The sequence below is a fragment of the Schistocerca nitens genome, chromosome 5, assembly GCF_023898315.1.
Source record: "Schistocerca nitens isolate TAMUIC-IGC-003100 chromosome 5, iqSchNite1.1, whole genome shotgun sequence".
Taxonomy (NCBI): Eukaryota; Metazoa; Arthropoda; class Insecta; order Orthoptera; family Acrididae; genus Schistocerca; species Schistocerca nitens.
Window position 1 is genome coordinate 154,223,246 of NC_064618.1, and position 72,089 is coordinate 154,295,334.

At 43.3% G+C, this 72,089-nt stretch overlaps 1 protein-coding gene across 1 annotated transcript; it reads right to left on the bottom strand.

Annotated features, from left to right (window-relative positions):
• Positions 1-35,911: 35,911 nt before the first annotated feature.
• LOC126260321 (E3 SUMO-protein ligase ZBED1-like) lies at positions 35,912-37,294 on the bottom strand. Its single transcript, XM_049957645.1, has one exon. The coding sequence runs from the start codon at positions 37,292-37,294 to the stop codon at positions 35,912-35,914; it is 1,383 nt and encodes a 460-aa protein (XP_049813602.1).
• Positions 37,295-72,089: the final 34,795 nt, after the last annotated feature.

Below are 72,089 nucleotides of genomic sequence, written 5' to 3' on the forward strand. Positions count from 1 at the left end.
TAAACATGAGAGAGAAATTAATCATCAACGAGATTTGCGAATTCTCTGATGTTATCTATAACAGTCTGACAATGCACATGCAGTTTATTGATTACATGCATGTAGAAAACTTGTTCTGATTTTAAGCTGTCAAACCAAGTTTGAAGAAGAATAAAATGCCACTACCAGACGACAGCTAATGTAGAAAATACTTTTCTGACTATTTTGGCACGATGCGCTCTCCACATACATAATACAAAAGCTTCGCGCGCATCTGCTGCCTGGCCGCCTATTAAACCTGAAAAGAACTAAATGACGCAGAAGTTAGCCTTTTTTCCACATGCGACTATTTTGGGTTGAGAACTGAAGAGAATAATGTTCAAAGTTCCATTAAATTGATAACTTTTTTTAAAAAAATGTGGTAGCCAATGTAACAGAACACGCGACGTCTTATCAACAGTGCGCGACGCTTACCGTTACGCTACTAGCTTAGACGTTACTGCAGCACCTCTTGAAGTGCACAACCGTTCCTCCAGAATTTCGGCATTCCAAAGTGCTGTGAGATAATGCATATGGCCGGATATAGATTTCAGAGAGGCAGACAGCTACAGCATTTCTTTTGCACTGCACGATGGTTTCAACAAATAGATAGCGCAATAGAGTACCTCAAATGGAAAGGAACACTTCCTATTTAAATTTCTGCATCCAACACTGTTGTCAGTTCTGTGTGGGTGAAAGTTACGTCATTTTATTTCGGTGATTACAAAATAGAGTCGAATGTATGCACTGGGTAGCAGAGGCAGCTAGTTCATGGCGATTCGGTCAACCAAGTAAATGAATGCACTGGACATCCTGCAAACCACTACAGGGAGCCTGTGTGTCAGAAATCTCAACTTGTGTGCCGCAACGGTGTTATGATAGAGAAATGAGTCGTAGAAAAGCGGTGTTGTTAGTCTGTTGGACCGATGATAGTTTCATATGATGTTGGTCTCGGTTCGATTCCAACTTCTGCTGATGTTTTTTGATAGGGAGAGGCAGATTCTATTCTCTTCTGGTTACGCCAAGTGAAGAAGGTATAATGGCATTGTGGTCTGAAAATCACATTAAACATGAAATTCCTTCTCTACCAAGTAGACGTTAGGTGGAACCACAATAAAGTAAGGAGTGGCGACATGTAGAAACTTTATCACCAGTAACCTTTCTTATACTAGTTACTTACACTCCTGGAAATGGAAAAAAGAACACATTGACACCGGTGTGTCAGACCCACCATACTTGCTCCGGACACTGCGAGAGGGCTGTACAAGCAATGATCACACGCACGGCACAGCGGACACACCAGGAACCGCGGTGTTGGCCGTCGAATGGCGCTAGCTGCGCAGCATTTGTGCACCGCCGCCGTCAGTGTCAGCTAGTTTGCCGTGGCATACGGAGCTCCATCGCAGTCTTTAACACTGGTAGCATGCCGCGACAGTGTGGACGTGAACCGTATGTGCAGTTGACGGACTTTGAGCGAGGGCGTATAGTGGGCATGCGGGAGGCCGGGTGGACGTACCGCCGAATTGCTCAACACGTGGGGCGTGAGGTCTCCACAGTACATCGATGTTGTCGCCAGTGGTCGGCGGAAGGTGCACGTGCCCGTCGACCTGGGACCGGACCGCAGCGACGCACGGATGCACGCCAAGACCGTATGATCCTACGCAGTGCCGTAGGGGACCGCACCGCCACTTCCCAGCAAATTAGGGACACTGTTGCTCTTGGGGTATCGGCGAGGACCATTCGCAACCGTCTCCATGAAGCTGGGCTACGGTCCCGCACACCGTTAGGCCGTCTTCCGCTCACGCCCCAACATCGTGCAGCCCGCCTCCAGTGGTGTCGCGACAGGCGTGAATGGAGGGACGAATGGAGACGTGTCGTCTTCAGCGATGAGAGTCGCTTCTGCCTTGGTACCAATGATGGTCGTATGCGTGTTTGGCGCCGTGCAGGTGAGCGCCACAATCAGGACTGCATACGACCGAGGCACACAGGGCCAACACCCGGCATCATGGTATGGGGAGCGATCTCCTACACTGGCCGTACACCACTGGTGATCGTCGAGGGGACACTGAATAGTGCACGGTACATCCAAACCGTCATCGAACCCATGGTTCTACCATTCCTAGACCGGCAAGGGAACTTGCTGTTCCAACAGTACAATGCACGTCCGCATGTATCCCGTGCCACCCAACGTGCTCTAGAAGCTGTAAGTCAACTACCCTGGCCAGCAAGATCTCCGGATCTGTCCCCCATTAAGCATGTTTGGGACTGGATGAAGCGTCGTCTCACGCGGTCTGCACGTCCAGCACGAACGCTGGTCCAACTGAGGCGCCAGGTGGAAATGGCATGGCAAGCCGTTCCACCGGACTACATCCAGCATCTCTACGATCGTCCCCATGGGAGAATAGCAGCCTGCATTGCTGCGAAAGGTGGATATACACTGTACTAGTGCCGACATTGTGCATGCTCTGTTGCCTGTGTCTATGTGCCTGTGGTTCTGTCAGTGTGATCATGTGATGTATCTGACCCCAGGAATGTGTCAATAAAGTTTCCCCTTCCTGGGACAATGAATTCACGGTGTTCTTATTTCAATTTCCAGGAGTGTATTTATAGTGACCAAACAAACCCTGTGTATGGTCACAGGACACTTATTCCATCTTTTATTTGAGCTTCTTTATGTCGATAAAATTGGTTCTGAACTGGGAATGCAACTCAGACCGCCCTTAACGCGGAATTTGATCCCTTCGTGACACTACAGCTCGACTAGAACTTGTTGTTTGTTCAAAACTGAAGATTCCTCAACATCTCCACATATTGAGCAAGAATGGGTTGGAATCCTGGCCCAGCACTAAACTTTTCACTATGTATTATCAAAATCTAGCATGAGAACACGTATCTGCTGGTGGATAATAATTTTTATTTTTAATGCATTTTCATTCGTTGTCAACACTAACGATATCTGACGTTTTTGACTCCAAGTGAGACACAGAACTTTTTGCGAGATCATTGTAAGTTCAAGGATGTTATTCCGAACTGCTGGTGGAGAAATATTCGCTAGCTGACTATCTTTGTGTGGGGTTCGATTCCTTGTCAGCACTGAACTCTTTGTCATATTATTTCTAGTTCAAACCTGGTAACATGTCGCTGCTCGTGTAACAAACCCATACTTAACGTTCCTTTTATCTAGAATATAACAGCGATATGTGCCAGGTTGCAGTCCTGGGAAGGAAAAAATTAATGTTTCGTCTCGTCATTTCAGTTAATACATCTAGCTACTGCCGAGAAAATCCGATATGTCAAAGTTGATTGTGCTTCGATAACAATCCGATTAGGTTCTGGGTTCGAATCCCTGTCCAACACAAAGGTTTACCTCATTGCATTTCAAGTAAGTTACTTGTGAAGAAGCAGTATTTAACATCTCTCGTAGTTCGTTAACAGGGACAATAGATGCTGGGTAGGAATTCGCGACCGCTAAAAATGATTAAGCTATGTAATTTAAAGTTGATATTTGTTAACTGATACTGTCTAAAATCGAGGTATATCACTCCCTTTATGCCTAGTTAGGAATGACTGTTAATTTCCGTCAGTCACGAAATCTTAGTTTGCATCAAAATGGCTCTGAGCACTATGGGACTCAACTGCTGAGGTCATTAGTCCCCTAGAACTTAGAACTAGTTAAACCTAACTAACCTAAGGACATCACACACATCCATGCCCGAGGCAGGATTCGAACCTGCGACCGTAGCGGTCTCGCGGTTCCAGACTGCAGCGCCAGAACCGCGCGGCTCTTAGTTTGCATCACCTGGGTTTGTATCCATATGCAGAACGAGTCGGTTCGTCGTGTCATTTGAAGTTCATACATATTCTCAACTAGCTGCTCGTGAATAACGTAAATTTTTAATGACATTTTGTGTTAAATAACAAGTATGGTATGTTACTTTGAAGAGGAAATCATGAATACGACGAACTTTCTATGTGCATTACCTATCTGACGTAATAATGAGAGTGCTAAAATTTCAGGTATGTCAGTTATTGCAATAAATGCGAGCTTACAAGCCTTAAGGACAGTCTTATCTGTGATAAGGTGTTCCCTGATATTTTTAGTATCGTGGTATTACTTTACATCCTGAGTTATTGCGATACAGAGCAGTGTTTTCCAGTGGTGACTTGTTGGAACCATTTTCAATAGTGAAACGACTGTATCAAGGAGCGATTAGTGGACCTGCTAGACAGCTGCCGGGATGGTTCCTTAGAAAGGGCACGGCCGATTTCCTTCCCCATACTTCCCTAATCCGAGCCTGTGCTGCGTCTCTAATGACCTCGTTGTCGACGGGACGTTAAACAGTAATCTCCTCCTCCTCCTCTTAGACAGCTGCGTTATGTAGGTTGCATGGGAATCAGGCGAAATGCCATCCAGATCGTTCGGATTCTTTTGAGCATGACTGTACTTCGTTAACAATCCGATTAAGTGCTGGGTTCGCATCCCTGTCACAAGCTTTATATGATGGCGTTTCAATTTTAAACATGAGCATACCTTGTTCCTTGTGAATGACACCATATTAAACGTCGTTGGGGGTAGTTCCCAGGACGGTAACTGTTATGACAGGATTCCCAGTTCAGTACAAACATTTTCCTCATTTATTTTCAGGATCTGAATTGACAACTGATACTGGTGCAAACGTCTATACTTCACGTCTCTTTATGCCTAGTGATCCGGTCTCAATAAGGCACAAACAAAGCTTAGCTTAGTTAGCAATGGCTAAAGGCGGTTGGTTTGAATCCATGTCCAGAACGACGACGTTGGTCATGTCATTTAAAGTTAAAAATTGTGTACACGTAGCTGTTGATGTGTTACGAGAACAATGATGTTACTGGTGATTCGTTGTTAATGTTGAGATTTCCTTAGAGTGCTTGTTGTCGTTTTTCTACTGGTTCGTCCAATATGCAGTTTCCAGAGCCACTCGCCGTTGAGCGACCTCCAGCATGTGGATGGAAAACCTTTTAGAGAGCGAAAAACTTTTTTCCATTTGCCGTACAGTTTTGTAACTCCATATATTGTCTCAAGTATTTAATTTTGACTAAGGATAACTGTACGATATATGTAAAATAATCCGTTTTCTCAGAACTTTTGGAATGTCACTTGTTGTAATTAAGGTTAGTTTATGAGTGTTATGGGGTGTCTCATCGCTAAGAAAGTGTTTCCTAATGTGTTATGTATGACGATATTAGTTGACGCTTAGACTGGCTGCCATAAAGACCTTTGGTCTGTTAGTAGTCTCTTGCGGTACCCATTGTGTGTAGGCAAACGACTGTACCCCAGGGGGTTTTGGTGATTAGAGGACCTGCAACACAGCTACGTTATGTTGGTTCTATTCGGCAGTGACCCACTTTATTTGCTGTCAAGTGTACATTCTCGGTAATGTCATCTTCAAATTAAGGTATATGTTTGATACTAGTAGACTTCTCTTGGCCAGGAATGTATCTTTTTTCGATGCTATTTTGTTTTTTATATCGTCCTTGGTCCGTCCGTCATCGGTTATTTTGCTGTTTAGGTAGCAGAAACTCCTTTACTTCATCTACATCCTGATCACCGCGCCTGATGTTAAGTTTCTCGCTGTTCTCATCTGTGCTACCTCTCATTACTTTCGTCTTTTTTCGATTTACTCTCAATCCATATTCTGTACTAATTACACTGTTCATTCCATTCAACAGATCCTGTAGTTCTTTTCCACTTTAACTGAGGATAGCAATGCCACCAGCGAATCTTATCATTGATATCCTTTCACCTCGAATTTTAATTCTACTTGCATTCTCCGCCCTCTTTCCTAGATCCATCTATGGTCCACATTAGTCTCTTACGAAGATTTGAGAGGATCGAAGATTACAATAAACTTTCTAGTTTACTTAGCTTTTCATGTAGAGTTGGCTCCAGTTCTTCTTGTCTAGGAGTCTCATCCTTGAAGCTGAAAATGTCACAGTTTAGGTCCTCACGGTTGGATTGATCTAAATAAATTTGAAGACTGTTGCTGCAGAATTTTTTGTTTTTACGTAAATCTATTTTCCCACATTTTAGTATATCATACAGTCTTTTGATTTTTCGCAATAACAAAGCCGATATTACATTGTTCGCACGAAATACAAAAATACGTCTGATCACATCAGGGGCATGCTTACCACTCTCACACCTACCGGAAATAATCATATTCCAAAGCTTTTACAATTTTTCTTAACAGATGAATTTCTACTAGTGTCTGTTACATTATTACTTTCGATTATTGTTTCATAAATGAATCCAGAAATAAACTAGTAACCAGTACAGTGTTGCGTAATTAATAATATAAATTTTAAGCGTGGCAATAGTTCTTAATTTCAAATGTTTCTAAAAAAATAATTTTAACTGTATAATCGAATCTAGTACTTATCGATTATTACATCGAGACTAATACATTTTATAAAGTAATTCATCTTGATAAACTTAAGCTTGAAATACAACATACTGTGTATAAAATTATATGAAAGTTTTCGGAAAAGTAGTTGAGATAGTATTGACCTGTCCAAAATTCGAAAAATAATACAGGTATCGACAACTACTATTGAGAAAAAGTAATATTAGAGGGGGATGTCCCGTTACACACTGATGAACCTTTATTTTACTTTCGTCATTGATCCTTCGACGTATAGGTTGAACAGTAGAGGTGGAAGACTACATCGCTCTCCTACACTCTTTTGAATCCGAGTACCTCGTTCTTGGTCTTTCAGTCTTATCGTTCCCTCTTGGTTCTTGTACGAAATGTATACTATGCGTCTTTTCCTATAGCTTCCCCTATTTTTCTCGGAATGTGGAGCATCTTTCAGCCTTTCCCGATGTCGAAAGCTTTCTTCCACATCGACAAATATCATGAACGTGTCTTGATTTTTTCATAATTCTTGCTTCCATTATCAACCGCTACGTCAGAACTGCCCCTATGGTGTCCTTACGTTCCCTAACGCCAAGCTGACCGTTATGTAACAGAACCTCCGTTTTCTTTCCCATTCTTCTGTATATTCTTGTTAGCAACTTGGTTGCATGAGCTGTTAAACTGATTGTGATTGAGTCGATACTTAACTTGCCGCAGACAAGTCCATTTCCTCAGTCATGGTACGTATCGTGTCTGTATGATGCGGCAAACCAACACTTTACCTGAAAGCCAGGTAAACAGTGCGACCATGAAGTCCCGTGACAATGGCATCGAGCCGATGAGATCTTGCATGTTGTTGATTGGGAGTGGCACTCCTGAACCCACTGATTCCATGTTCGCATGATAACTCGAATGACAAAAGCATGCAAAGATACCCGCAATACCGATAGGCCACGGATCTGCCGCTGTCGAATTGCGACATATGCTGCTCCTCGTTCTTGCGTGAACCTACACACGCTCTCCTCATAAATTAAACAAAATTAAAACTCCATTTTTAATAATAAATCCGCTGCGTAATCTGTCATTTTAAAAGAATTTAAATGTCGTTACTCCTAATTACTTTCGGTGGTTGTGCTGAAATGCTAATCATTTGCATCTTTAAGAATGACATATTGCATGAAACTATCGTTGTAGTGCAAGTTAAGTGGCCAGCACCGTAGCTAGTGCAGACAGGAGTGACACGAATGACAGTCGTTTCATCAAAACAAGTTATATCCATCATAGAATTTCAAATAAACAAGAGTCGATGATTATGAACAAATATAAATAAAATAATTTAAAAGAAAAATTCGGAGTAGGAATTAAAACCCATGGAGAAGAAATTAGAACTTCGAGGTTCGCCGATGACACTGTAATTCTGTCAGAGACAGCACAGGACCTGGAAGATCAGCTAAACGGAATGGACAGTGTATTGAAAGGAGGATATAAGATGAACATCAACAAAAGCAAAACGAGAATAATGGAATGTAGTCGAATTAAATTGGGTGATGCTGAGGGTGTTAGATTAGGAAATGAGACGCTTTAAGTAGTAAATGAGTTTTGCTATTTGAGGAGCAAAATAACTAAGGATGGTCAGAGTAGAGGAGATATAAAATGTAGACTGGCAATGGCAAGGAAAGCATTTCTGAAGAAGAGAAATTTGTTAACATCGGGTATAGATTTAAGTGTCAGGAAGTCATTTCTGAAAGTATTTGTATGGAGTGTAGCCATGTGTGGAAGTGAAACGTGGACGATAAATAGTTTAGACAAAAAGAGAATAGAAGCTTTCGAAATGTGGTGCTACAGAAGGATGCTGAAGATTAGGTGGGTAGATCACATAACTAATGAGGAGGTATTGAATAGAATTGGGGAGAAGAGGAATTTGTGGCACAACTTGACTAGAAGAAGGGATCGGTTGGTAGTACATGTTCTGAGGCATCAAGGCATCACCAATTTAATATTGGAGGGCAGCGCGGAGGGTAAAAATCGTAGAGGGAGACCAAGAGATAAATACGCTAAGCAGATTCAGAAGGATGTAGGTTGCAGTAGGTACTGGGGGATGAAGAAGCTTGCACAGAATAGAGTAGCATGGAGAGCTGCATCAAACCAGTCTCTGGACTGAAGACCACAACATCAATTTAAAAGTTGAGTTGGGCAGCATCTTCGGCTATCTACAGTCGTTAAACTCTACAACAAAGCTCAGTGAACTGAATCTTAAACGTTCAAGAAAGGAGGCAAAGAAATGTCATCAGTCTTCGGCCTCATATCTCCGTAAATAACGAAAATTACAGTCTAAGTGATATACTGCCTGAGAAAATATATGGAGCACCCAGAAGACATGGCAAGATTTCGGTGAACTGTAATTCTGTACACGTACACGCCATCGGCGGGTATGTAATTAGAGTTAGAATTATCTTTGACAGGTGGAACAGCACCGAGTGTTCATTAGTGTTGTCCGTATTTAGTGGTGTTTCCAGGCCTGGTAGGGTATATAAGGAGCGTGGACAGCGTCATAAGTTGAGTGATCGCTGTGAAGGACACGAAGGAGTTGCGTATCCGTGCATCTGACAGAGCTGAACTGCATAATGGGCAAGCACACTCGTCGATATGGGTTCAGCGCGAACGGGTCTGACTATTTCGGGGGAGTTTCGTCGCACTGGGCATCAGACACGCTTTAACCCTATTGTATTCGCGTCTACCATCCAGAAATAAGAAATGGATTCCCTGTAACATTCTTGTCATCCAACACCACGCACCACTGGTCAGAGACTAGCGGCAGAAGCCGGCCGGGGTGGCCGAGCGGTTCTAGGCGCTACAGTCTGGAACCGCGCGACCACTACGGTCACAGGTTCGAATCCTGCCTCGGCCATGGATGTGTGTGATGTCCCTAGGTTTATTAGGTTTAAGTAGTTCTAAGTTCTAGGGACTGATGACCTCAGAAGTTAATTCCCATAGTGCTCAGAGCCATATTAACCATTTGAACTAGCGGCAGCCTGACAAGAGAATTAAAGTTCCAAGCGTAGGCTGCCGTCAACAACACAACACAAGCGTTGCTGTTGGTACACCTTTCGGGGTATAAGGTCGTGATCCACAAAACTCTTCTGTTCCTAACGTTTCTTCCAGAACTGTGCTGGACATCTTCAGAGGCGTTACTCCTCCGTTGAGTCTTGTCGAGTCGGAAAGACTCAACGGAAGAGCAACGCATCTTCAGAGGTGACTCGACAACCCTCCGAAGATGTCCAACGCATTTCTGGACGAAACGTTAGAAACGAAAGAGTTTCGAGGATCACGAACTTATACCACCGCAGGGTTACCAGCAGCAATATGATCCAGTCGTGAGAGCCTTCATTCTGTCACAGCACAAACGGCTGCGTCTGAACTGGTGCTGTGACAGGAAAGCGTGAACTGTCGATGAATGGCGTCGCTTTTCTTTCAGCAAGGAATCGCAGTTCTATAGTATCCCAGATGAGCATCGCCTGGAAGTATGGCGGTGACTTGGGGAGAGGTCCCATTCTTTCAACGTTTTGGAAAGGCACAGCAAAGTTGTTCCTGTCATAACGTTGTGGGGATCAACTGGTATGACTTCAGGACACGTCTGGTACTGAATGAGGGAGTTATGACTGCAGAACGGCACGTCACGGTCATCAGGTGTTACCTCTCGTGCCTCAGTATTGTGATGCCTTTTTCCACGCGTCCGTCTCACCGAACTGTCTGAGTGATATTGAGCTGCTCCCGTGGCCAGCAAGATCCCCAGATTTGTCTCCGATAAAACATGTCTGGGACCGACTCGACCCACAACTCCATCCCCGTGCCAGTACGCAGTTACAATTGATGCTCTGAAGTGGTCCCATGATGCCCAGTTCTTTGTAAACTAGAATCTATTTTGTAACCACTGAATAACATCGCAAAACCTCTCAACCGGTAGAGTTTTGTTTTGTTTCCTCCTCCCCTTATGAGACGGTGTAGTCTGAATTTTTTTCTAAGTCATCAGTCTTCAGAATGTTTCGATGCGGCCCCCCACGAATTCATCTCAAAGTAACACTTGCAACCTACATCCACAATTATTTGCTGCATGTGTTCTAATCTCTGTTTCCCTATACAGTTTTTAGCCTCTACAGCTTGCTCTAGTACCATGAAAGTTATTCCCTGACGTCATAAGAGGTCCTATCATATTGTCAGTATTTCCCATATTTTCCTGTCATCGGCGATTCTGCGGAGAAATTCGTCTTTCCCTAAATTATCTGTCCGTCAAATTTTCAATATTCTTCTGTAACACCACATCTCAAAAGCCATACAATGCTGAGAGCCAAAATTTCATTCTCAGAAATTTGTTTCTCATGACGGATGCTTGACACTCGCAAAGGTCTCTTGGTCAAGAATGCCCTTTTTGCCAGTGCTGGTCTGCTTTTTATGTCCTCCTTTCTCCTTCAGTCATGGACTTTCGTCTGTCTTCGATTTGCTCTCAATCCATATTCTGTACTTGTTAGTCTCTTCATTCCATTCGACACATCCTGAAATTCTCCTTCACTTTCACATAGGCTAGCAATATCATAAACATATCTTATCATTGATATCTTATCAACCTGAATTTTAATTCCACTCTTAAACCTTTCCGTCATTGCTTCTTCGACGCGTAGACTGAACGGCGTAGAGCGGTAGACTACACCCATGTCTTACACTATTTTGAATCCGACCACTTGTTCATGGTCTGTCACTCTTATTGTTCCCTCTTGGTTCTTCTACAAATTGTACATTTGCTCGTCTTTCCCTATATCTTACCCCTATTTTTCTCAGAATTTCGAACATCTTGCACAATTTTGCATTGTCGAACGCTTTCTCCAGGTTGACAAATCAAATGAAAGTTTCTTGATTTTTCTTCGATCTTGCTTCCAATATCAACCGCAACTACCACTCCGGTGCCTTTACCTTCTCTAAAGCAAAACTGACCATCATCTAACAGATCCTCAATTTCATTTTTCATTCTTCTGTATATTACCCTAGTCAGCAAGTTGAAAGCATGAGCCGTTAAGCTCATTGTGCGATAATTCTCGCTGTCTGCTCTTGCTACAATCGGAATTGTGTTGATGATGATTTTCCTCATGTCTGATAGTATTTCACCAGTCTCACACGTTGTGCACACCAACGTGAATGGTCGACTGGTTACCACCGATTTTAGAAATTGCGACGGAATGTTATCTAACCCTCGTGCATTATTTGATCTTGAGTCGTTCATAGAACTTTTAAATTCTGAGTCTGCTACTGGATCCCCTATTTCTTCCCTGACGACTCATCTCTCTTCTTCTACCACGACGTCAGACAAGTCTTCCCCTCGTAGAGGCCTTCAGGGTACTCTTTCTCCCCATCCGCTCTCTCCTCTGCATTTAACTATGGAATATGCACACTCTTAATGTTACCACCCTAGCTTTTAATTTCACCCAAAGTTCTTTTGACTTTCTATAAGCTTAGTCCGTCCTTCAGTCAATCATATCTTTTTCGATTTCTTCACATATTTATGCAGCTATTTTGCCTTTGCTACCCTGTACTTTCTATTTACTTCGTTCCTAACTGACGTATTTCTGCTTTACTGAATTTCCCTGAACAATTTTGTAGTTTCTTCCTTTGTGGATCAACTGATTTCTTCTGTTACCCATGGTTTCTTCGCAGTTACCTTTCTTGTACCTACGGCTTTCTTTCAAAACTCCGTTGGAAACCGCAAACATTTTTCAGTGAAGGCAGTGAACGTCTTGCCTCACAGTGGGGCAAATACACTGAAGAGGCAAAGAAACTAGTACACATGCTTAATATCGTGTAGGGCCCCGCGAGGACACTTGTAACCTCCCCACAAAATTTTTTCTCATTTGACCTCCCACACAAAATTCTTTCTGATTTAATCTAAGCTCAAAATTCATTCACATTTAGCGTAACCTCAAAACAGAAAAATTCCTAAATCTCTCAACAGTAAAAAAATTATAATTATGTCGTTCACATTCAGTGTAACTTCCCAATAAAAAAATAAATTCGGTAACCTGGTAATAAAACAATGTAACTAACCTCTCAATTAAATTGTCGCTCACTTATGACTTTTCAATAATTCACTGTCAATTTAACCTGGTAAATTTTGGACGACAGCAGTGCTGCGTCATGGCCCTGAAAGATCATTCTGAATAAAAATAAGGAAAAATTCTTACCTCAATGAAGTCGCCGGATATATCTGCTCTTACAATAAATTTTTCCGGCACAGCTCTGTGCAATGCTGGCCGACCTATCTGTCATTTATGAAAGGAAGCAACTGATTTTTCTATTGCAATAATCGGGATGATCATGGATGGGAGAATTTAGTAAATTCTTTAAATTGAAATGAATGGTTGTTAAAAGTTACTTTTTATGAGGAAGATTATTATTACGAGAGTTTTAAAACATTTACATGCGACTTGAGATAACATTACTACATATGCGCGAGGCTGCTTTTTACCTTATACAATAATACTCGGGTTCCGACATCGCTGCACCGCGACCGGGCCAGCCAACACGATACACCAGACCAGACCAGAGCAGACTCCTGACTAGCAACTACTTACTGCTACAGCTACACAGTTCCTACTGCAGTCAACATTGCTCTCTGGTCAGAGACCTTGCATATCGCAGGCAGCGCATGAGCAATACATCGAAATTACATCTGCTCGGACGTCTTACACACTGAAGTGCCGAAATACGACGTGGCATGGATTCGAGTAATGTCTGAAGTCGTGCTGGAGGGGACTGACACAATGAATGTTTGCCGGCCGCGGTGGTCTAGCGGTTCTGGCGCTGCAGTCTGGAACCGCGGGACTGCTACGGTCGCAGGTTCGAATCCTGCCTCGGGCATGGGTGTGTGTGTTGTCCTTAGGTTAGTTAGGTTTAAGTAGTTCTAAGTTCTAGGGGACTTATGACCTAAGATGTTGAGTCCCATAGTGCTCAGAGCCATTTTTGAACAATGAATGTTGAAGGGCTGCCCATAAATCCGTAAGAGTACGAGGAGGTGGAGATCTCTTCTGAACAGCACATTGCAAGGCATCCCAGATACGCTCAATAATGTTCATGTCTGGAGACTTGGGTGGCCAGCGGGAGTGTTTTAACTCGGAAGAGTGTTCATGGAGCCACTCTGTAGCAATTCTGGACGTCTGGGGTGTCGCATTGTTCTGCTGGAGTTGCTCAAGTCCGCCGGAATGCACAATGGACATGAATGGATGCAGGTGATCAGACAGAATGCTGACGTCCGTTTCACCTGTCAGTGTCGTATCAGGGGTCACATATCACTCCAACTGCACACCTCCCACACCATTACAGAGCCTTCACTAGCTTAAACAGTCCTCTGCTGTCATGCCCGGTTCATGAATTCATGAGGCTGTCTCCATATCTGTATGTGTCCATCCGCTCGACAAAATTTGAAGCGAGACTCGTCCGACCAGGCAGCATGTTTCCAGTCATCAACAATCCAGTGTCGGTGTTGGCGGACTTTGTGTCATGCAGTCATCAAGGGAACACGAGTGGGCCTCCGGTTCCAAAAGCCCATATCGATGATGTTCCGTTGATTGGTTCGCACACACTGACACTTGTTGATGCCCCAGCGTTGAAATCAGGAGCAATTTGCGGAAGTGTTGCACTTCCGTCCCGCTGAGCGATTTTCTTCGGTCGTCGTTGGTCCTGCTGTTGCAGGATTTTTTTTTTTCGGTCCCAGCGATGTCGGAGATTTTGTAACGTGTCAACTGGCGGTACTGAAGATCAAACTCACAACGACAACGGATCGTACTGTACCAACGTCGCTATTCCGCTGATGTGTGGTTTCCTGACCCGCAAAATTGCTTCTGCAGCATGAATTTGGTACAGTTTAAATTTTACAGTCGATGTTATGACTGTGGATCGCTATTAGTTTTCAGAAGATTCCAGTCGTAGCGAAGCGCCTGGCAAATATTCGAAGTCTAGCTCGTACCGTAGTTGCACTCTTAAAAGACAAACTGAAGACAGATCAACCCTCGGGTAATTAATACGACAGCAATCATAAACACTGACGAGACGGCAGACTCAGATGTTGAATAATAATAAACAGCACCTTTACTATACACGTCGTCGTAATCGTACAGTGACGCTATTACACCACGAACAGACACGCTAAAACATTCCAATGACACTGACAAACAATATCGAGCAGCAGTTACGAGACAGACAGATTTCGTTAACAACTCCCGTTATCGTACTACCGGACAAAACAAAACACCAAACCACTTTAAATACAATACCTGTGTATATTATGTCAAGCTAAATGTTCCCTCTAGCTTGCAATTGTTTTCACACGCCACAAAATTCTTACAATGCAGCCCACTATCTCTGGAAAAGTCTCGTAATCTTTTAATTACTTACAATATTTATATCCAATATATCGTCGTGTTACGACCAATTCACTTTTAGTTGCGTTCACCGATATCTATAAGGATTAAGGTAATTGATGCTTCCCTTAAATCTCTTTCTGTTTAGTTCAGCGTTGCTATGTAAATAATACGACGTAACGTATTCCACAGATTTATCAATCTTTGTTATTAGTATAATCACTGACTTTTCCTTGATAACTTTCGACAACTTCAATTCTAATTGAAGTTACTTGGGATACTCTTTCCATAAACGAAATCGTTTTAACTGTTTAGGATATCTACCCTCTGGTTATTTAGCGTGGATGAACTTTTTGATCAGGCAAAACTTATAAATGCCATCGTAAAATTGTGTCAGGCAAAGCATCATTAATATATCTGAAACTAAACCTTTGCTTTTCTCACAAAATATAGCTACACACAACAGCTACTACTTGACCACATGTAAAGGTTTCTTTTAACCCAAGAAAATTGATATTTATTGGGTCAAGGTATCTCAAAACAATTTAATTCACGTAAGTGAGCGAGTGGCAGCGGAGACTAACACACCCCACAAAAACGGAAATTCAATAATCAAAAAAGAAAGTAAATAAAGAAACAAACAAAAATCCTAGGCGCCATCGCCTGTTTAACTCTAACCTTAAGTAACAATTTAACACAATTCTGAGCCTCTGCAGGCCTTAGCAAAACGCGACCCGCTAAGTTCCCTAAATTGAAATAGGCCACTCGTCACTTTGTCTAACGAAGTTTTCGTGTAGCTGCGTGTTGCTTGTAAATGGTTCCTTTTTTTTTCTCGTCGTTTATCAACTCAACTACTGGTGCGATCTATCATATTACAGTGAAAGAATTCGAATCTATACGAGACAATTATAGGTCCGCTGTATGATCGTGGTATTTAAACAACAACAACAAACATGTGCTCGAGGCTTTCCCTTCTCGACACACACCAACCACTACCAAACCACTCCAACAAAGTAGCTAACAACCCAATTACCTCTGGGCGAGCCGTGACCACTAATCGTACACCACGGACAGGATATCGGTTCCAACGATTCCCAAAAACTCATCAACTGCAAATCTCTTTCTCTCCAACCCGGCTCACGCTGTATCTGTCATAGCAAACTATTCCTTACTACCGAACTGTCCACAGCATGACAATAAATCGATCGCCCTAGCAGATAAATTCGCCAAAACCATTGTCTCATCCGCGACTATTTGTAAAATCGCACAGAGCCTACGTACATTCCGTAGCTCAGCTTTGGGAGGAAACTACCGTCACAGCCACGTATGTGAACAGGGGCCTAAAAGACAAAGTATCCACGCTGCCCCCGTGAACTGCACCAAAATAAGATACTGGTTCTACCAGCAACACTTCTATCCCTCTCCCAAGCCTTAAACACCAACTGCGGTGCCTCAATACACCACCAATCCTATATGACCTAGACGTTTCACGATATATCAACTTAGTCGGTAAGAGGTCTACTCAGGAGCTAGCTACCTTCTTACGTCATGCAATAGGAACCATTTACACGAACAAACACGCAGCGCCACGCCAACTTTTGACAATTAATTAGTTATCCGTTGGTGCTGTCGGATCTCTACGACAGCGGCCGGCTGTTGCGCGTCGCTCAGGCAGCATCTCTGGACCCAGCGATGGCGAGTTGCTGCATCGCTGAAGTCGCGCGCGCTCACCACCTGGTTTTTTTCGTCGACGCTCTAGGATCATCTATAACATGTTTTGTCGCCCTTAATACATCGTACACGCAAGTTTATAGTAACCACCAGGTGTTATTAGCCATTTATAGGGTCGGATGCTCATCAACTGTAAAGGCGAACCTAACCCGTGCGTTTTGACACAGCACAAATTGATGTTGTACTAGATTCCTGATATTCACGGTACACTACTGAAATGGTCGTGCGGCAAAATCCCCACTTCATCGCTACCTCGGAGATGCTGTGTTCCATCGCTCGTGCACCGTCTATGACACCACGTTCAACATCACTTGATAACCTGCCATTGTACCAGCTGTTACCGATCCAGACACTTGTTGTCTTACATGGGCCTTGCCGACCTCAGCGCCCTATTCTGTCTGTTTACATATCTGTGTATTTGAATACACATGGCTATACCAGTTGCTTTGGCACTTCAATGTGTATTAACAGTTACGGTGAATGCTTTGGAAGTAATTAAAAGTTTACTTACTTCTTACCATATATCTCCATTTCTTTTGACTGCCTCTTATAGATGACAGTATTTTCAATATAGTCACCATGTCTCTGCGAACAACGCTCTAAAAGTTCTACCAGTCGTTCAACTCCTTGACGTAGATATGCGCACCTTGGTGAAGCATTCATTCGAGAACTACTATGTAAACGTTCTCACCGCTGGAAAATTTCTTTCCCCCACTTCTCCAAGCTTGCCGAAAAGAAGGAAATCGCATGATGAAAAATCTGAAAAAAATGGTTCAAATGGCTCTGAGCACTATGGGACTTAACTTCTGAGGTCATCAGTCCCCTAGAACTTAGAACTACTTAAACCTAACTAACCTAAGGACATGACACACATCCATGCCCAAGGCAGGATTCGAACCTGAGACCGTAGCGGTCGCGCGGTTGCGCCTAGAACCGCTCGGCCATCCCGGCCGGCGAAAAATCTGACTTTACGATCAGCAACACCCACGTAATTGCAGCCTTGGTAAAATTGTTGTTAGCTTTTCTCAACGGCTGGACGCGACATTGCATTTGGCCCATATGCCGCCATACGAGTAATTTGATAGTAAATTTTTGTGCATTATGCACTAAGGTGACAGCCGTGGTAGGACCGGCGCCAGTAGTATCTCTGACATGAGTACGATCGATTTCCTAGTACAAAGGTTTGTCTTGCGGCTTGGGCCGGCTCGGGATATAAGCGAGTGCCGACCGCGAGTATGCGGAACAACGCTTTGTGACAGGAAGGCGGCGGTGCGCGGGTCGGCGATTGGCTGGCGGGCACATGCGAAGATGGCGTGCCTGACACCCAGTTAAGTACTCTAATTACTAAGAGCGCCTAGTTAACTGTGATTGTGATCGCTCTTGGTACATTAAGACGTTGCCGGACGTGTGATGTTATGTGTGTTCGAAGTCATTTGATGCCTCTTACTAAGCGTGTGCTCTGCTTCCGCGTAATATTGATGTATTTGCAGAATGTTAGTTCATTAGCTATTAACAGCAAGTGTTTAGTTTGCTTACGATATCGGTTAATCCATGTCAATATGTCGTCTGTGGGCGATCTGAGTTTTTATTTCTGAAGGTTACAATGTTGAGCTTTGCAGGCCCACTTAAGGTGGCCAATATGTGTGTCATTAAGTTCTAGTGGGTGTCGTTTCTCGCGAGCCAGTTCATTTCTCACTTTTAACGTTTTTTTTTATCAGGTACTGTTTCACTTAAAGAAAGGACTTGCGAGTGAAATTAGTTGTAGTTTAGCGTTGATTGTATAGCGTTAATTTACTGGTCAATCTTGAATTTTAAAGTTAAGAGAAGTTTTTTGGCCTCCTGTTGTCGGGTGTGCTCTGTGTTTCAGTGAGTTGAGGCAGCGGGCAACCGAAGCGCGGAGCTTCCCTTTAGATTACAAGTTTGATTTGCGGTCGGTGGACTTCACCTGAGCTCGTGTGTTCCTCTTCGGTAGTGTTTGCTGGGTTCACATTTCGGTGGCTTCTCGACGTGAGGTTGCAAACGGAGCCACGTCTTGGTTCGGAGATGAGTATTACTCCCCTGAGTTGGTTCCACCGTTCTTGGTTAAACTTCGGCCTTACAATCTTGGACCTTACTTCTGTTGTTACACATTTATGATTGTACAAAGTTGTAACTTTCTATGGCCTAAAAGCCCATCTTACCAGCCAATGGTCATTTGAATAATTTCGGGGTTCGCCCTGCAAGGTTCTCTACTCTAATAATTTATATTGTCCAACTTACGTTTTAATATATATGTTCTAAGTATTCGTGCTAAAATTGAGACTGTGTGTCCACTGTTATTTTACATGTAATGTTAAAGTGTTGGAACTGAAAGGGTCTTAAATAACGTGTCTTAACTAGAGTTGTTTTGTTAAAGTTATGGTCAGATTCAGTATTAGTGGCTTCTGTCAATTTTTATATGAGGTCGTTGCTAATGGTTCACTACTTTATTAATTATTTTATGCAGTGAGAGAGTTTCTTAAATACTTTGCCTGAGAGGCGTTTCTCAGGGTTTATAGGAGATCGTAGGCTAATGATTCATTAACTTGCTTATGATTCTATGTAATGAGTGTAAATAATATTGCCTGAGTGGCAGTTTTTATGTGAGATTGTTTTTGGTAGCTAATAAACACATTGGAATTGAAATGTTCACTTAATTGGGTCAACCCTTCCACTCCCTTTAGATTTAAAGGTTAAACAAAGCAGGTGTTAAGTAAAAACGTTCCATCGACAAAAGTCATAGGACAGTTCCTAATACCGTGTCGGGGCGGATCTCCTTTTCCCCGCTGTAGCGCAGTAGCTTGACGAGGCATGAACTCAACAGGTCGCTGCAAGTCCCCTACAGAAGTATTGAGCCATGACTGGAGAAGAGTTGTCGTGCAGGTTCTTCTGCACGAACTGAGTTCTTGGTTACGTCCCATAAATGTCGATGGGATTAATGTCGGAGTATCTGGATGGGCAGATTCGCTAGAATTGTCGTCAATGTTCTACAAACCAGTCGCGAACAATTATGGCGCTGTGACATGGCGAGTTGTCATTCATAAAAATTTTATAATTTTTTGGGAACAAGAAGTCCATGAATTGCTCCAGATGGTCTCCAGGTAGCCGAATATAACAATTTCCATTCAATGGAGGGTTGAGTTGGACCTGAGGACACAGTCCATTCCACGTAAACACAGACAACACCATTATGAAGCCACCACCAGGTTGTACAGAGCGTGTTGACAACTTGGATCCATTGCTTCTTGGGGCCCACATCATATACGAACCCAACCATTACCTCTTACCAACTGAAATCAGGACTCATCGGACCAGGCTACGGTTTTCCAGTCGTCTATGATTACCAGGCTAGGAGAGCCGCTATAGGCGATGTCTTGCAGTTAGCGTAGGCTCTCGCATCAGTCGTCTGCTGTCGTAGCCTATTAACGACAAATCTCACCCCACTGTCCTAATGGACACGTTCGTTGTACGTCTCACATTGATTTCTGAGCTTATTTCACGCAGTGTTGCTTGTCTGTTAGCACCGACAAACGCCTCTGCTCTCGGTCGTTAAGTGAAAGCCCATGGTGAGAGGTAATGCCTGAAATTTGGCATTCTCGGCACACTATTGACCCTGTGGATCTCGGAATTCCCTAATGATTTGCGAAACTGGATGTTCTATGCGTCTTGATCCACTATCATTCCGCGTTCAAAATCTGTCAATTCCCGTCGTGTGGCCATAATCATGTCGGAAGACTTTTCATGTGAATAATCTGAATACAAATGACAGCTTCGCCAATGCTCTGCCCGTTTACACCTCGTGTATGCGATACTACCGCCATCTGTATGTGTGCTTATCTCCGTCCCACGACTTTTGCGACCTCAGTGTAGACGTTTTGCTCACAAGAGCTGTACGGTCCTGCGTACTTTAACTGTTGGGTGCGTTTCCAGTTGCCGCACCATTTATTCGGACACTGTGATGCACCTCCAATGCGTAACTGTGTGTAAGAGAAACACACAATAAGTACCAGCTTGCCACGCACGTTCTGGTCTTAGTGTGGGACGAAATGTGCATCTTAACGTTCTGAAGTTCTTACATACGATCTAACTCCTGCAAATTGTCCAACATGGTTTTGACGTTAATGTTCTCTTTTCCTTTGAAAGTTTTCCGTAACAGACCTGAAACCAGTCTGTACATCTTCTTCCCTAACATTGTCAAATTTACTGTCCTTCATCAGTTTCTAAATTTGAGGACCAATACAGCTTTCAATTGCTCTTCGCTAACTAAGGGAAATTTCATGGAAAGGTATACCTAAAGCAGTAACCGTCTTGTATAAGAGTCCTTACAAATTGCTTCATATATTCTAGCTTGATATGCCGTGAAGGAAGCAACAGCTATTTACTCCCAGGCATAAAATATGCCGGCCGAAGTGGCCGTGCGGTTAAAGGTGCTGCAGTCTGGAACCGCAAGACCGCTACGGTCGCAGGTTCGAATCCTGCCTCGGGCATGGATGTTTGTGATGTCCTTAGGTTAGTTAGGTTTAACTGGTTCTAAGTTCTAGGGGACTAATGACGTCAGCAGTTGAGTCCCATAGTGCTCAGAGCCATTTGAACCATTTGAAGCATAAAATATCAGCGATTTGGCCAAAATATTACACTCATTTGCTTTTCCTTCGGCTAGCTTCCCCAGCCCCGTAAAAAGAAGACCATTTTGGTGTACCCACCTCGGTAACCTAATAAAATTTCTATAGCTGGTGCACGTATGTTGAATGAATGATTTTCTCTTCGATAGCATTGTCGCACTGAAAAATAAGACTAGAAGTTATTCGCCTAAGTTGCATAATCGGGGCAGTGCTTCTCTGCTGCATGGATGCTGTGGCGCTATTACGTGTTGTGGTACTCGCACGCTTTCTCTCTTTGACGCTGGTCTGCGAGGGACAGACACTCACCTGCTGGAGTGCGCTTTCTGCATCTCTGTGATGTGTCGACCGAAAGCCGAAAGAAGGGCGTAAAAGTCTGGCGCGCCGTGCCCGCGGAAAGTAACTTGGCTGTAAGTAGCTCGTCGAGGCTTTTAGCGACCGAGTTACCGCAGTCCGGCCAACTTTACGGAGTTTATAAGTCGCCCCGCCTTTTACGAGTTACAAAATAAACAGGTACCAAACGAAACACGGAGGACTTTTTGGACTTTAAATGGGATCTCGGTAGCAGATGACTCCGAACTTCATGTCATTATTGTTGACCGTGGGAATATAAGAAAAGAAGGAAATGAAAGTGTTTCAGATTTGACGTTGCTATAGTAGGTTGCTGAGAATTAAATAGCCTGGTAAGATGAGATATTTCTCTGCAGAACCGACTGGTAGCTTTCGTACTACAACAGCTCATCAGAGTACACCGTTTCGTCCCTGAGACGACACAGCTTGTCATAGGAAGCGACTAATTTTTAATTGGCCCAGAGCTCTTCAGTTTAAATTCCTTTATTTCGAGGGTGTTAGTGTATTTATTAGGAAGAGCCCTGCGTTATATTACGTGGGTAAAGTATACTTTCGCCATTTTTGGTGTGATAGGAATTGCGATTGCCATGTTCAGATGCAGGTTGTTAGTGACACTTTGCTCACAGCTCCAGGTGGTGTTGGCTTCGGTGAGACAGTTTGAGGCCATAGTCCATGGGCATCACTGTGGAAGGACCCAACATCCAGCACATCCCACATGTCCCCCAATAGGTCAACTACTGTGGGTGCGCTGAGGATGATCTCTCACCTACGGTCGAGTCAAAGGTTGTTCCAACATGTGGCAGACAACGAATGACTTTCCAGGGAGTCTGATCGTTGGGCTTCTCTGGTTTGTCGGACAAATAGGTTGGCTCTGTTTGTGGCTAACAAAAATCTTGAGCCAGAGGAATCATCTCCGCCCGCTAGGTGTGGGCTTTCGAAGAAGGTGAGATTACTGGTAGTTAGGAGCTCCAACATAAGGTGCATAATGGGGCAGCTTAGGGCTCGGCTGCCAAAGGGAGGAAGGACTCCTGTGTCCATACTGGGAGGAATCATTCCAGATGTGGAACGTGTGCTTCCAGATGCCGTGAAGAGCACATGATGCAGCCAATTGCAGATGGTGGCTTGTGTCACTACTTACAATGTGTGTCGCTTTGGATCGGAAGAAATTCTCTCTGGTTTCAGGCAGCTGAAGTGGTAAAGACTGTCAATCTTCCATGTGCGATAAAGACGGAGCCCGCCATCTGTAGCATCGTCGACAGAACCGACGGTGGTCCTTTGGTACAAAGCCGAGTGGAGGGTATGAATCAGGTTGAGACGGTTCTGCGATCGTGCAGGCTGCAGATTCCACGACTTGGGCCATTGTGTGGCGGATTTTCTGCTTCCGCTTAATAGGTCACTGGACCATTACACATTGGAAGTGGGTTCATGAGTAGCGGGGGCTGTGTGGACGAGGCTGGATAATTTTTTAGTTACAGGTTCTCGGGAAACTAATGAAAGGGTGCAGGGTAAACACAAGACGAGGGTAGTTCTATTGCAACTGTGACAGCCGGAATGGGAAAAGACAAGAACTCCAAGTGCTAATAGAAGGCACTCAAGCTCAAATCGTTAAAGGTATGGAAAGATCGCTAAATGTGGAGATAAGTTCACCTGAAATTTTTACAGAGGATTTAAGCATGTTCGGAAAGGATAGATGAAGTAGAGCTCATGGTGGAGTGTTTATTGCTGTCAGAAGTACACTCCTGGAAATGGAAAAAAGAACACATTGACACCGGTGTGTCAGACCCACCATACTTGCTCCGGACACTGCGAGAGGGCTGTACAAGCAATGATCACACGCACGGCACAGCGGACACACCAGGAACCGCGGTGTTGGCCGTCGAATGGCGCTAGCTGCGCAGCAATTGTGCACCGCCGCCGTCAGTGTCAGACAGTTTGCCGTGGCATACGGAGCTCCATCGCAGTCTTTAACACTGGTAGCATGCCGCGACAGTGTGGACGTGAACCGTATGTGCAGTTGACGGACTTTGAGCGAGGGCGTATAGGGGGCATGCGGGAGGCCGGGTGGACGTACCACCGAATTGCTCAACACGTGGGGCGTGAGGTCTCCACAGTACATCGATGTTGTCGCCAGTGGTCGGCGGAAGGTGCACGTGCCCGTCGACCTGGGACCGGACCGCAGCGACGCACGGATGCACGCCAAGACCGTAGGATCCTACGCAGTGCCGTAGGGGACCGCACCGCCACTTCCCAGCAAATTAGGGACACTGTTGCTCCTGGGGTATCGGCGAGGACCATTCGCAACCGTCTCCATGAAGCTGGGCTACGGTCCCGCACACCGTTAGGCCGTCTTCCGCTCACGCCCCAACATCGTGCAGCCCGCCTCCAGTGGTGTCGCGACAGGCATGAATGGAGGGACGAATGGAGACGTGTCGTCTTCAGCGATGAGAGTCGCTTCTGCCTTGGTGCCAATGACGGTCGTATGCGTGTATGGCGCCGTGCAGGTGAGCGCCACAATCAGGACTGCATACGACCGAGGCACACAGGGCCAACACCCGGCATCATGGTGTGGGGAGCGATCTCCTACACTGGCCGTACACCACTGGTGATCGTCGAGGGGACACTGAATAGTGCACGGTACATCCAAACCGTCATCGAACCCATGGTTCTACCATTCCTAGACCGGCAAGGGAACTTGCTGTTCCAACAGGACAATGCACGTCCGCATATATCCCGTGCCACCCAACGTGCTCTAGAAGGTGTAAGTCAACTACCCTGGCCAGCAAGATCTCCGGATCTGTCCCCCATTGAGCATGTTTGGGACTGGATGAAGCGTCGTCTCACGCGGTCTGCACGTCCAGCACGAACGCTGGTCCAACTGAGGCGCCAGGTGGAAATGGCAAGGCAAGCCGTTCCACAGGACTACATCCAGCATCTCTACGATCGTCTCATGGGAGAATAGCAGTCTGCATTGCTGCGAAAGGTGGATATACACTCCTGGAAATGGAAAAAAGAACACATTGACACCGGTGTGTCAGACCCACCATACTTGCTCCGGACACTGCGAGAGGGCTGTACAAGCAATGATCACACGCACGGCACAGCGGACACACCAGGAACCGCGGTGTTGGCCGTCGAATGGCGCTAGCTGCGCAGCATTTGTGCACCGCCGCCGTCAGTGTCAGCCAGTTTGCCGTGGCATACGGAGCTCCATCGCAGTCTTTAACACTGGTAGCATGCCGCGACAGCGTGGACGTGAACCGTATGTGCAGTTGACGGACTTTGAGCGAGGGCGTATAGTGGGCATGCGGGATGCCGGGTGGACGTACCGCCGAATTGCTCAACACGTGGGGCGTGAGGTCTCCACAGTACATCGGTGTTGTCGCCAGTGGTCGGCGGAAGGTGCACGTGCCCGTCGTCCTGGGACCGGACCGCAGCGACGCACGGATGCACGCCAAGACCGTAGGATCCTACGCAGTGCCGTAGGGGACCTCACCGCCACTTCCCAGCAAATTAGGGACACTGTTGCTCCTGGGGTATCGGCGAGGACCATTCGCAACCGTCTCCATGAAGCTGGGCTACGGTCCCGCACACCGTTAGGCCGTCTTCCACTCACGCCCCAACATCGTGCAGCCCACCTCCAGTGGTGTCGCGACAGGCGTGAATGGAGGGACGAATGGAGACGTGTCGTCTTCAGCGATGAGAGTCGCTTCTGCCTTGGTGCCAATGATGGTCGTATGAGTGTTTGGCGCCGTGCAGGTGAGCGCCACAATCAGGACTGCATACGACCGAGGCACACAGGGCCAACACCCGGCATCATGGTGTGGGGAGCGATCTCCTACACTGGCCGTACACCACTGGTGATCGTCGAGGGGACACTGAATAGTGCACGGTACATCCAAACCGTCATCGAACCCATCGTTCTACCATTCCTAGACCGGCAAGGGAACTTGCTGTTCCAACAGGACAATGCACGTCCGCATGTATCCCGTGCCACCCAACGTGCTCTAGAAGGTGTAAGTCAACTACCCTGGCCAGCAAGATCTCCGGATCTGTCCCCCATTGAGCATGTTTGGGACTGGATGAAGCGTCGTCTCACGCGGTCTGCACGTCCAGCACGAACGCTGGTCCAGCTGAGGCGCCAGGTGGAAATGGCATGGCAAGCCGTTCCACAGGACTACATCCAGCATCTCTACGATCGTCTCCATGGGAGAATAGCAGCCTGCATTGCTGCGAAAGGTGGATATACACTGTACTAGTGCCGACATTGTGCATGCTCTGTTGCCTGTGTCTATGTGCCTGTGGTTCTGTCAGTGTGATCATGTGATGTATCTGACCCCAGGAATGTGTCAATAAAGTTTCCCCTTCCTGGGACAATGAATTCACGGTGTTCTTATTTCAATTTCCAGGAGTGTAGTTTGCCATGAGGTGAAACTGAAGCAGATATTTCCTGTGAGTTAGAATGGATCGACGTTATACTTGACAACCGGGACAAATTAATAATTATTTCCTTTTACTGGATACCTGACTCAGATGATACAGTTGCTGAACAGTTCAAAGAAAACTTTTATACTCAATTCAAAAAGGTACGCCACCATTACAATTACCGTTGGTGGTGACTTCACTCTACCCTACATCTACATCTACATCTACATACATACTCCGCAATCCACCATACGGTGCGTGGCGGAGGGTACCTCATACCACAACTAGCATCTTCTCTTCCTGTTCCACTCCCAAACAGAACGAGGGAAAAATGACTGCCTATATGCCTCTGTACGAGCCCTAATCCGTCTTATCTTATCTTTGTGGCCTTTCCGCGAAATGTAAGTTGGCGGCAGTAAAATTGTCCTGCAGTCAGCCTCAAATGCTGGTTCTCTAAATTTCCTCAGTAGCGATTCACGAAAAGAACGCCTCCTTTCCTCTAGAGACTCCCACCCGAGTTCCTGAAGCATTTCCGTAACACTCACGTGATGATCAAACCTACCAGTAACAAATATAGCAGCCCGCCTCTGAATTGCTTCTATGTCCTCTCTCAATCCGACCTGATAGGGATCCCAAACGCTCGAGCAGTACTCAAGAATAGGTATTAGTGTTTTATAAGCGGTCTCCTTTACAGATGAACCACATCTTCCCAAAATTCTACCAATGAACCGAAGACGACTATCCGCCTTCCCCACAACTGCCATTACATGCTTCTCCCACTTCATATCGCTCTGCAATGTTACGCCTAAATATTTAATCGACGTGACTGTGTCAAGCGCTACACTACTAATGGAGTAGTCAAAAATTACGGGATTCTTTTTCCTATTCATCTGCATTAATTTACATTTATCTATATTTAGAGTTAGCTGCCATTCTTTACACCAATCACAAATCCTGTCGAAGTCATCTTGTATTCTCCTACAGTCATTCAACGACGACACCTTCCCGTACACCAAAGTATCATCAGCAAACAGCCGCACATTGCCATCCACCCTATCCAAAAGATCATTTATGTAGATAGAAAAGAACAGCGGACCTACCATACTTCTCTGGGGCACTCCAGATGATACCCTTACCTCCGATGAACACTCACCATCGAGGACAACGTACTGGGTTCTATAACTTAAGAAGTCTTCGAGCCACTCACATATTTGGGAACAAATCACATACGCTCGTACCTTAGTTAGGAGCCTACAGTGGGGCACCGAGTCAAACGCTTTCCGGAAGTCAAGGAATACGGCATCCATCTGATACCCTTCATCTATGGTTCGCAAGATATCATGTAACATATTGGTGAAAATAGATGTTTAAAGTCGGTGGTAGGCTAAAAACGTCGTCCGTACTGAATGCTTTCTCAGACAATCATTTCGAGCAATTCGTTCAGGAGTGCATTCTAAGTATAACTTGAGCCGTGGTAAAAATTGCTGTTTTGAAGAGCGCGCCGCAGCGCGTAGTGTGAAGCAGTCGCCCTCCGTTTCTGCGGTGGCGCTGCTGTGGCAAACGCAGCTTTGGTGTCTCCGTCTGGTGGGAAAGGAGAAGGGTTGCCTGTTCACGTGCATTTAAGGGGCGCTATGAGCTCGCCAGTCGGTCAGTCTGGGTCAGTCTCTCGTCCACAGCTTGCTAGCCTGTCTCTCGTCCGCATTTGTTTGGCAATTAGTGTCTGTCCGTCGTTCGGAGTGCTAGTATGTCTGTCGTTCGGATCAACGTTTAAAGCCAGCAAAACGAGAATCTTTCCACTCCGCCAGTAAGAGAACTCAACGAGTGGTCGCCCGGTCGGGGCTTAGTTCCTACATCTGAGTCTGCGCGTTAGGCCGACAGTATGCTCGAGTTTGCTTAGGCAATGGTCATTGGCGGTTGGATCGATCGGTTGGTCGGTCGCGCACTGAGACACAAGATGACTTGTCCGTCTTGAGCGTCGGCGCATGTGAGGTCGCCACGTGAGTCCAGTGGGCCGCGGCGTATAGTGAGGGGTAGTGACTTCGCGGTCGACACGAGAGCAACAGAAGTCAACCCACGACATCAGTCTGGTCGGTGCGAGCTGCGACGCCGTGAGACGGGCGGGTTAGAGCAACCTGCGGTTCGGGTTGTTCGGTAATCTCCCTACCAATCTACCGTACGTTAGTAGCTGCCTCTGTCATGTTTGTCGAATTTGGTGTGTTAACGAATTTATTGCTTGGAGTGTAACGGCGTAGTACCTGAGATATGTTTTGATCTTTGGAAACTTTGATATTATTGCCTATGATGTTGAGAGGCGGTATCTGTGTACTGTAGAGCGTCTTAACTATTGTTTGGCCAACCTTGTAGAATTTTATATAAGGTTGCATTTCATGGGCTTTTATTTAAATGATCATTTTAGTGTATAAAGTTGCCACCCTTTCACCGTAAGACTTTTCTTAGAAGTTAAAATCAAGTTGCACCTTCGGTGGCAGGGTTAATATTTTAATAGTTAGTGTTTTCTACCATTTACGTCCCTCCTACAGGGGGTGCATAGTTTGTGTGCTTGTGTAAATTGTTAAAACTCTTGGTTCAAAGTTATCTGGTGTGTTGCAGATTTGCACCAGTGTAGTCTCTCAGAGGCTGTTGTGAGTGGTCGCAACTACGGCCGTGTCAAAAGGGAGTGGCAAGGTTCTCTGCCTGAAAGCTCATACAGTCAAAACTTGTTTCTTTCTGCCTCTGAATAAATTGTAACTTTGATATTTGGAGGGCGCTGTCTGATTATAATTTTAAATCTGTTTCTTTTAAAAAATGTTTTTAGGCACTATTGAAGTGAATAAAATTCCCATTTGTTAAAAGGAATTTCGTTATGATTTCATCAGTTACTCCATGGCAACTACTTCCATGCTTACATAGTGTGATTAAATGTGTTAATGTTTTTGATGAGTCGCTAGTAAATAAAATAAATTCTTAAGAATATTCTTTGAAAATAAATCACGGTTCATTACTGTTGTGAAAACATACTCGACATTTTGCCGTGTGAGGCATCCAAATTATATCTGCGCAACTGCCTGTGTTGTAGGATGTCCTTCTTGAAGGTTTGATTAGAAAACAGTGAGGCCTGTAGGAATATCGAAAGTGATAAGGGCCATACATATTGACCATATGGGAAACAATCTGTAAAGGAGGGAAAAATTGGCCAATATGAATAACATCGAGATGCACAAAACAAAGGGGCCGGTCGGGGTGGCCGAGCGGTTCTAGGCGCTACAGTCTGGAACCGCGTGACCGCCACGGTCGCAAGTTCGAATCCTGCCTCGGGCGTGGATGTATGTGATGTCCTTAGGTTACTTAGGTTTAAATAGTTCTAAGTTCTAGGGGACTGATAACCTCAGAAGTTAAGTCCCATAGTGCTCAGAACCATTTGAACCATTTTTGATCAGAAAGCAAAGGAGCCAAAATATACGCAGGAATTGTAGTTTCTAAAACAGTTTAATGGGGAAAGAACAAACCGCCAGTTGACTGTATGTAACTGTATTTTTCTTCTGTACAATCTAGAGCTCGGCTTTCACGCCATTATCGAGTACAACGCTAAAAGCAAGAATATGCAAATATTAAGATGTATAGCAAAAAATTGAAAAAAGAAAGTTTTAAAAATATCAGGTGCAAGCTATATAAAATTACCAGATATGCATTTACTTCTTAGGCCGTAAACGTGATTTTGTTGTCTACTATGCAGGATGACAAATACACTGCTCAACACATTTGCTTAACATTGATATAAATTGTACAAAAGTAACGGCTTGCAGCGCTTTGTTGTCCAAGCGCATCATATTGGTAAAGTCAGACTAAGCAGGTAAACACAAGACTAGCACATGCCTTTAAGATGTAACTATTAACGTAACGTCAGATAATGTAGACTATAGAAGACGTGATATAGTAAAATGTAGATATAAGCTTATTAGTGTTAGGTGTCATCTGACAGTACTTGATGAAGTTTGGTGGCGATATTGTGAATCATCATCTTTGCACTTACATGCAAACATCAGATCGTTAGTAGTATGAAGTGATCAGACGTTATTTAGCATAAAGAAACCTGTCTGCAAGGAACAGACGAAATAAAGTTCAGAAGCCAATACTCGCTACTAACGTTATAGTAAGTGCCAGTAATAATATAAAAAGAGCTAAATATGATCATGTCGGTGTAAAAAGGGGTAGGGAAGGCGGGGGAAGGAGGGGGACAAATTTGGGAGTTGATATTGTTATGTGAAAGTTGTATAAGATTAAGAAAAAGAAGAAAGTGAAGAGTGTGATTGGAAGGGTGGGAGAGGGGGAACAGGTTGAAGAGCGAGGGTTGACCTAACTGTAAAAGTCAGTTAGTGGAACTGATAACAAGAAACGTAGCTGGGAAGCCGTCAGTCACGATGTCTGCGAGGTCCCGTCATGGACGGACCACGCGGCGTGGCCGGGTTGCCGCGAAGTCCGGGCGTCAGTGCCGGGCGGCGCCTGTGACCAAGACCACGCTGTGGCCGGTCCTGCTGGAAGTTCTCGCTGTAGTTAGTCAGCCATGGTGCCGACTGAACTCGGGCCGACCCCCAGAGCTGAAGTTGACATCTGGTGGCGAACGGATGACTCCTGCGAGCTGGAACAGACTTCCTAATTCGTCACCTATGAAGATTGAACATTCGGACACGGACCACGTCCGTCCTCAGATCCGAACTGCTTCCTAATGGCTTCTGTCCGTTGCTGCCTGCGCTCCACTATTTATATCCGGCAGGAGGACGTTTTTTACCCTCTGTGGCAGCTTCTTGTTATTACTCCCGCAGTATATTGCAGCGTAACTTAGCGTGCTGGCCTCACTTCCCGTACTCAGCACTCTCCAGGCTTCGCTCGGCGCTCGGTCTGCATGCGTCATTGCGTCAGCCGGTTGGTAGACTGCAACTGTCAGCAAGGCTGTCTGTGTCGCGCGTAATTCGCAATGCCGCGATCGCCGGCTGCCTCTGTATTGCCATTCTCCATTGCGTGAAGCAACGCTTACTACGTGTGGCCGCAACAGTAGGTATATCGTGGTATTCCATGCGCCCCACGGTTACTCTGCAAAGTCGCATGTGATTATGTGATCATTATTGTTGATCAGGTTCACCCTATGGTACAATTTTCCCCAGTGTAATTTGAGTTCCAAGACGACAGGGTTCCCTTTCACACAGCCTGCATCGTGCAGGTCCAGTTTTGTGAGCACGCCGGCCGCGGTGGTCTAGCGGTTCTGGCGCTGCAGTCCGAAACCGCGGGACTGCTACGGTCGCAGGTTCGAATCCTGCCTCGGGCATGGGTGTGTGTGATGTCCTTAGGTTAGTTAGGTTTAAGTAGTTCTAAGTTCTAGGGGACTTATGACCTAAGATGTTGAGTCCCATAGTGCTCAGAGCCATTTTTTTGTGAGCACGAGGATAAACTGTCGCATCTCCCCTGGCCACCACAGTCATCAGATCTCAATATTATTGAGCCTATGTGGTGTAGTTTGGAGAGACAGGTAACATCATTATCTGATCTTGCCGCAATGCCACTGTTTTGTAGGGATAATGATATAACAGTCCCTTGAAAACCATGTAGGACCTGTATTTATCCATTCAGAGATGACTGGAAGGTATTTTGAACGCCAACGGGTTACATACATGCATTAGGCATGGCAAAGTGGTGTTTTCATATGTTTACCCATTTCCTTATGGTCCTATTGAAGTCCATATACCCTTTTGAGGCGCATGCAGGGCAGTAGTTTTCGATCTGTGTTCACAATGACTCTACCATTCGCTAGTATCTTGAGGGTCAGCCCAGGCCTCGACCAAGCCTCTAGAAGTTTTCATTTCAACACTACAGACTGTCCAACAATCCGCTAATAGGTGTTGCTTCAGTGTCCTGACAAACTGTGAATTGGAGCCTATGAGTGTTGTGTCCATTTATATCATTCCAACGGCGTTGGCAGATGAGAGCCACTGTGGCTGTAGCCACGCTACTACATCAAGCAGTTATCACTGTGTGTCGCCATCAGGTATGGCTCAGTACGTTTGTCCATTTACCTGATCGGCAACCAACGGTGATACCAAAATTCGAGATACATTTGCAGCATTACCACAGTGTGATGGTCAGTATCTCCAACAACTGACGTAGCTCCAGCTGATGGCCATGAGGGCCTCTGAAGGTTGCTGTGCTTCCGAGCCGCGCTAAGCGGTGACGGCTTCGAGCGAGAATACAAAACATTGCCACCTAGGACGATTGATCCGACAACTCCCTCCCAAGACTGCTGGCCATGCACACTGCATCACTCTTGTATGTTGTACAAGAGAAATCAGTCATGTAGCTCCAACCTGAGCATGGCTGGATTCGTTACTCCTTTCCACAGATTAACCCAGATGTTGATGTGGAGGATGCCCAACGGGCCGCCCCGAAGCTACGTTGTGCAAGACGCGACAGTTGGCTGCGACTGCGACGCTGCCCCCTCCTCTTTTCCCACCCTGGCAGACGGCGATACGGCCGCAACACGACAGCTGTCGTCGCTGTTTCCCAAGCTCTGGTCGGCGGCGGCGGATTCAAATACATAAGAAAAACAAGAATTCCGATTTTCTTGCTGTAAAAAATACTGTATGTTAATGGAACAAAGTTACATCGGCTCCCAGAGTTAGTTTTTCGGTACAGATTCTCCTTTTACTTTAAAAAATTGAAAAGTATCTCTTCCGGTTTTGCGTGTTTTTTTCGCTATATATTACTTCTCTATCGATTGTGAGGAAAGTAAAAGGCACAAAAAATTGATGTTTGCGTATCTTACAGTTTCACATAATAGCTTGGTAATGAGGTGTCTATTTTTCCGATATTCGTCACAGTTATTCCGATACTTAATTTACTAGTAACCTACTGCATAAAATTTGAATTGTGTACAGTGAAAAATGTGGTCGCTGGCTACTTTGCGTACGGTTCACGTTATGTCATACATCGTTGCCGATGAAAAGAAGCTAACATATCGAAATTATTTTTAAAGTTGAGATCAGAATGATATCGATCTCCGTTTCCGAGATTTGGGCTCATATACCTCCGGGAGCGTCGCGACTAGCCGCCAGTTCTGTCGACGCGCAACGTGAATCATGTGGTCATCACACGATAGAGAATGCACTTGTTTTGTTTCGCTGACACATTTGGACCTAATGAAACCATTTTATGTCATATATTTCTCCTGTATGAGTTACTAATATTTCTCCATATGCTCTTGACAATTTCATTTGAAATGCCACGAAATTTAGGTTTCTTAAAAGTAAAGACATGCTGCCTTCAATATATTTTCTTCTCATTCTTGGGAAGAGGATAAATCACTCACCTCTAGTATTTTCTTCTGAACCTGGACGAGGATACCCAAGTAGAAGTAGACGCCCTAACAAAACCAACAAATATCAAAAATTTAGGTCTTTCATCGTTATGGATAACATGAACATTTAATCTTGCCAAGCTGAACTCAAAAGATGACTCCTGGATTTACAAAATACGAATTTCAATTGTGGACTGTGTCAGACCAGAAGGGCCTTGTAAAATGAGCTCCATCTTCTACCAGTGAATTGAAGTGAATGTGACAAATTACTTATTGCAGCATACTGTTTGCGCAATCTGCTGAGAAACTCCTTCCTCAAAAACGAACACCTATTGATTACAGAAAGCTGTACAACAATCTGGTGGTGGTTTTTCACAACTGGAAGATATCATCAAGACACCAATCTACCGTTTACTTTCAAAGTGAAGGTACTGTAAAATGTAACTTTCTTGTTGTACTTTAGATTGTTCATTTTATAATGTACTTGCCGTTTTCAATTTTTATCGTCACAAAAAAAGAATAATGCGAAAACTGACCTGCAAGTTCATTTTCATCAGTCTAATTCTACATCTGCATGGATTATACTGATTTTCATAATAGGACTGAAAAATTTGCATTAATGGGAAAATAATATATATTTCAATCACCTGCCAGTTTCAACTGTGCATCAATTTGTTCCCAAATTCCGTCTCTGAACAAAGTGTCCCTATATTTAGGGTTCTTCAAATCGCAAAGGCAAGGATGTTGCGAGACCAGCTCACAGAGCTTCACACCCTGTGAGTGGCTCATTTCAGTTTTCCTTGACTGGCTCGACATCTTTCTGGCAGCCGTACGTCTTTGTGTCGTCCGACTTCCGTCGCAACACTGCTCACTGGTAGTGATGGGGAGCTCGTGAATGAGTCGTTCAAATGAACGCTTCACTCCAGTGAAGTGTGAACTAACCACTCAATTTCAAAGAACTGGTACTTCAAACTCTTCACAGATAGCACACTCCACACTTCTTTCTAGTTCACTCACTCTCTTCCCCTCTCCCTCCCCCAGTACATCGGCGCTACGTCACTCATTCTCCCTTCACTTCAGTCCTCCCTCCACTGCCTGTCGACGAATCGCGCGGTGTTTGTGGTGAACGATAGGGATAGGTGGGGTTGCGACGATGAGGGGCGAGGGGAAGGTAGCGTCAGCTGCTCCCTGCAGTGCTGACATCATTACCAGCGACTATTTGTGCAGTTATACTTCGCTTCTACGGGTAAGCTACCGTTGGCAGCGCTTGCAGACAAATGAATATTAAAATACAACCGAAGTAGAGTTGGGCAACACGATTCTTTTTCCCGATTCGATTCCTACGATTCAATCTCACATTGCGAATCGATTCCTACGATTCGTTCACGATTCATTCTAGTCTACGATGGCACGATTCTTACAGAATGCAAAAAGTTCTACATCTTACTCACAGATGGCAGGACATGTCTGAAATTGTCAATGGGGTTAGAATCGAACTGTCATGATATGCCAGAAATAGTTTATTTATGAGTAAACATGCATATGACGTTACAAGTGTGATTCTCGATTTATACGTGTAATGCCTTAATTGATGAAAGGTCACGTTTGATTTGATTGCATCTATTGTTTTATTTCAGTATGCCAGGACAGAGGAGTCGATTTGCGCGAAAGGTGGTGCAAAATTACGTAGTATGCCAGTTTCGTTGTGTGGCTTGAACATATTTAACTACAGAGGTCTGTTTTATAGTAACAAAATCTAGCAGTGAGGCAGACGTAGTTTGACTCATATCATCCTATGTTTTTCTGTGCTAAGATGTCTTTCCAAGTCCACATCACCCTTGTAATTCATAACGCAGCTGACAGCCCTCCCACACAGCAAATTTAGCTTAACTTTCATTTCTTTTAAATGCAAAGCATAGGTATTTTGCTTTTAATTTGTCTGAGAACTTGCCGCTGTCACTATTATTTGCGTGAGAGGATGTACTTCTAAACAGTAGGATTCAATCGTATACAGCGACATTACTTCAGTAAAATTTAATGTGAATCTGAACACGATAACATTCGAAAACTCGAACTTGAAATTATTAATTAAAAAGCTTTTGTTTAAAGACGGTATTACTTCGTTTGTTCGTTCCGAGCTTCCTTTGTTCACACGCATCCTCCATCTGACTGCCATCTGGCGGTCGTAATCATTCGGCACGACTCGGCATGATTCGGAAGTTGCCTTCGAAGCATAGCGTACTAAGAATCGATGAATCGTTGGAACTTGGAATCGTCACGACTCGGAAACACGCAATCGTTCTTACGATTCTTTTGAACGACGATTCGTCCGTATCACGATTCGATTCTTACGATTCTTTATTTAGAGTCGTTCAAATGAACGACTCATCCACGAATCGCCACAACTCTAAAACGAAGAGGCTGGCTGTGTGAGTACGCACAGCCAACATGAAAATAAAATGCTTGAAAGATAATCGTTCATGTAGGAATGTTTATCTCGTACACATTATTGTAATAATTACACTAAATGTCAATTTGAGGATTGTCCTAATTAAATTTTAAAAAAATACACACATATATTTATGAATAAGCATCAACGGATTTGGTGAATCTTCAGAGATTTCCGTTTAAAAACATGATTTGTTCCACTTTTTTCCCTGTCAGACGATTTCTTCTGTCAGTTATAAGGTGTCCTGCCTTCGAGAACACTCTTTCACACGGCGTGGAGGTTGCGACAATACAGAGTCGTAATTTTGCAAGTTCAAAGAGCGAGGGGTATACTGACAGCCGTTCAGACCACCACTGAAGTGGATTGCCTTGTCTCTGTAGCAGGGGCTCTTGTAAGTATTTGTCCACTTCCACTATTGCAGCAGCTCTCGGGTGTGGATTACTCTGCAGCCTGGAAAACACTTCATCAAAATCGAGCCAGAGACTGGAAGTAGATTCAGTGGTTGGAACTGAGATTGTTGCAGTAGCAGTGGACGTGTTCGTCACAAATTTCTCACAGTGCCTGATCAGGTTTAATTTCACCTTCTCAGCAGAATTTTTATCAGAAAAACCATGTAATTTGAACCGGGGATCCAATGCAGTTGCTTCCGCGAAAATGGAATTTTCCTCTATATTTCTAAATCGTCGTTTTAGGTCTTCAGCTAACTTTTCGGCCATCTGTTGCACGTCTACATGAATTTCAGTGTTATTAACAAACCTGCAACACCATTTTTTCAGCGAGCGACTAAGGAGTATATCTTTAGAAGCAGTGACAACATTTTCACTTGACATTTCCTCGGTGCAGTCTTTGAAAACTTTCAACAGGTCACAGGCTTGTGTTACACTTGAAATGTCCTCTGCAGTCAGATTTGGAAGGTCCGGATAATTAAGAGTGATAACTGTCATTAGGGAATTCTTAACCTCGATTATTCTTCGCAGCATATCATAGGTTGAATTCCATCTTGTAACAGTGTCCTGTTTTAGTGTCAGAACTGGCTCTTTTAACTGTTCCTGCATCTTTTTCAGTTTCGTGCAGGCCTGCGAACTTCTTTTAAAAAATTCAACAATTTTTTTTACTTTATTCAGAATGGGTTGAATGTGCGGAAGCCCATTCTGAACAATTAAATTGAGTGTGTGCGCAAAGCAGGGGATGTGTTTCCAGGCTGTGAGTCTTATAGCTCCCACAATATTAGCAGCATTGTCGCTGACGACACACACGACTTTTTCTTGAATGCCCCATTCCCTTGTGACACGTAGCAGTTCTTCCGAGAGTTTTTCTGACGTGTGCCTTTCGTCGTATTTAAAGCACTCTAGGAGGGAAGACGCCAGCTCCAGGTCTTTAACGTAGTGTGCTGTCACCGACAAATAACTCTCATTTGTAGTTGAGGTCCACCCATCCATTGTCAGCACAACCGCTTCCGCAGAATTAATTTTGGCTTTCACAATTTCTTTTATCATGGCGTACTGTTGTTGTAGCAGCGTATTGGAAATGGTCTTCCGAGATGTCATTCTGTAAGCACCATTCAGTTTGCTACAAAACTTTGGAAATGTTTGCTTTCCACTATGTTGAAGGGCAAATAATCCTTTACAACAGTCTGCAGAAGTGCGAAATCTATCTCCTGATTTCTTTTGTTAGAAAGAGGTTTCGGAAAATACATGGGTAATGCTCCGTGATATTGAGGTCTGCTTTCTGATACTGAAGTGATACTGTTATTTTCTGGCACCAACTGCTGTTCGCTTCTGGCATTTGCTAATGTTGGTTCCGGATTGTCCGGGTTTTTTATCCAACAAATATCGGAAGATGCAGGAGCAGGGGGCGCTAAGCGCCTGACTGACAATGACACTGTTGGATGCAGCACTCGAACATGACGCGCTAGATTAAATGTATTTCCTCCTTTATATGAAATACACTTAGAACAATAATTGCACTTAGCTTTACCATCACCTAAATCGGCGAAGAAACCCCAAATCTCACTACTTCTACGCGATCGCGAGTTGCTAGCCATTGTATAAGAGTGAACAGACACAAAAACTGCTTTCCAAAGAAAATAAAGAGGGATTTTACCTGAAATCGTACCAATGCCTACAGGTGACAGTTTACGTTTTGAATTTGGAGGGTTATTATTCTCAACAAAAATAAAATCTACAGGAAAACTTCTGAATAATTACTTTACGTAGGTATATAGACTTTGTAACAGTGGTAAACATACTCATTCTATTTTGGATTAAACTTTAAAAGGAACAAAATTGGACTGCATTTCGTTGGTAGCCCTAGTTTTCAGTCCTTGAATACAACAAATTAGGTTTCACTTGGCAGATAAAGACTTTTTTGGGCGCTTCATGAGGAAATGTCGAGCAAGATTATATGAAATACCTTCTTTATATGTGACAGGTTCTCTGTTTATCTTTCCTTTGTCCCCTTCGACCATGTTCTATTTAACTCTCAGACTCTGTAAGAGCGTAAAAAGTTGCGTTCTCGTTACTGCATAGTTCGGCCATCTGTTGGTAAAATTATGAAGTATTACGAAGCTTTATTGTACGAGCGAGGCGAAGCGAGCGTAGCCGCGGCTGAGCGGCGAACTGGGCAACTTCGCCAGCCTTCCGTACTTCACGAATGAACTACTTCATTTGAACGCTTCACGGCAAAGAGTGAAATGAATGAAGTAGTTCACGGGAGTGAACGAGCTCGACCCATCTCTACTCACTGGTGTACAGTCGCGCGTCGCATCCCAAACTCGAACTGCGCATGCGCCAGCAGGCAACTTCTGACGTCACGTAGCGACCCGTCGCAGTCGCTAGTGTGCGTCGCGTCTTGGACAACGTACCTACACTACTTCTGATCTCCCGCTCTCCAATGTGGGTCGACGTTACCTATGTGACGTCTCTTTGTGGTTTCGTGACGTCGTATACAAAAGAAATTACTTTTATTTTTAATTTATCAGCATGATTCTTTCTCTCAGGGATATTGTCTTCTCTTATCACTTTTATTTACGTGCATAAGTAAATATGAAACGGGTTCTTGAAGGGCCTCAGTTGTTCATGTACCAACTTTAGATTTTGAACGTGATGACTAAAATATAGTTGCCGTTAACTGAATTTAATGTAATTTTGTTAATTTCTATTTATTGTTTGCAAAGCAAGGCTTGAGAGAATTTCGATTGTTGTCGTGGAGCGGCCAAGATAAAACTTACTGAACTCATGGAATATGTATAGTTTAAAAACATGAACTTTAACGTAAATTAATTATCTGTTGCAATTTAAAAAGGTTCTTATAACGAAATCTCTCGCATTTACAGTTACTGTTAAACACTGAAAAATAAATTAATACTTCGGCGCGTAATGACCGACCAGATGCTGCATCGGAAGATGAGCTTCTCGCAGCGCAAATTACTGAAAAAATGCTTATTAAAAATAATTAGCCACTTCGAGCATTTGAGGTGACAACTATTACAAAGAAATTCATTTTGTAATAGTAATAACAAGTTTATTTTAGCAATAAATATGAATAACTTACTTAAAATATGTGTAGCCGCTCAATGGCTATAGCGAAACAAAACAGTGTCTACCACAAAATACGTTCTTCCTCCTCGGCCGTACAATCGCGTCTCTTTCGATCCTTTTTTATTTTCATAGACATTAAATAAAAATTCTATCGCTGCATATCAGTTGTTTCAAGAACATTAACTATATCTTTTACACTAATTATATTCATAAAATACGTAACTACGATTTACAGCCGCTAATAATGTCAATATTTATATGACGTAGCGTCACATGGGCCCCCTAGTGAGGGTGTACGTAATAAAGTCCACTGTTTATGTACAGACTCACTACGGTTTTATATTTCAGTTTATGTTTGGTGTACGGCCAAAAGTTTATGTTTGGCCCACCTATTTCAATTCACTATCCAACACTCTGTTCATTACACAGTTATGATTGTCATACATAATTCACAATTACAGGTGAGTACGTCTATCAGTCCCATCTGTCTTTCTGTTTTATTATGAATAGGTACAATCCGGTATCTTACAGACCCGAGGCACTTTGACTTACGCACCGGGATTCGGGTTACAGGCGTAAGGGAACGGGCCAAAAAAACCCCGCCCGGAGCCTTCGGATTGTTGTTATTACGGTTAATTTTGATTTACATTGAATGTGTAGCAGCTGCACACAAATTAACAGACAAATATATACATATACATTTACATTACAAAAAATCATCTTTAAAACATGAAATTACATAAGGTACAACAGTCTTTTTTTTTTATTTACAGATAGTTGTATTAGGCTTTGTGTTTTTGACTGTTACAATTTTACATGGTATATCAGTTCATCGTCGACTACAACATTTTTGGATCTGATCGAAGTAAACGTTGCCGACGGCGGATTGTTGTTGGTCTGGCGGTGTGTCGCTGCTGGCGTAGACGATAGCGTATGTGACCGCTTGTAGCAGCCGGCGCCGGTTCGTTGGCCCAAGCGGTGACGTAGGCGCGAACAATTGCCGGTCGGTGGGCGTGGCACGGCGTCCGCTGCCGTGGACAGGACAACCGCCGATCGCTCGCCGCGTAGCGCAACATGTAAACATTTCACCGAGTATCAGTTCATCAGCATAATGAAGTAAATATACCTGCTATAAGTGTTGGAAGAAAATTCATTAGTTTCCCAAACACTCAACAGGCACTCGTGTTCACTGTTTACGGAATGCATTGTAAGAATGTACGAACGAACGAGTTGCAGGTCTTTAAATAAGTTCTGGTACGAACTCACACATTTTACACTGGTTTAACATAATTGTAGTTTTAAGCTAAGTGTTCACTTGATCGCAGTACGCACTGTCACTATGGTGAGTGTTCAGTTGAGTGCGTCGCGGTGACACTTTTCGTTTCATATCACTTGGCCTGCATCGCTTCTAGCGAGCATCTGCCGGTCCGGAAACCACAGTTCGCTGTGCGCTACCTATATCGTATTTTCACAGTCCACTGCTATGGCTCCGTTCATCAGAAGTCTCACTTCTTTGCCGAAACATTTATCCACACTGTGAATGTCTATCATGTTTCGCATCTAAATTGGTTTTCTGGGAAAGGCACACCATTTGAGCTATTAATATTTATTCTTTTGTTCACTATACTTTCAGAACAGTCTTCCACTGTTAAACACAGTCACACATGTTGTGCTCTTGCACAGTTAACTATTCACACTTTTATGTCGTTCCAATTCGTAGTTCAGTTCATCCGTTTTTTCACTATCTTAGCGTTCGGATAGTCACTTTTAAATTGGAACATGGTTTATAGCATTTTACTAGAATTACATAATAAATTTGCTTTCCATTTTACATGTTTATATTATATATACATATATATGGTACAATTAGAGTTCCTTCTAGGTCCGTTTATCACTTAGTATTCAGTGATTGACCTAGTTGTCACCTTTTATTTAAAGTGTTGACCAGTTGGTCATACTGGGCCCGTGAGTTCAGTAGGTTTTATGACATGTGTATTATTTATTCATTCAACACTGATTCAGAAGCTTTTGTCATTGTTGCATTTGCAGTTGCCTTGCTTGCGCTCGGGTGTACCTACAAGCGCCTTCAAGCTGGAATCAGTGTGGAAGTTAAGAGATATTATTATATTTGAAATTTTTTATTACGCGAATTCTCGCGTTTGTACAGCGATTCGCTTTAATTTGCGCGTCCGACAACCATGCACAATGCTTCTTCCCTTTTCAAGGTTTATCCTGTGCAGAGCGTCCTTACGCAGATTCATTTGCTAATCTCTTTTCTGTTACGGCACTTGTTTAAGTGCAGTTCTAGGCGACTGATGACCACAGAAGTTGAGTCGCATAGTGCTCAGAGCCATTTTCATAACCTAAAGATTAATGGTATTTATTGCCGTAGGTTGTGAAACGAGGTACTTCAAGCACATACACCACTTTTTCTTCATGAATAAAGTTGTGCAGTTCATGAATGTTTAAAAAAGTGATATTCTTTGAGCACTGGATTAGCAGAAGTCAGACATTTTACAGAAATATTTGGATGAACAATACGTTAGGTAGTAAGTGGAAAAACGAAGACTTATTTATAGGTCGAGCAAATAGGTGGTTAAGGTTCAATTACAAGGTATTTTCGTTCAAAATACACTGAATAAAAACGCTTGACTGGGTATTACCGAGCCGTGCTGTGGCTCGCGTAGGTGCTATTTGTAGGTTTCCGCCCTCTGTTGGAGGCCAGACAATATCGTTTAGTTGGCATGGTTGCGATAGTTTGTCTTCTTCTTGTGTTCACTGGCGCACTCGGTTTCGCAAGCCTTGCCTGTCCACTAGTGGCAGCAGCGGCTGTTATCGATATTTAGCGACTGTTGCCCTATCTTTGGGGCGACGTCGTTGGTTTTCCGTGTCGTGTGAGTTGACCAGTTCGGTTGGGGACTCAGGAGGAGCCAGGTCCGCACAGTGCCAGAACACGCCAGGACCGCTGGTGGCACGCATGGACTGCCGGAGGGAAGGGCTGTGGTCACGAGGGTGCACAACCTCGTCGTAAACCGGATCCAGAAAGCTTTAAGATGAGTGCACTTCAATACAAGTAGAGAAACCTCCACCACTGTGATATCCCGCGATTCTCCAGTGACTTGGGTTCGTGCTGCTGCTCGTGTCACCGAGGCGAAGAGCAGCGAGTGGAGTGCTTGGGGAAGGCGGATCTGATCAGCTTACCTCGACTTCTTATTACTACTTACTGCGTTCAACTTGTTACAATTTGTTAAGTTCAACCAGCGGTAATTTTTCTTACCTGGTGGCCGCTAACGCCCCAGTTACTTGCCTGGGTGTTAGTGTATGTAACGGCAGCGTACTTTTCCTCGCTTTGCAGTTGCTGTCCTGTGAGCCGTGTAGTTTTGACAGCTTTCTTGATTGTAGGCCGGTGGGTGATTCTTCTACTCTGGTGGTAGTGGTTCCTTTCTGGTCCTGGGCGCTCTAAACATAGTATTCTCTGGACGTAGTGCAGACCGACAGTTGCGGCTTTGGCGTATTGTTCCATCGTTGCATTTGGTATACCGGACGTCAGGTAGCTTCAGCAAGATTATCATTAGTCATTCGTTAGACTGCCACTAGTCTGAGTTACCATCTTGTGAAGTGAATGCAACTCTTGGCTGCCTATCTCATCGCTCGCGAAAGTGTTTGTTGCCGGACCTTCTCAGAGGTGTGTGGCGACTTGGTTCTTGCAAGTCATGTGTGTTCTAAAAGGAGGTCTGATGGCCAGTATTTCAGAGTAACGCTTCTTCAGCCCACGCCTTCTGCGGGTATAAACTGCCTCCAGTACCGTTTAAGGAACTTACGTACTGAACCTTGTCTTTTGTTATTGTATTATTTATTACAATACCTTGTGATGCCTACATTAAAGGTTATATACGTCTAGTTAATAGTTCTCGTCGCCTTCTGGAATAAATGTAGCAGTGTAGTGTTTAGTGGATTTTAAGGGTTGTGTTACAAAGTTTACTACCATCTTACACTCCTGGAAATTGAAATAAGAACACCGTGAATTCATTGTCCCAGGAAGAGGAAACTTTATTGACACATTCCTGGGGTCAGATACATCACATGATCACACTGACAGAACCACAGGCACATAGACACAGGCAACAGAGCATGCACAATGTCGGCACTAGTACAGTGTATATCCACCTTTCGCAGCAATGCAGACTGCTATTCTCCCATGGAGACGATCGTAGAGATGCTGGATGTAGTCCTGTGGAACGGCTTGCCTTGCCATTTCCACCTGGCGCCTCAGTTGGACCAGCGTTCGTGCTGGACGTGCAGACCGCGTGAGACGACGCTTCATCCAGTCCCAAACATGCTCAATGGGGGACAGTTCCGGAGATCTTGCTGGCCAGGGTAGTTGACTTACACCTTCTAGAGCACGTTGGGTGGCACGGGATATATGCGGACGTGCATTGTCCTGTTGGAACAGCAAGTTCCCTTGCCGGTCTAGGAATGGTAGAACGATGGGTTCGATGACGGTTTGGATGTACCGTGCACTATTCAGTGTCCCCTCGATGATCACCAGTGGTGTACGGCTAGTGTAGGAGATCGCTCCCCACACCATGATGCCGGGTGTTGGCCCTGTGTGCCTCGGTCGTATGCAGTCCTGATTGTGGCGCTCACCTGCACGGCGCCAAACACGCATACGACCATCATTGGCACCAAGGCAGAAGCGACTCTCATCGCTGAAGACGACACGTCTCCATTCGTCCCTCCATTCACGCCTGTCGCGACACCACTGGAGGCGGGCTGCACGATGTTGGGGCGTGAGCGGAAGACGGCCTAACGGTGTGCGGGACCGTAGCCCAGCTTCATGGAGACGGTTGCGAATGGTCCTCGCCGATACCCCAGGAGCAACAGTGTCCCTAATTTGCTGGGAAGTGGCGGTGCGGTCCCCTACGGCACTGCGTAGGATCCTACGGTCTTGGCGTGCATCCGTGCGTCGCTGCGGTCCGGTCTCAGGTCGACGGGCACGTGCACCTTCCGCCGACCACTGGCGACAACATCGATGTACTGTGGAGACCTCACGCCCCACGTGTTGAGCAATTCGGCGGTACGTCCACCCGGCCTCCCGCATGCCCACTATACGCCCTCGCTCAAAGTCCGTCAACTGCACATACGGTTCACGTCCACGCTGTCGCGGCATGCTACCAGTGTTAAAGACTGCGATGGAGCTCCGTATGCCACGGCAAACTGGCTGACACTGACGGCGGCGGTGCACAAATGCTGCGCAGCTAGCGCCATTCGACGGCCAACACCGCGGTTCGTGGTGTGTCCGCTGTGCCGTGCGTGTGATCATTGCTTGTACAGCCCTCTCGCAGTGTCCGGAGCAAGTATGGTGGGTCTGACACACCGGTGTCAATGTGTTATTTTTTCCATTTCCAGGAGTGTATTTCACCCGTTTGGTGATCAGCTGCTTGTTTTTTAATTAACCTTTACTATTGTATTTGCTGTTTTACAACAGGTTTCTAAATTTTTTATATTACTGCCGTTCCTGGCGTGTAAGGCCTTCAGCCGTGATAGTGGTCACTTGCCTTAAAATTCTAATTTCCTATTTGTATTTACGCAATAAGCCTTTAAAACCTTATTTACTGCCATTACTGGCGTCTGATGCCTTCTGCTGTGTTTTGGCGACTTGCCTTTAATATTTGATTTCCTGTAATTTGCAAGTTGCAGTGAGTTTAAAGAATTCTTAATTTATTGACATTCCTGGCGTGTAAGCTCTTCTGCCCAGATCGCAGTGGCTTGCTTTTAAAACATTATGTGCTTTATCTGTATTTAATGGTGATTTGCTAAATTGTAACTCACTGAAAACACTATTATTTACACTGTTGTTTATTCCTTCGCCGGCCGCGGTGGTCTCGCGGTTCTAGGCGCTCAGTCCGGAACCGCGCGACTGCTACGGTCGCAGGTTCGAATCCTGCCTCGGGCATGGATGTGTGTGGTGTCCTTAGGTTAGTTAGGTTTAAGTAGTTCTAAGTTCTAGGGGACTGATGACCATAGATGTTAAGTCCCATAGTGCTCAGAGCCATTTGAACCATTCCTTCATTAATAAAATCAAATAGTTCTATTGGCTCTGAACACTATGGTACTCAACATGCGAGGTCATCAGTCAGTCCCCTAGAACTTAGAACTACTTAAACCTAACTAACCTAAGGACATAACACATTCACGCCCGAGACAGGATTCGAACCCTGCAACCATAGGGGTGTGCGGTTCCTGACGGAAGCGCCTAGAGCCTCTCAGGCCACAATGGCCGGCCCCTTCATTAATAACGTGTGGTAATTTTGTTTATTGTTGAGCCTAGAGTTACTGGTTTAAAATAAATTGTGTGTAACTGTAAAAGGCAACCAATAGTAGCTGATTACGACCCCGTCCACAATCGTAACCGAATCCTGCCTTCCCTTGACTTCCAAGTTTGAATTACTTAAATCTTGTTTAAGGGCGAGAGTCTTATATCGGGTCATACAATCGGGGAACGTAGATCAGAGAGAGAACGTACGGCATACGGAAGGAATGACTAGTTAGACGTTTCTGTATGTTCTCTATTAAGTCTAATGTTGTCAAGGTTCCTACGAGGGCGATACGTAGGAAACTGGAGAATATTAATAGATTCCTAAGTTAATAATGGCCTTAGAAACTTTGTAATTATGCTTTCACGGGATACATAATGTCTGCCTTCAGTACCTGCCAGTTCAAGTTTCACATTTCTATGACGCTGTGCCCTGGATCAAATAAAGCACTGCCCTGTTCCTGTTTCCCTCCTTCCTGTACGTTCAGTATCTTTTGTTAGTCCAATTTGATACTGTCCCACACGCTTCACTAACAGTCTAGGTCAAAAATGTTTTCTTTTTATTGTTTTCATTTATTTATTTGTTTAGCACTCTTTTTAATAGACTGATTGTATTTTCCCTGTATCCTAACAATTAGCCGAAGTATTCCACCTCAGCTAATGAGTGCTAGAAATGTCGTACAATCAGTTATACAGCTCAAGTTGCTGATAAGAATAATATACAGACGAACTGAAAAGAAGATTGAAGATTTATTAGAGGACAATATGTTTGGATTTTGGAAAGATAAAGGTACCAGAGATGCAGAATTGAAGAAAAATCAAGATACATTCAAAGGATTTTTCGACCTAGGGAAAACGTTAGACAATCTAAAATGGTGCAAAAACTTTGAAATTCTAGGTAAAATAGGAGCAAGACATAGGGAAAGAAATGTAGTATATAATACGTACAAGATCCAAAAGGGAATAGTAAGCCTGGACGACCAAGGACAAAGTGATCATATTAAAAACGGTGTAAGAAAGGGTGTAGCGCATATGATTTTGACAAGTAATCACCCACGTGACCAAGTCAGTCCCCAAAACAAATAAAGAGAGAGAATAATAATTCTGATCACAGACACGAACTATAAATAAAATTCCCAGTAAACTGACGCCAAACAGAAACCGGTCAGTCAGTAAGTTAACAATCGTCAATCTTAATTACTCAATTAATACTAATAAACTAATTTTTCCAGGTGCGCAGACATTACCGAGGTATTATCTACATAGAGGATCATCGGTTGGAGGGGGCAGAGTAATTCTGGCATTCTACGTTTATTTCACATAGAAAGCGCTTAAGATGGCAAAATCTAGCTTGGTTCCTTGGTCGTTATTTCGAATCGTCGTTGAAGCCACGCGGTGGCGGAAACATAGAAAGTCTCCCTCGTTCTGGCTCGGGCTGTGGAAGAAGGTTCCAGGAAGTGTGCCAAATTCATTATGGCAACAATACTATCTCAATGATAGAGAAAAAACAGGAGAAATTACTCTCTGAGTGACCCTTGTGAAACTAACCACATATCAGCTTGCACAGTGACATACGATCATTGTTCCCACGACTCACAGATTATTGATTGGAACTGGAAGAAACCTTAATACACGGTAAATGGAAAGCACCTCTTGGCATGCTCTTATGTTAATTCTCAGAGTACAGCTCTTGATAATGCTCTCACTTATGGCGCTACTTTGTCACCAGGGCAACGCATGGCAAGTGGAAGTATCTTCGAAATTCTTGCAGGCCTTGAAGACATTCACTTCGAAATTCTCGTAGAAGATATCCACCGCATAGAGCGGCGAACTAGGTCTCCAGATTTGTGCCACGTAGAGCGTGTCTGGAAGGCGTGTCTGGAAGGCTTTAGTGAATTGAACTGCGGCCTTGTCAGCCACTACCAAATATTATTGACAGTCTTCGCCTGCAATGATACGGTTTAACGACAGAGTTACTGAATCATCAAGCAGAGAGCGTGCTATGACATTGTCAGTCATGCGTGTCATATTTTCGTGCGATACCTCACTCTATCTCTTCCTATTTTCTCCTTAGCTTCGTGTTATCTGTATCGCAGTTTGTATTTTTCGTCTACCCCTGCAGTTTTTTCTCCTTTACTGCTTTTTACATTGACTCTAAACTAATCGTACATCACGTAACATGTCTCGCAATGACCTGTCCTTCCTTGGTATAGTTTTTCTAAGGAATTATATCCTCTTCTAATCGTTTCAGCACCTCATAGTGTACAGCACCAGTGATCTTATGAGGGAATTCTGAAAAGTAATGCCTCTGTATTTTTTTATGTGAAAGCTCTTTAAGTTTTGAAAATGAAAGAAACATTATTAACATTCTACATCTTTATTCTTCAGACTTACATATTTATTTCTCAAAATAGTTACCCTGGCGACGAACACATTTCCCCCAACTAGAGATCACATTGTTGATACCGTCACTGTAGAATGTTTGTCTTCGTCAACGGAGACACAACCTCACCTCTGCTTCATCAGTATTAAAGTGAACTCGTCAAAGGTGTTCTTTAAGTTTTAGAAACAAAAGAAACGGGAATGGGGCCTAGTCGGGACTGTATAGAGGTACCGGATTGTTGCAGGTAACGCAGCGCTCGTGAATGTGGTCTGTCATTACCATGATGAAGGATAGGGTGCTGCATGTGTGGACGAACTCTTCGAATTCGAAACTCAATTACAGACGCTGTTTCTCACGCATCATTGTAGTTACGTTACATACCGCCATGTAACACGTTAGAATTCGGAACCCTCTAGCGGCAAAGTGCTGCAAATATGTAGATTTGAAGAATAAAGATGTTAATACGATATTGCAGTGCCTATGGCATTCGGAATTACGATGCAAATTTCTTTCGGATAAGCATTCATTTTTCAAAGGAACAGGCAGTGTGGCGGCTACAGCCATTATGAAATACACTGGTCTCCAAAATTAAAGCAACAAACATAAATTTTGAAAGATTGCATTTATTTTACAACAAAACAGTACAGACAGGTGATAGTGAAGTAGAAACAACGTAAGGAATACAGATTGTAAACAACTGCAACATGCATAAAGGCAGACAAACATGTTCTTCATTTTTTCCAATGTTACGGATTTGCACACAGATTCTGACAACTGGTTAATGTGCTCAATGGGATGTGACCACCTCTGACAGAAATACAGGGGTGACAACGACAACGACGGGACATGCCGAGAACGGTGTCACCAATCCCATGTTAAGGCAGTAACCCCCATTCTTCCTGCAGAGATGCTAGCAAATCTTGGAGCGTAGTTAGTGAAAGCTAACGTGATGCAGCCCATTTTGGTTCCGAAATCCTGTTCCACGTTCTCTCCAGATGTCAATTGGTCGTGAATCACTCACCAGATCAGAACTGGACTCATCTTGAAAAGAAAATTGGCCCACCGTTCGACCGTCCAGGTAGCATTTTGACGACTCCGCTCTAGACGTTCCCATCTTTGAAGCAGCGTCAGAGGTACATATACAGTCAATCTCCGACAATGAAGGCCGCACTGCCGAAGGTTTAATAACGTTCATCTTTTTCGGATGTCACCCATGGTCGCCCTGTCCTGGTCTTCGAGATACAGTTTCGGTCTCTATAAAGTATCACCACATCCGAGAAACAACAGAACGATTCACATTAAGCCATTAGGGCCACACTAGTTTGCGACTGTACTGCTTCAATTCTTCGTATGGCACTCCATCGCAGAGAGTCTGGTAGTCGCCATCTTTGTGCTATACTACACCCTTCGTGACTGTGTACACAGCGATTGTGCATGTGGGACTAGCTGTCAAACTCTACCCTACAATTCTGGAAAAATCCCCCAGGCTGTGGCTAAGCCATGTCTCCGCAATATCCTTTCCTCCAGGAGAGCTTCTGTGAAGTTTGGAAGGTAGGAGATGATATACTGGCAGAAGCAAAGGTTGGAGGACGGGCCGTGAGTCGTGCTTGGATAGCTCAGATGGTAGAGCACTTGCCCGCGAAAGGCAAAGGTCCCGAGTTCGAGAGTCGGTCCGGCACACAGTTTTAATTTGCCAGGAAGTTTCAAACCCTACCCCGTTTGATAGGTGTCCTGACGTCATCGATGGCGTGGTTGATAGTTGACAAGAATGCTATCTTCTGTGCAGAAAACGATAGTACGGACATCTGTTGACAATATGTACGATTATATCGTCGATTAGATACAACACGGGGAAGTAGTTGTTTGTTGCTTTAATTCTGGACTCCAGTGTACATTTAATGTATTCGCACTTACCGAATATGGACAACCATCAGCTGTAGAATGGAACGACGACATTGAAAATTTGACCGGACCGGGAGCTTGGGTGTGACCCTGATTCGCGCTCGAACAGCCAAATGGTAAGGCGACCACTCCTGATAAACGGGAAATCCGGGTTTGCGTACCAGTCCGGCACAAATTTTCATTGTCGTCATTCCATTCAACAGCTGATTGCTGTACATATTCGCAATTTCGAGTACATTGTAAAGATGTAGAATGGTAATAATCTTTGTCTTATAGAAAAGCTTCGAGAGTTTTGATATAAAAAATTCGACGTCATTATTTTTCAGCACGTCTACATCTACATCTAGGTCTACATTTGTACTCCGTAAGCCACCCAACGGTGCGTGGCGGAGGGCACTTTAGGTGCCACTGTCATTATCTCCCTTTCCTGTTGCAGTCGCGTATGGTTCGCGGGAAGAACGACTGCCGGAAAGCCTCCGTGGGCGCTCGAATTTTACATTCGTGATCTCCTCGGGAGGTGTAAGTAGGGGGAAGCAATATATTCGATACCTCATCCAGAAACGCGCCCTCTCGAAACCTGGTCAGCAAGCTACACCGCGATGCAGAGCCCCTCACTTGCAGAGCCTGCCACTGGAGTTTGCTAAACATCTCTGTAACGCTATCACGCTTAACCAAATAACCCTGTAACGAAATGCGCAGCTCTTCTTTGGATCTTCTCTATTTCCTCTGTCAACCCTACCTTGTACGGATCCCACACTGATGAGCAATAATCAAGTATAGGTCGAACGAGTGTTTTGTAAGCCACCTCCTTTGTTGATGGACTACATTTTCTAAGGACTCTCCCAATGAATCTCAACCTGGCACCCGCCCTACCAACAATTAATTTTATATGATCATTCCACTTCAAATCGTTCCGTACGCATACTCCCAGATATTTTACAGAAGTAACTGCTACCAGTGTTTGTTCCGCTATCATATAATCATACAATGAAGGATCCTTCTTTCTATGTATTCGCAATACATTACATTTGTCTATGTTAAGGGTCAGTTGCCACTCCCTGCACCAAGTGCCTATCCCCTGCAGATCTTCCTGCGTTTCGCTGCAATTTTCTAATGCTGCAACTTCTCTGTATACTACAGCATCATCCGCGAAAAGCCGCATGGAACTTCCGACACTACCTACTAGGCCCGCATCTCGTGGTCATGCGGTAGCGTTCTCGCTTCCCACGCCCGGGTTCCTGGGTTCGATTCCCGGCGGGGTCAGGGATTTTCTCTGCCTCGTGATGGCTGGGTGTTGTGTGATGTCCTTAGGTTAGTTAGGTTTAAGTAGTTCTAAGTTCTAGGGGACTGATGACCATAGATGTTAAGTCCCATAGTGCTCAGAGCCATTTGAACCATTTTGAGCCACTACCTACTAGGCATTTATATACATATTGTGAAAAGCAATGGTCCCATAACACTCCCCTGTGGCACGCCAGAGATTACTTTAACGTCTGTAGTCGTCTCTCCATTGAGAACAACATGCTATGTTCTGTTTGCTAAAAACTCTTCAATCCAGCCACACAGCTGGTCTGATATTCCGTAGGCTGTTACTTTGTTTATCAGGTGACAGTGCGGAACTGTATCGAACGCTTTCCGGAAGTCAAGGAAAATGGCATCTACCTGGGAGCCTGTATCTAATATTTTCTGGGTCTCATGAACAAATTTGTAACATTCTTGGTTAATGTTACGGGCTGGCCGATTTTGGCTGCAAAGTTACGTATGTGCTAAGCAATGGGACGTGTCCTTCGGTAGCGCAGCAAGCACAGAGTCACGAACACTTAGTCAACAGAAAGATTTTTTTTCTTGCGTGATCCCTTCAATATAGTACTTCGATGGTTGTGGACCAGGTGCGAGCCGTGTATAGAGAGTGATTAAAAATTCCTATAACAGGCTTCTAGCGGCTATGGTTCAAATGGTTCAAACGGCTCTGAGCACTATGGGACTTAACATCTATGGTCATCAGTCCCCTAGAACTTAGAACTACTTAAACCTAACTAACCTAAGGACATCACACAACACCCAGCCATCACGAGGCAGAGAAAATCCCTGACCCCGCCGGGAATCGAACCCGGGAACCCGGGCGTGGGAAGCGAGAACGCTACCGCACGACCACGAGATCTAGCGGCTATAGACGAGACTTTGTAGATAAAATTTTGCCAAGGAACCCTGTCCGGAAATGTGCCGTTTGAATGTAAAATCAGGTAGGGAATCGGATCACTTTCAGATCTTCTGCTCGACGGCATGGATACAGTGGAAACATCGAACTCGACCCCTGTGCTCTACAGGGGTCCATGGTTTGGGCAGTGTTTCGAGTACTCGCCGTCGGGTTCTCTTCTACGTGACGAAGGAGGTCCTCTTCACAGTCGAGAATGCAGCGCCCCCGTAGAGCAGCGCAGTCAACCATCCTATTTTCGAGTGTACCAATTTCTCGTAGCCATTGTTGTAGTCGGACGAAGTTGTCATGTGACTTCATAATTACATGACGAACTGACAACAGCGCCCTCTTCTCAGGACGTGTGCGTGTCGTGAAGCGGGAAATATGAAAGTGACCGTACCCTAAAAATGATTTTACATCGAAACGGTACATTTACAGACGTAAATCCCTTGCCAAAACTTCACCTAAAAAGTCCTCTCTACATCCACCAGACGCCTGCGGTAGGAATTTTGGATCGCCCTGTAGTAAGCAGCGATATGACAATACAGCGGTAGTGGCGATTAGTGACATTTTGTGATGCAAATCGCCATGTTGTCTTGTTGAAGTAAGATCAAGCGATGCGGCACTTGTGTACCTCCAGCGCTCTGTGACACTGGCAGAAAGTCGCAGGTCTCACGTAAAACCCAGGACCATCGGAGACTGGAGCCTTAGGTGATTGCACCCCACTATGCGGAACCATGGACCTTGCCGTTGGTGGGGAGGCTTGCATGCCTCAGCGATACAGATGGCCGTACCGTAGGTGCAACCGCAACGGAAGGGTATTTGTTGACAGGCCAGACAAACGTGTGGTTCCTGAAGAGGGGCAGCAGATTTTTCAGTAGCTGCAGGGACAACAGTCTGGATGATTGACTGATCTGGCCTTGTAACATTAACCAAAACGGCCTTGCTGTGCTGGTACTGCGAACGGCTGAAAGCTAGGGGAAACTAGAGCCGTAATTTTTCCCGAGGGCATGCAGCTTTACTGTATGGTAAAATGATGATAGCGTCCTCTTGGGTAAAATATTCCGGAGGTAAAATAGTCCCCCATTCGGATCTCCAGGCGGGGACTACTCAAGAGGACGATGTTATCAGGAGAAAGAAAACTGGCGTTCTGCGGATCGGAGCGTGGAATGTCAGATCCCTTAATCTGGCAGGTCGGTTAGAAAACTTAAAAAGGGAAATGGATAGGTTAAAGTTAGATATAGTGAGAATTAGTGAAGTTCGGTGGCAGGAGGTACAAGACTTTTGGTCAGGTGAATACAGGGTTATAAATACAAAATCAAATAGGTGTAATTCAGGAGTAGGTTTAATAATGAATAAAAAAATAGGAGTGCGGGTAAGCTACTACAAACAGCGTAGTGAACGCATTATTGTGCCCAAGATAGACACGAAGCCCACACCTACTACAATAGTACAAGTTTATATGCCAACTAGATCTGCAGATGATGAAGAAATTGATGAAATGTATGATGAGATAAAAGAAATTATTCAGGTAGTGAAGGGAGACGAAAATTTAATAATCATGGGTGACTGGAATTCGAGAGTAGGAAAAGGGAGAGAGGCAAACATAGTAGGTGAATATAAATTGGGGGAAAGAAATAAAAGAAGGAGCCGTCTGGTAGAATTTTGCACAGAGCATAACTTAATCATAGGTAACACTTGGTTGAAGAATCATAAAAGAAGGTTGTACACATGGAAGAATACTGGAAATACTAGAAGGTATCAGATATATTATATAATTGTAAGACAGAGATTTAGGAACCAAGTATTAAATTATAAGACATTTCCAGGGGCAGATGTGGACTCTGACCACAATCTATTGGTTATGAGCTGTAGATTAAAACTGAAGAAACTGCAAAAAGCTGGGAATTTAAGGAGATGGGACCTGGATAAATTGACTAAACCAGAGGTGGTACAGAGTGTCAGGGAGAGCAAAAGGGAACAATTGACAGCAATGGGGGAAAGAAATACAGTAGAAGAAGAATGGGTAGCTCTGAGGGATGAAGTAGTGAAGGCAGCAGAGGATCAAGTAGATAAAAAGACGAGGGCTAGTGGAAATCCTTGGGTAACAGAAGAAATATTGGATTTAATTGATGAAAGGAGAAAATATAAAAATGCAGTATATGAAGCAGGTAAAAAGGAATACAAACGTCTCAAAAATGATGGCTAGAGGACAAATGTAAGGATGTAGAGGCTTATCTCACTAGGGGTAAGATAGATACTGCCTAGAGAAAAATTAAAGAGACCTTTGGAGAAAAGAGAACCACTTGTATGAATATCAAGAGCTCAGATGGAAACCCAGTTCTAACCAAAGAAGGGAAAGCAGAAAGGTGGAAGGAGTATATAGAGGGTCTATACAAGGGCGACGTACTTGAGGACAATATTCTGGAAATGGAAGAGAATGTAGATGAAGATGAAATGGGAGATAAGATACTGCGTGAAGAGCTTGACAGAGCACTGAAAGACCTGAGTCGAAACAAGGCCCCGGGAGTAGACAACATTCCATTAGAACTACTGACGGCCTTGGGAGAGCCAGTCCTAACAAAACTCTACCATCTGGTGAGCAAGACGTATGAGACAGGCGAAATACCCTCAGACTTCAAGAAGAATATAATAATTCCAACCCCAAAGAAAGCAGGTGTCGACAGATGCGAAAATTACCGAACAATCAGTTTAATAAGCCACAGCTGCAAAATACTAACGCGAATTCTTTACAGACGATTGGAAAAACTAGTAGAAGCCAACCTTGGGGAAGATCAGTTTGGATTCCGTAGAAATCTTGGAACACGTGAGGCAATACTGACCTTACGACTTGCCTTAGAAGAAAGATTAAGGAAAGGCTAACCTACGTTTCTAGCATTTGTAGACTTAGGTAGACTTCGAGAAAGCTTTTGACAATGTTGACTGGAATACTCTCTTTCAAATTCTAAAGGTGGCAGGGGTAAAATACACGGAGCGAAAGGCTATTTACCATTTGTACAGAAAGCAGATGGCAGTTATAAGAGTCGAGGGACATGAAAGGAAAGAAGTGATTGGGAAGGGAGTGAGACAGGGTTGTAGCCTCTCCTCGATGTTATTCGATCTGTATATTGAGCAAGCAGTAAAGGAAACAAAAGAAAAATTCGGAGTAGGTATTAAAATCCATGGAGAAGAAATAAAAACTTTGAGGTTCGCCGATGACATTGTAATTCCTTCAGAGACAGCAAAGGACTTGGAAGAGCAGTTGAATGGAATGGACAGTGTCTTGAAAGGAGGATATAAGATGAACATCAACAAAAGCAAAACAAGGATAATGGTATGTAGTCGAATTAAGTCAGGTGATGCTGAGGGAATTAGATTAGGAAATGAGACACTTAAAGTAGTAAAGGAGTTTTGCTATTTGGGGAGCAAAATAACTGATGATGGTCGAAGTAGAGAGGATATAAAATGTAGACTGGCAATGGCAAGAAAAGTTTTTCTGAAGAAGAGAAATTTGTTAACATCGAGTATAGATTTAAGTGTCAGGAAGTCGTTTGTGAAAGTATTTGTATGGAGTGTAGCCATTTATGGAAGTGAAACATGGACGATAAATAGTTTGGACAAGAAGAGAATAGAAGCTTTGAAATGTGGTGCTACAGAAGAATGCTGAAGATTAGATGGGTAGATCACATAACTAATGAGGAGGTATTGAATAGAATTGGGGAGAAGAAGAGTTTGTGGCACAACTTGACAAGAAGAAGGGACCGGTTGGTAGGACATGTTCTGAGGTATCAAGGGATCACAAATTTGGCATTGGAGGGCAGTGTGGTGGGTAAAAAGCATAGAGAGAGACCAAGAGATGAATACACTAAGCAGATTCAGAAGGACGTAGGTTGCAGTAAGTACTGTCAGATGAAGAAGCTTGCACAGGATAGAGTAGCATGGAGAGCTGCATCAAACCAGTCTCAGGACTGAAGACCACAACAACAACAATGCGGTATCGCCTCACCGGATCCACTTCAGTACCTGCCTCAAGCCTCGTAAATCGGTCGCTTCACCTAGTACGTGACACTGCGTAATGAAGCTAGAGCAGGTTACAAGGAGACTACATGGCAATCGGATTTTCACAATTTTTTATATTTATGGTACGTGAAATTCAGAACTGAAACATGAATCGCACAAAGCTGTAGATGCAACTTTCAAAAAATCTCGAGATAAACGACTCTGATGATTGAGAGAAATCCCGTTATCTTTGGTAAGGTCAATTTTTCGGCAGACAGTGTGGCTCTATGGCACAGTAGACGTTCACCAAGTGGGCCATCTGCGTTCCATTTGTGGTCTATGCAGATTCTTAACCAAACGTGCCAGCTCAACGACTATGTCTACAAACCGAAAAATGCCTGAAGATGGGAAAAAGCCTCTACCGCTCCAAACTGGAAATCGTTCATTCGAATCTCGATTTGGTCATTTTTTTACTTCCTTTTTTGCTCAGTCAAATTTAATATAAAAGTCATCAAATGTATTGTAGTTAACATAATCTAACTATAACTTTTATAAAAAAGCCGTCTTCTTATTTTTAATTATACAGCGAGAGCACAAAATCTTGCCCTGATTATAACAATTTGTTACAGAATAACCGTCTGACATTATAATTTACATTTGATGCCGTTACATAGGTTAGTGTTACTAGTTTTTCTTAAGACCACTTACGTTAGTAAACCTCAACGTGTGCTCCCTTGGTAGCTCGGAGAATGTCGAGGCGGTATTCCAGATCCCGTCAGCTACGGTCGCAGGTTCGAATCCTGCCTCGGGCATGGGTGTGTGTGATGTCCTTAGGTTAGTTAGGTTTAAGTAGTTCTAAGTTCTAGGGGACTTATGACCTAAGCTGTTGAGTCCCATAGTGCTCAGAGCCATTTTTTGAACCAGATCCCGTCAGGTGTTTTGTAACATGTGTTCTGTCGCGGTACCCAGAGCAGCTTGTATCCTAGAGTTCAGTTCGTCGACGTCAGCAACTGGTGTGGCGAAGACACTGTCCTTGATATAGCCCCAGAAAAAAGATCAAGGGGAAAAATGTCTGGAGAGGGGAGTAATGTCCAGATCGGTGGATTGGAAGAAACGATCCAACACCTTGGCCACCTCGCTCTCCAGACATTACGCCCCTTGACTGTTTTTTCTCGGGGCTATGTCAAGGACAGAGTCTTCGTCACATCAGTTGCTGACGTCGACGAACTGAAGGCTAGGATACAAGGTGCTGTGGGTACTGTGACAGAACACATGTTACGAAACACCTGGCGGGAACTGGAATACCGCCTCGACATTCTCCGAGCTACCAAGGAAGAACACGTTGAGGTTTACTAACGTAAGTGATCTTAAAAAAATTGTAACACTAACCTATATTATTGTTGTTGCTGTTGTTGTTGCGGTCTTCAGTCCAGAGACTGGTTTCATTCAGCTCTCCATGCTACTCTATCCTCTGCAGGGTTCTTCATTTCCCAGTGCCTACTGTAACCTACATCCTTCTTAATCTGTTTAGTGTATTCATCTCTTGGTCTCCCTCTACGATTTTTACCCTCCACGCTGCCCTCCAATTCTAAATTGGTGATCCCTTGATGCCTCAGAATATGCCCTACCAACCGATACCCCCTTCTAGTCAAGTTGTGCCACAAATTTCTCTTCTCTCCAATTCTATTCAATACCTCCTCATTAGTTATGTGATCTACCCATCTAATCTTCAGCATTCTTCTGTAGCACCACATTTCGAAAGCTTCTATTCTCTTCTTCTCTAAACTATTTATGGTCCACGTTTCACTTCCATACATGGCTACAATCCATACAGATACTTTCAGAAACTACTTCCTAACACTTAAATCTATACTCGATCTTAAAAAAATTCTCTTCTTCAAACGCTTTCCTTGTCATTGCCAGTCTACATTTTATATCCTCTCTACTTCGACCATCATCAGTTATTTTGCTCTCCAAATAGCAAAATTCGTTTACTATTTTAAGCGTCTCATTTCCTAATCTAATTCCCGCAGCACCAGTCGATTTAATTCGACTACATTCCATTATCCTCGTTTTGCTTTTGTTGATGTTCATCTTATATATTCCTTTCAAGACACTGTCCATTCCGTTCAGATGCTCTTCCAGGTCCTTTGCTGTCTCTGACAGAATTACAATGTCATCGGCGAACCTCGAAGTTTTTACTTCTTCTCCATGGATTTTAATTCCAGCTCCTAATTTTTCTTTTGTTTCCTTTACTGCTTGCTCAATATACAGATTGAATAGCATCGGGGATAGGCTACAATCCTCTCTCCCTCCCTTCCACACCACTGCTTCCCTTACATGCCCCTGGACCCTTATAACTGCCATTTGGTTTCTGTACAATTTGTAAATAGCCTTTCGCTCCCTGTATTTTACCCCTGCCACCTTCAGAATTTGAAAGAGAGCATTCCAGTCAACATTGTCAAAAGCTTTCTCTAAGTCTACAAATGCTAGAAACGTAGGTTTGCCTTTCCTTAATCTACTCTCTAAGAGAAGTCGTAGGGTCAGTATTGCCTCATGTGTTCCAACATTTCTACGGAATCCAAACTGATCTTCCCCGAGGTCGGCTTCTACCAGTTTTTCCATTCGTCTGTAAGGAGTTTGTGTTAGTATTTTGCAGCCGTGGCTTATTAAACTGATAGTTCGATAATTTTCACATTTGTCAACACCTGCTTTCTTTGGGATTGGAATTATTAAACTCTTCTTAAAGTCTGAGGGTATTTCGCCTGTCTCATACATCTTGTTCACCAGATGGTAGAGTTTTGTTAGGCCTGGCTCTCCCAAGGCTGTCAGTAGTTCTAAGGGAATGTTGTCTTCTCCCGGGGCCCTGTTTCGACTTAGGTCTTTCAGTGCTATGTCAAACTCTGCACGCAGTATCATATCTCCTATTTCATCTTAATCTACATTCTCTTCCATTTCTATAATATTGTCCTCAAGAACATCGCCCTTGTATAGACCCTCTATATATTCCTTTCACCTTTCTGCTTCTTTGCTTACAACTGGTTTTCCATCTCAGCTCTTGATATGTAAGAATTTCTCTTTTCTCCAAAGGTCTCTTTAATTTTCCTGGAGGCAGTATCTATCTTATCCCTAGTGATATGTGCCTCTACATCCTTACATTGGTCCGCTAGCCATCCCTGCTTCGCAGTATTGCACTTCCTGTCGATATCATTTTTGAGACGTTTGTATTCCTTTTTGCCTGTTTCATTTACTGCATTTTTATATTTCCTCTTTTCATCAATTAAATTCAATATCTCTTTTGTTACCCAAGGATTTCTATTAGCCCTCTTCTTTTTACCTACTTGATCCTCTACTACCTTCACTATTTCGTCTGTCAAAGCTATCCATTCTTCTTCTATTGTATTTCTTTCCCCCATTCTTGTCAATCGTTCCCCAATGCTCTCTCTGAAGCTCTCTACAACCTCTGGTTCTTTCAGTTTATCCAGGTCCTATCTCCTTGAATTCCCACCTTTTTGCAGTTTCTTCAGTTTTAATCTACAGTCCATAACCAATAGATTGTGGTCAGAGTTCACATCTGCCCCTGGAAATGTCTTACAATTTAAAACCTGATTCCTGAATCTCTGTCTTGCTATTATATAATCTATCTGATACCTTCTAGTATCTCCAGGCTTCTTCCATGTATACAACCTTCTTTCATGATTACTGAACCAAGTGTTAGCTATGATTAAGTTATGCTCTGTGCAAAATTCTATCAGGTGGTTTCCTCTTTCATTTCTTCCCCCCAATCCATATTCACCTACTACGTTTCCTTCTCTCCCTTTTCCTACTGTCAAATTCCAGTGACCCATAACTATTAAATTTTCGTTCCCTTCAGTACCTGAATAATTTCTTTTATCTCATCATGCATTTCATCAATCTCTTCGTCATCTGCAGAGCTAGTTGGCATTTAAACTTGTACTATTGTGGTGGGCTTCATATCTATCTTGACCACAATGATGGGTTCACTATGCTGTTTGTAGTAGCTTACGCGCTTTCCTATTCATTATTAAACCTACTCCTGCATTACCCGTATTTTATTTTGTATTCATAACCGTGTATTCACCTGACCAGAAGTCTTGTTCCTCCTGCCACCGAACTTCTCTAATTCCCCCTATATCTAACTTTAACCTGTCCATTTCCCTTTTTAAATTTTCTAACTTACCTGCCCGATTAAGGGATCTGACATTTCACGCTCCGATCCGTAGACGACAGTTTTCTTTCTCCTGATAACAGCGTCCTCCTGAGTATTCCCTGCCCGGAGATATGAATGGCGGACTATTTTACGTCCGGAATATTTTACCCATGAGGACGCCATCGTCATTTAACCATACAGTAATGCTGCATACTCTCGGGAAAAAGTACGGCTGTAGTTTCCCCTTGCTTTCAGCCGTTCGCAGTACCAGCACAGCAAGGCCGTTTTGGTTAGTGTTATAAGGCCAGATCAGTCAGTCATCCAGAATGTTGTCTCTGCAACTACTGAAAAGGCTGCTGCCCCTCTTTAGGAATCAGATGTCTGTCTGGCCTCTCAACAGATACCCCTCCGTTGTGGTTGCACTTACGGTACGGCTATCTGTATCGCTGAGGCACGCAAGCCCTCCCACCAACGGCAAGGTTCAAATGGCTCTGAGCACTATGGGAGTTAACTACTGTGGTCATCCCCTAGAACTTAGAGGTACTTAAACCTAACTAACCTAAGGACATCACACACATCCATGCCCGAGGCAGGATTCGAACCTGCGACCGTAGCGGTCTCGCGGTTCCTGACTGTAGCGCCTAGAACCGCTCGGCCACAGCGGCCGGCAACGGCAAGGTCCATGGTTCATGATTACCTGTGTAACGGCATCAAATGTAACTTATTATGTCAAACGGTTATTCTTTTATAAATTTTTATAATCAGGGCAAGACTTAGTGCTCACCCTGTATATCACACACAAAAACTCAGTTTTCATTTTAGATATTATTAATTATGGATCTTTTATAAAAGATTGTCAGAAACACAAGCTGCTTCATAGTCACGGATTACAACAGTGATCCAAGGAGTGTAGATTAAATTTGTTTTCTTCCCGTGAATGGTCACATAACGTTTGGTCCTTAGATAACCAGTTTCAGTCGCGAATGACCGTCTTCCAATGTGCTTTAGAACATGTATATATACTCACAATCAGCTTAGCATCGTCGCAGTTGTCACACACCACATTTAAATATGTGTGATGCTGCTACGCTGATTTTGTGTGTAATGTGACGACGCCATTATGGATTCATTATATTAGGGTATGTTGTACATCAGATGTGAAGATGATCATCGATAACCGAAACCGACAGTCTAAGGACCAAAAGTTTTGTGCTCGTTGACCGAAATAAATGAAGTTTATTCTAGATCTTTAGTAAGGCTTGGTCAATTAAAGAAAGACACTACAACTTTATTTTTGTCTTTATATATTTTAATCTTCACGGAAATGCACATAGAAAATGCACCTTTATTTAAAAATTTACCATACCAAGAGATCGAAACCAGAAGCGCAACATGGTGGGCAAGTCCTCAATCACAGCACGGTGCTGCCAGATGAAAAATCAATCTGGCGTACTAGTACTCAACCACAGCCTGGTGAAAATTCAATCTGTGGCAGGCAAGTACTCAACCACAGCACTATGTTTCCCGGTGAAAAGTCAATCTCAGTTTAGGTTACTAAAGGCTCTCGGAAAGTTTTCAGTTACGATCTTTACGTGGCATGCATATAAAAATCAAAAAATCCGTTTGGCGTGTGATCTTCTTGTTAGCTGTACAGTCGACCAATGACGGCCGCAGAGACAGCGGTAATCCAATGCACAACGCCAAATGAATGTTACTACCGGCTGAAGTGGGAGTATCTATACCTGTGTGGTCAACCCAGTCTCAACGGCCCACAAGTGGGCATTACAGCTTTCATGGAAGCCAGTAGGAGGAATGGGTGGTAAAAACATTTTCATTATGGTTTTGTAAAATTTTGACATAAGATATTTGATAAGTAATCAGTACAATATGCTTTAACTTGCTGTAACTTCGCATTATAAATCACCGCTGCTGTGGAACCGGTGGGCGGTTAGAAAATTTTGCTACTAACACAGATACAAAATTTTGCTACTAACACAGATACAATAGTGGGCGACAGGTAGAAAAGTGTACCACCCCTAATATATATACGCTCTCCGGCCAGGCGTGGTACGAATAGTGATGGGCTATCGTAACGTACTCGGTCGTGGAGACGCTACATTGTGCTTTCACCATGCAGCAACACGCAACCGCTGGCTGCAGAACACCGCGTTGCACGGTTCTGCACTGGTACTGTTGTAGCGTCCAGTTGAGGAATTACGTCGGTGACTGTCCTGTATCTCGCTAGGTTAGTTGTGAACTTCCCGCAGCAGAATTAGCAACATCTTTCAAATATTTTGAGTTTCTTCTTTTGCTAACTTCCTATAACCTACCTTTCCAGATGTTTTAATTTTAAGTTTAAATTTTTGGTGTAGTATTGCATTCGCTATTGTAATTTTTCATTTGTTTTCTTAATTTTGAAGTTATGTGAAGATGTCATGGTAACTGGTAATTGCAGATGTGTTGAGTTCTTCTGTTCTCCTCCCTATGTCCTGTTTACTTGTAAGTCTCGACGGAAGTCTCCAGAGACGAAAACGGTACAGCTGACCATAGGCCGATTGTGGTTACACAAGTGCCGAATTGTTCTATTGGATGCTTTAGCCGATGTTTTTTGGGATACAGGAACGTCACAAGCAATGGAAGTGCAATCCTGCTTGAATTGCCATTATTACTTTGCTCTGAAACATCACAGATAATATACTTGTCGTAGGTATTGGCTGTCTGGAAATGTCTGTATGTAGAATGAGCGCTTTGTAAAGGACCTACAATGCTAGTGCCGGCGTGGTGCGTTAATCAGTGGCATTACGCCTATCACCGCTTGATGGCTAAGGCACTCTTTTCACAGTGGCAGGGGAGCTCACTTCATCGCAAGTCAGTCACTTAACACGAAATATTTGTAAATTATATACACAAATATGTCTCGTGAAACACTCTGTCCATTACTACTGAAAACCAGATTCAAAAACTCGTGCAGTAGATCTGAGGTTTATGACTGAATACACATACAATGTAAATTTGTAATGGCAAAAGATATTTTTATGTGATTTAATTACAAAGTAACGATTTTCGCATGTTTTCCTTTGATTTTACTGTGAAACCTTGCTTCTTCCCAAAACTACGTGATGTACCCCGTTACTTTTGGTGAATGAGTTTGCGAGCATCAGAGAACAGTCATATCCTTTAATTGCATTGACTTATAAACTAAAATATTTTACGCCACCAAGAGGCAGCAGACCTCACTGTATGACATAAATTTCGACTTGATACCACTAGCCGTTCCTGTGAAAAATGGATGTTAACAGTAGGGCAGGCAGAGAAATAAGCGGACAACACAGTAATGCTATAAAGATTCCGTTTTGGGGATGCATATCTGAATCGGTAGAAACGGCACCCTTATAGGGTTGACCGTTTGTCTATCTGTCTCTCCATCTATTAAGACCCCTCATTTTTTCAGGAACGCATAGAGGTATCAGGCTGAAATTTACATCACACCAAGGTCTACAGTCTATTGGCGGTATAAAATATTTTAGCTTATAAGTCAATGCCACTTAAAAGATATGGCCAGTTTCTGATACTTTCAATCACGCTCATAAAAACCTATAGGGCACTTATTGTTGAGCTATCATGAAATTCGGCAACGAGGAAGGATTCACAGTAGCAGTAAAGGAAAAATCTAAAACTGTTAATTTGTAACTGTATTACGTAAATATGTGCCATTACAAAATTACATAGCATTCGTAATACGTTAAAAACGTCAGAAACTGCTGTGTAGTTATTTTGATCTGGTTTTCAATAATAGAGAGATTCACAAGGGACGTTTGTGTATTTACAGTTTTTTCCCCTTATTGGCTAAGCTACGGAGACTAAGCACTGACAGGCGTAAGGCTGCCAAATAACGCGCCACGCCAGCGCTAGCATCACAGGTCTTTACGAACTGTTCATAGTACGTACAAATATTCCCGGACAGTCTGTACGCACGACACGTACATCATTTGTAATGTTTCAATGCAAAGTAACACTGCTAATTGAAGCAGGATTGCACTTTTGTTCGCCATGATGTTCCGATATCCCATAAAATAAGCGTTGAACCATTCCACAGAACAGTTCGACACTTGTGTAACAACAATAACGCTATGGCCTGGTGCACCGTTTTCTTCTCTGGAGACTTCCGTCAATTCTTACCAGTAATTGCAACAGAGATGAGAGCAGACAAAGTCAACATAACTCCAAAATTAATAGAATAAATGAAACTTTTCAATAGCGAAAGCGAAAGAACACAAAAAAAATTAAATTGAAGATACAAACACTGTCGAAAGCCTTTGGTTCCTGGGACCGGTGTCCTGCTACTATCGATATCGATGAGGGGCAAAAATCGTCAAGATTCTCGATTCGCGGGATGGATGAGCCATCGATACTCATAATCGAGTTTGTACGGAATCCTCGGAGCGCGACTCCTGCCCGCACTTGTCCCGCTTTTCACTTGTCGTGCTACTGTCACCTTCTGACTTTTAATTCGGTTCACTATTTCATGTTGTGGAAGCGGTTCTCCACTTTTTACACACCTTATTTTCATTTTTTTAAATTATTTTCATTACTTCAGAATTTTGCAGCTGCGCGTTATGGACAACGTGTTAGTAGGCTGTTTAGGTTTTTATTTTGGTAACGCCACGTAGCGCTCTGTATGAAAAATCACTGACTGTGTTGTGCGTAGTCTGTGGCTGGTAGGCATTGTAGGAATATTCGTTACTGTAGTGTTGGGCAGTTGGATGTGAACAGCGCATAGCGTTGGGCAGTTGGAGGTGAGCCGCCAGCAGTGGTACATGTGGGGGAGAGAGATGTCAGAGTTTTGAGAGCGAACGATCTGGTCGTGTGTCCGTCAGAAAAAGGAAATTTGTAAGACTGGATGTCATGATGACTTTTGAACACTATTAAGGTAAATATATTGTTTGTTCTCTATCGAAATCTTTCATTTGCTAACTATGCCTATCCGTAGTTAGTGTCTTCAATAGTTAGAATCTTTTATTTAGCGTGAAAGCATTAGCGCTCGCTGTATTGCAGTAGTTCGAGTAACGAAGATTTTTGTAAGTGATTCATGAAACGTATAGGTTATTGTTAGCCAGGGCCATTCTTTTGTAGGGATTATTGTAAGTCAGATTGCGTTGCGCTAAAAATATTGTGTCAGTTTAGTAATGATCAGAAAAAGTAAAGAGAAAACTGTTTGAGTACGTTGAGTTTTGCTCAGCTGTTTGAAAATCAAATAACGTAAGAGGTTTACCAGCACAGTAATTCATAATTTTTCAAAGGGGACGTTACAAAGTTACACGTGACTTATCTTGTAATGGAGTTTTACCTTATTCTGTAATAATTCCGACAAGTTGTTCGTGAAATAAGCTCTGTTTTGCGAACAACCCCAAACTTTAACAGGCCAGTGTTCATTTCTAACCATTGTTTATAGCTGCCGTTTCTTTACCTGATAGATGTTGCATCGATCGCAAAAACCAAACGTATCTTCAGTTCTGTTAGTATCAAGAGTTTTAGATGTTGCATAGATCGCAAAACCAAACGTATCTTTAGTTCAGTTAGTATCAAGAGAAGCAACCGTTGACGTACAGAATGGACCTTCGTTTTCTCGTACGGCTTTTGAGAGGCTCCCTAATTTTGCCATGCATGTCCGACCTTATACGCAGGAACGCGAGTCGGAAGGAAGGGAGGACGAGCACCATTTGTTGAGGAAGACGGCGAGGCTTTGTAGCTCGGGCAGAGCTCGCCTCGTTATCCGGATGCGCTCCTCCCGACCGCTAAGGACTCTTGGGCTTTCTGAGAACTCTTTACAAATCGAATGCCTTCTGGGGAGAATACGGAATGCGGAACGCCAGCGCCAGCTAAGTAGGTAGCTGCCAAGTGTCGTCTTTCAGCTGTTCTCCTTGTGTTCCACTAAGTACCTGCTGAATCCCGAGTTCAGAATTGTACCGTCGTTTCATCAGGTAACGCTTAACAGTGCGATGTAAAGGGCTACGGAGATTACAAGCTGTGAGAAGTTCAATGAATATATTATGTCCACGAAGTTCACTCTTACATACAGATTAATCATTAAATAGTTCTGTGTACGTAGTAGTTACAATAGTAGCTTCGAACGCAAATAGAGCTATCCCTGGCTCACATGAGCGGTCCTTTCCGGTTCACTGCAGTGGCAATACAGCTTACCACTTCGTTTTGTACGGTAAGGAAATCTGCCAAGCAGCTGTAGACGGTTTGGAAGTTATGTGTTTTAAATTTATTATAGCGAAAGTGGATCTGTAATGTTGACTGTGTTTTTAATGTTATGGTCTGTTAGATGGTACACATACTGATAACTTGCGTTTAACTTGCGTAACACTAAGTGTTGGTGACAAAATTCAGCTGCGAGATTGCGTAGAGAAACCTAACTGCGAGAACTCTAAGAAAACCATACCCTACATTTCCATCTGTACCCTACGAGCCACCGTGAGGTGCATGGCAGAAGGCCCATCCCATTATACCAGTTATTAGGGATTCTTCCTGTTCTACATCTACATCTACATGATTACTCTGCAATTCACATTTAAGTGCTTGGCAGAGGGTTCATCGAACCACAATCATACTATCTCTCTACCATTCCACTCCCGAACAGCGCGCGGGAAAAACGAACAACTAAACCTTTCTGTTCGAGCTCTGATTTCTCTTATTTTATTTTGACGATCATTCCTACCTTTGTAGTTTGGGCTCAACAAAATATTTTCGCATTCGGAAGAGAAAGTTGGTGACTGAAATTTCGTAAATAGATCTCGCCGTGACGAAAAACGTCTTTGCTTTAATGACTTCCATCCCAACTCGCGTATCATATCTGCCACACTTTCTCCCCTATTACGTGATAATACAAAACGAGCTGCCCTTTTTTGCACCCTTTCGATGTCCTCCCTCAATCCCACCTGGTAAGTATCCCACACCGCGCAGCAATATTCTCAATATTCTAACAGAGGACCAACGAGTGTAGTGTAAGCTGTCTCTTTAGTGGACTTGTTGCATCTTCTAAGTGTCCTGCCAATGAAACGCAACCTTTGGCTCGCCTTCCCCACAATATTATCTATGTGGTCTATCCAACTGAAGTTGTTCGTAGTTTTAACACCCAGGTACTTAGTTGAATTGACAGCCTTGAGAATTGTACTGTTTAGCGAGTAATCGAATTCCAACGGATTTCTTTTGGAACTCATGTGGATCACCTCATACTTTTCGTTATTTAGCGTCAACTGCCACCTGCCACACCATACTGCAATCTTTTCTAAATCGCTTTGCAACTGGTACTGGTCTTCGGATGACCTTACTAGACGGTAAATTACAGCATCATCTGAGAACAACGTAAGAGAACTGCTCAGATTGTCACCCAGGTCATTTATATAGATCAGGAACAGCAGAGATCCCAGGACGCTTCCCTGGGGAACACCTGATATCACTTGAGTTTTACTCGATGATTTGCCGTCTATTACTACGTACTGCAACCTTCCTGACAGGAGATCACGAATCCAGTCGCACAACTGAGACGATACCCCATAGGTCTGCAGCATTATTAGAAGTCGCTTGTGAGGAACGGTGTCAAAAGCTTTCCGGAAATCTAGAAATACGGAATCAACTTGAGATCCCCTGTCGATAGCGGCCATTACTTCGTGCGAATAAAGAGCTAGCTGCGTTGCACAAGAACGATGTTTTCTGAAACCATGCTGATTACGTATCAATAGATCGTTCCCTTCGAGGTGATTCATAATGTTTGAATACAGTATATTCTCCAAAACCCTACTGCAAACCGACGTAAATGATATAGGTCTGTTGTTCGATGGATTACTTCTACTACCCTTCTTAAACACTGATGCGACCTGAGCAATTTTCCACTCTGTAGGTACAGATCTATCGGTGAGCGAGCGGTTGTATATGATTGCTAAGTAGGGAGCTATTGTATCTGCGTAATCTGAAAGGAACGTAATCGGTATACAATCTGGACCTGAAGACTTGCCGGTATCAAGCGATTTGAGTTCCTTCGCAACCCCTAAGGTATCTACTTCTAAGAAACTCATGCTAGCAGCTGTTCGTGTTTCAAATTCTGGAATATTCCATTCGACTTCCCTGGTGAAGGAATTTCGGAAAACTGCGTTCAATAACTCCGCTTTAGCGGCACAGTCGTCGGTAACATACCATCGGCACTGCACAGCGAAGGTACTGACTGCGTCTTGCCGCTTGTGTACTTTACATACGACCAGAATTTCTTCGGATTTTCTACCAAATTTCGAGACAATGTTTCGTTGTGGAACCTATTAAAGGCATCTCGCATTGAAGTCCGTACCAAATTTCGCGCGTCTGTAAATTTTAGCCAATCTTCGGGATTTCGCGTTCTGAACTTCGCATGCTTTTTCCGTTGCCTCTGCAACAGCATTCGGACCTGTTTTATGTACCATGGGGGATCAGTTCCATCTCTTACCAATTTATGAGGTATGAATCTCTCAATTGCTGTTGCTACTATATCTTTGAATTTGAGCCACATCCCATCTACATTTGCATAGTCGGTTCGGAAGGAATGGAGATTGTCTCTTAGGTAGGCTTCTGGGGACACTTTATCCGCTTTTTTTAAATAAAATTATTTTGCGTTTGTTTCTGGTGGATTTGGAAGAAATGGTATTGAGCGTAACTACAACGACTTTGTGATCACTAATCCCTGTATCAGTCATGATGCTCTCTATTAGCTCTGGATTGTTTGTGGCTAAGAGGTCAAGTGTGTTTTTGCAACCATTTACAATTCGCGTGGGTTCGTGGACTAACTGCTCGAAATAATTTTCGGAGAAAGCACATAGGACAATCTCGGAAGATGTTTTCTGCCTACCACCGGTTTTGAACAACTATTTTTGCCAAGATATCGAGGGCAGGTTGAAGTCCCCACCAACTATAACCATATGAGTGCGGTATTTATTTGTTACGAGACTCAAATTTTCTACGAACTGTTCAGCAACTATATCATCGGAGTCTGGGTGTCGGTAGAAGGAGCCAATTATTAACTTAGTTCGGCTGTTAAGTGTAACCTCCACCCATACCAATTCGCATGGAGTATCTACTTCGACTTCACTGCAAGATAAACCACTACTGACAGACACAAACACTCCACCACCAATTCTGCCGAATCTATCTTTCCTGAACACCGTCTGAGACTTCGTAAAAATTTCTGCAGAACTTATTTCAAGCTTTAGCCAGATTTCTGTACCTATAACGATTTCAGCTTCTGTGCTTTCTATTCGCACTTGCATCTCAGGGACTTTCCCAGCACAACTACAACAATTTACATCTACAATTCCGACTGTTCCTTGATCCAATTACGTCCTTAATTGATTAATTTCTTTGATAATGTTGTTGCAAGGGCTATAACAATTATTGGTATAATAAATCTAATAAAAACTCTTGTAGATAGGATTGGGATTGTTTTTCTTGATTTGTTCAAAATGGTTCAAATGGCTCTGAGCACTATGGGACTCAACTGCTGTGGTCATCAGTCCCCTAGAACTTAAAACTACTTAAACCTAAGGACATCACACACATCCATGCCCGAGGCAGGATTCGAACCTGATACCGTAGCGTCACGCGGTTCCAGACTGTAGTGCCTAGAACCGCTCGGCCACTCCGGGCCGGCTTTCTTGATTTGTATCAAGCTTCGTGATTGTAAGTCAAATGTACTATTTATACTAGAAAAGCAATTATGTACCTCATCAATAAATAGAAATGTATAAGAATAACCATACTACATCTACGAAGTGTCAGTATCATGCTGCTGCTTCAAATCCGAAGTGGTGTCTTGGTGAGAATTGATTTATTGAGTGTCGAAGTAGACATGTTGTTAAGAAAATTGTTCCAATAATTATGTGGAGACCATGGAACCCTGTTGCAACAAATAATGTTGATCCATATACTGCATTTGCAATAGTGATAGGTGCTTCTCAATATTCATATGCTTGAAGTGTTGTAACATATAAGTCTAATAATATTGTAAAAAATAGTCCTTGTAATGCTTCAGTGTGATTAGATTGTATTAAACTATGATGTGCTCATGTTACGGTTACTCATGAGGCTAAAAGAGTAGCTGTATTAAGTAATCGAATTTGTATAGGATTAAAAGGTTGAATTCCTATTGGAGGTCATAATATTCCTAGCTCAATTGTTGGTGCTAGTCTTCGTCTAAAGAAGGCTCAGAAGAATGATACAAAGAATAATACTTCTGATCCAATAAATAGGATTATTCCTCATTGTAATCCAATTGATACAAATCCTATATGTATTCTTTGATATGTTCCTTCCCGTACTACATTTCGTCATCATTGAATTATAGTTAATAAGGTAATTCCGAATCTAATTATGAAGAAGTTAATGTTAAATAGGTGGAATCATTTTGCTAATCCTGATACTAGGACTACTGCTCCAATTGCTCCTGTTAGTGGTCATGGTCTGTAGTCTACTAAGTGGAATGGGTGATTTGAGTGAGTTGTTAACATAGGTTTAATATACTTCTCTAGAATATAAAGTTCTTAAAATTGAGAAAACATAAGCTTGAATTATGGCTACTACTGATTCTAGAATTAATAGAAGTATTTCTCCAATAATTAATAGTGACATTAAGTTTATTGATATAGATGGTCCTGTGTTTCCTAATAAGGTTAATAGTAAGTGTCCTGCAATTATATTTGCAGCTATTCGTACTGCTAGTGTACCTGGTCAAACGACATTTATAATTGTTTCAGTTAATACTATGAATGATATTAATGCAGGTGGTTTTCCATTTTGGAACAAGGTGTGTAAATATATGATTAGTATGATTAATTCATCCAAATAATATGAATCTTAATCATATACATAGGGTGATTGCAAATGTTAATGCTAAATGTCTTGTTCTAGTAAAAGTGTAAGGGAATAGTCCTATAAAATTATTAAATAGTATTATAATAAAAATTGAGATAAAGATGAATGTTGTTCCATTAAATGATTTTGGTCCTAGTACTGTTTTAAATTCGTTGTGTAAAGTTAAGGTTAGTTTATTTCAGATAATATTAATTTGTGATGGTGTAAGTCAGAACATTGATGGGATTAATAATAGTCCTAAGAATTTTCTAGTTCAATTTAATGACAAATTGAAGATGTTTGTTGATGGATCAAATGTTGAGAATAAATTTGTTATCATTTTCTTTTTTCTGCTCTTTTAATAACGTTAGGTTTAAATCAGAAGAAAGTTTATTTTATTAAATAGAATTAAAGTAGCTGAAAATATAATGAATAGGGAGAATCATATGAGAGGAGATATTTGAGGGATTTAGATTTAATTTCCCCATCAGAAGTAGTCGTTAATTTACTATTGTTTGGTTTAATAAGCCATTACTTACTTTCAGTCATCTGATGTTTCAAGGTGTACTAATTGTTTAGTTAGTTTAGATTGACACTCTAATGTTATATATTTTAACTAACTCCTTAGATTATCTTAGATAATCACTTGATAAATAAATTTACTGAAGTTCTTTCAATTACAATTGGTTTAAATCTGTGGGTTACTCCACAGATTTCTGAGCATTGGCAGAGGAATAGTCCAGGTTGGTTTATTGTAAATGTTCATTGATTTAGTAGACCTGGTGTTGAATCAATTTTAATCCCTAGAGCAGGAACTGCTCATGAGTGAAGAACATCTGATGCTCTTGTTAATACTCGTACTTCTGTATTTATTGGGAGAATTGTTCGGTTATCTACGTCTAGAAGTCGAAATCCGTCGTTTTCTAGATCTTGTTCTGGTGTTATGTAGGTGTCGAA

What these genes read in the sequence shown, in the direction of transcription:
- LOC126260321 (XM_049957645.1), bottom strand. Translation starts at nt 37,294, where the DNA reads ATGACATCTCGGAAGACCATTTCCAATACGCTGCTACAACAACAGTAC.